This window comes from Panicum virgatum, chromosome 3K, assembly GCF_016808335.1.
Source record: "Panicum virgatum strain AP13 chromosome 3K, P.virgatum_v5, whole genome shotgun sequence".
NCBI lineage: Eukaryota > Viridiplantae > Streptophyta > Magnoliopsida > Poales > Poaceae > Panicum > Panicum virgatum.
In genome coordinates, this window is record NC_053138.1 from 38,584,377 (window position 1) to 38,656,465 (window position 72,089).

The 72,089-nt window shown below is 47.6% G+C and overlaps 2 long non-coding RNA genes across 3 annotated transcripts; both read right to left on the reverse strand.

Annotated features, from left to right (window-relative positions):
* Positions 1-38,648: 38,648 nt before the first annotated feature.
* Positions 38,649-39,477, reverse strand: LOC120701451. The gene is made up of 2 exons (XR_005686106.1): positions 39,061-39,477; positions 38,649-38,961 (listed from the first exon to the last, which is right to left on the reverse strand). It is a non-coding gene; the product is annotated as an uncharacterized LOC120701451 (long non-coding RNA).
* Positions 39,478-40,179: 702 nt separating this feature from the next.
* On the reverse strand, positions 40,180-59,766 carry LOC120699163. Of its 2 annotated transcripts, none has more exons than XR_005685256.1 (4): positions 59,190-59,766; positions 58,938-59,073; positions 58,763-58,817; positions 40,180-40,268 (listed from the first exon to the last, which is right to left on the reverse strand). It is a non-coding gene; the product is annotated as an uncharacterized LOC120699163 (long non-coding RNA). The 2 variants fall into 2 exon arrangements; XR_005685255.1 differs by lacking the exon at positions 40,180-40,268 and adding an exon at positions 58,408-58,689.
* Between the last annotated feature and the right edge of the window lie 12,323 nt (positions 59,767-72,089).

Below are 72,089 nucleotides of genomic sequence, written 5' to 3' on the forward strand. Positions count from 1 at the left end.
TGCCACTGCAAGACTTCTCTCAAGGGAGCTCTCGCAAGAACTAATCCCTATTACAAGCACTAAGCACTCTCACAAGTGTGCTCAAGCCTATATGATGTACAATGAAGCTCTAAGGTGGTTGGAGGTATTCTTCAAGTGTAGTATGCTTCAGCAACTCCAGCAACCTCAAATGACCCGGCCTTGCGGGTATATATAGCCCGCACACCCCAAAAGAGCCGTTGGGAACGGCTGACAAAATTCCTTAACGCCAGTTAAACCGACGCTCTAGTTTTGTCACCACCGGTTCAACCAGTGAGTGTACTTTCCCTTCTTCTAGCCGTTACAATCTTCCAACGGCTACTTTGATCAATCGACCGACGCTCTCAAAACTAGCATCGGTTCAACCGGTGCCTGTAATCTCAATCGACCGACACTCTCAAAACTAACGTTGGTTCAACCGATGCATGTAATTTCAGAAACCCCCAAAAATGGAGTCTCTGGACAACTGCACCGACGCTTCAGAAACAACGTCGGTTCAACCGGTGTACTCTGCTGATTTGGCCTTCTCTGAGTCTGTTGCACCGGTGAGTACAATTTCCCTATCGTCAGTTTAACCGGTGATAGTAAATTATCTTTGTTTTGATCTTTTCGACTTGGATTTCTTCACGGTCTCTTCAATTCTTGTCCCTTGGACCGAAGAGGTTTCAGGGCCTCTTCGGGCCTAGCTACGCCTATTCTTGTCCCTTGGACACAAGTTTAGCAAGTGCGAGTTTTGGTTCAAGGAAGTGGCTTTTCTTGGGCATATCCTTTCGGAGAATGGTATGGCGGTGGATCCAAGCAAGGTGAAGGATGTGCTTGATTGGAAGCAACCCCAAAATGTTAGTGAGATCCGGAGTTTTCTTGGACTTGCGGGTTATTACCGTAGGTTCATTGGGAACTTCTCCATGATTTCCAAGTTTATGACCGAGTTGACAAAGAAGGGTGTGGAATTCAAGTGGACCGATGGTTGTGAGAATGCATTTCAAACCCTCAAGACCAAGCTCACCACTGCTCCGGTTCTCGCTCAACCGGATATCACCAAGGGATTTGATGTATATTGTGATGCATCTAGAATCGGACTCGGTTGTGTTCTTATGCAAGAAGGCCGAGTCATCGCTTATGCTTCATGCCAATTGAAGTGTCATGAAGAAAACTATCCTATCCATGATCTTGAACTTGCGAACGTTGTTCATGCTCTCAAATTATGGCGTCATTATCTTCTTGGAAATTCTTGCAATATCTACACCGATCATCAAAGCCTCAAGTATATCTTCACTCAAGCGGAGCTTAATATGAGGCAAAGAAGGTGGTTGGAATTGATCAAGGACTACAAACTAGAAGTTCACTATCATCCCGGTAAGGCCAATGTAGTTGCCGATGCCTTGAGCCGAAAAATCCAATGCCATTGCTTGCGCACTCGATCCGGAGTCAACACTCTTTGTGAAGAATTCCGGAGGCTAAATCTCTCTATGGTAGAGCATGGGTCACTCGCTTCTTTAGTTATCACATCCAATCTCATTGATGAAATCAAGAAGGCTCAACTTGAAGACAAAGGCATGATGAAGCTTAGAGCTAGAATCAATGAGGACAAGCTCAAGTGTTTCCAGCTCGATGATCAAGGAATCCTTTGGTTTGGAAAACGTATAGTAGTTCCCAAGAATTTTGAGCTTAGAAAGAAAATTCTAGATGAAGCTCATGAATCTCAATTTTCTATCCATCCCGGTAGCAACAAGATGTACCAAGATTTGAAGAAGAAATTCTGGTGGACTCGCATGAATAGAGAAATTGCAAGCTATGTAGCCGAATGCGATGTTTGCCAAAGAGTGAAGGCCGAACATCTCAAGCCGGCCGGAACTCTCCAACCTCTTCCTATTCCTTCTTGGAAGTGGGAGAATATATCCATGGATTTTATTACCGGGCTTCCTCGTACTCTCCATGGATACAATGCTATTTGGGTCATTATGGATCGACTCACAAAATCCGCTCACTTTCTTCCAGTGAAGGCTAACTACTCAGTTGAGAAATATGCAGAGCTTTATATCACCAAGATTGTGTGTCTTCATGGAGTTCCTAAATCCATAGTCTCCGATAGAGGTCCTCAATTCACCGCTCGATTTTGGAAAAGTCTCCATAATGCTATGGGCACCGATCTCACTTTTAGCACAGCTTATCATCCTCAAACAGGTGGACAAACTGAGCGAGTCAATCAAATTCTTGAAGATATGCTCAGATCGTGTGCAATTATTTATGGAAATGGTTGGGATGAATGTTTGCCCTTTTCTGAGTTTTCATACAACAATAGTTACCAAGAAAGCATTGGGATGTCTCCATTTGAAGCTTTGTATGGGCGGAGTTGCAGAACTCCTCTCAATTGGTCGGAATCCGGATAGCGAGTATACTTTGGCCCGGACATTGTTATGGAGGCCGAGGAAAAAGTGAAAACCATTCAAGAATGATTACAAGCAGCTCAATCTCGCCAAAAGCGATATGCAGACCGAGGAAGATGGGAGCTATATTTTAAAGTTGGTGATTATGCCTATCTCAAGGTTACACCTTTCAAGGGGACACAACGATTCCAAGAGAAGGGCAAGCTTGCTCCCTGCTATGTTGGTCCATTTCGGATTTTGGCAAGACGTGGGGCTGTCGCCTATCAATTGGAGTTGCCACAATCTCTATCAACAATACACAATGTATTTCATATTTCACAATTGAGAAAATGCCTAAGAGTCCCTATAGAAGCCACCAATTATGAAGATATCGATATCCAACCAAATCTCTCTTACAAAGAGCATCCTATTCGAATTCTTGATCAAGCGGAGTGCCATTCTGAAAGTTCAATGGAGTCGCCATTCTGAGCGTGAGGCGACATGGGAGCAAGAAGACCGATTTCGGCAATCTTATCCCGAATTATTTGGAATCGAGTATGTGCACTCACAAACATCCCACTCATCTTGTTCAATATCTTCTTATTGATTCTAAGTTGATTGTCACAAAATCTGAAAAATTTCTGTTGTTGGATGCTTCATGTCTTGAGAAAATCCACTTCTCAGCTGTGCCATTTCTAGGCATTTTTCGTGGCTCGCGGACGGTCCGGCATTTTATAGCGGACAATCCACCGTACAAATCCAAAATTCCACCAGAGAGCTTGTAATCTGTGTTCCTCAGCCGAAACCCCCTGCGGACGGTCCGGCTTTTGCCGCGGACAGTCCGCCGTAGCCCAAAAAATTGTACCAGAACCCTCCCCGAAACTTGTGGTTTCGCTGGTTTAGCCGGCGTACAGTCCGCAAATATGTCGCGGATGGTCCGCAGTAGACTCGCCAAATTTACACAGAACCAACCCGAAAACTTAGAGTTTCCAGCCTTTCAACTACGGACGGTCTGCATATCTGGACCGGACAGTCCGCCCTCTCTTTAGGTCCTTAGCCAAATCTCGGGATGAGATTTTTCCAATGGGGGGAAAATTTGTAACAGCCCTATCTTGATTAGCTAATTAAACATGGCAGCATGTGCATCATTAAGCTTTAAACATAATTAGCTCACCCCTTAAGGAGAGAGTTAAACCTTAGGTTAATACACTATTTTTGGCAGTGGCGGACAGTCCGCCACTATACGGCGGACGGTCCGCAGTTCTGCCACGTGGCCGACCATGGTCAACCTCGAACGCATCGACTTCCCTGCCACGTCACCCACCCGCGGACAGTCCGCGCCACACTCGCGGACGGTCCGCTAGTGCATCTCCGCGGCGTGTCATGCGCGCAGAGTCTGGGCGCCACGTCTCACCCGACCCCACGCGTCAGCCATGCCCCCTCTTCCACCAGAGCACCCCGTGCTCTCTCTCCCTCATCCCATTCACTCCCCTCACCTTCTCTCTCAAGCGAGGTGGGGAAGATGGGGGAGCCCCTCCATGGCTTGGGATGAGGGAGAGAGAGCACGGGGTGCTCTGGTGGAAGAGGGGACGTGGCTAACGCGTGGGGTCGGGTGAGATGTGGCGCCCAGACTCTGCGCGCACGACATGCCTCGGAGATGCACTAGCGGACCGTCCGCGAGTGTGGCGCAGACTGTCCGCGGGTGGGTGACGTGGCAGGGAAGTCGATGCGTTCGAGGTTGACCATGGTCGGCCATGTGGCAGAACCGCGAACCGTCCGCCGTATAGTGGCGGACTGTCCACCACTGCCAAAAACAGTGTATTAACCTAAGGTTTAACTCTCTCCTTAAGGGGTGAGCTAATTATGTTTAAAGCTTAATGATGCACATGATACCATGTTTAATTAGCTAATCAAGATAGGGCTATTACAGCTAGGACCGGAGCAGCGCCAGGGACGGAACGGCAACGCTGATGGCGCGAATCGGCGACCCCGGGTGCGGCTCTACGATTGTGCGGACGGTGGCCAGGGACGACGCGGATCGGCCATTGCACGGTGGCGCCCCGTGGTACGCAACGGTGCGGCGGCGCAACGTCTCACGACGTGCGGCGGGGGATGACGGACGGAGACGATGGGGACTGCGCGGTGGTGCGGCGTGGCGACGTCTGGTAGGGGACCAACATAGCCGAGGATGGTCCAGGGGCACGATGGGCGACGGTGGAAGTCGGGGACGGAGCAGCGGTGGCATGTCCGGGTCGCGATTGAATGGGGGAAGGGCGCGGGATTACCGGGGGCGGACGCGGGCGGGCGGGCGGGGGCGGGGACGTGCGCGATGCGTAGCATCGAATGATGAGAATTCTCCCAAGGCCAAACGACGAAGGGGTGGGGCGCGATCGGACGATGCGAATTGGCCCGAGGCCGGACGATGATAGACCAAGACGCGATCAGTCGACGGGGGACGAAAGATGAAGAAAAACGTCACCCTTACTCTCGCAAAAGATCTCGGAGAGAGGCCGACAAGTGGGGCTGGCCAGCCTGCACCTATGGCCAATTTTTGTGGCCCTTTTGCAAACGTGCAGGCTCGGTGTGTGACGCTCCAGGGAAGTTTCTTTGGTCAATTTGATGGGGAATGTAGGCCAGCCGGCCTGGTGTAGGCCGCCCGGCCTGAATTCCCTTCGGAATTCGTTTGAATTTCTCTGGAACGTTGGCTCAGTTCTCCTCATTTGAATTCACTGCGCACTCAGCGAATGATCAGAGTAGGGGTGTGGTTGGCACACACATGTTCACCAACCACAAGAGCACAAGGAAGAACAACTTTTTATTTTTATTTCATTCAAAACAAAGTGGAGTGCTGCTGCATACAACTGAATGAATTAAACAAATGAAATAAAGGAATTTAAATTGCAGCACCAAAACCTAGACCTACGACTCTTTCTAGACGTACACCTATTTCGGGTCCGGGGATCGATACAGATCCTCATTTCCAGTCGCCTTCGCAAGGCGTTTGATCTTGGAACAAACGGCCTTACGAAGGGTGTCGACCCGATCACCCAACTCCATCCGGTCGATCTCCGACTTGGCTACGCGCTCATCCATGTTGTTGAGGCGTAACCGGAGGGTAGCGAGCTGCGCACGGAGACAGGCGACGTCGGTAGGCTCCTCCTCCTCGTCCTCGTCATCATCCTCGGTATCCGTGTAGGCATGGATCTCAGGAGGGCCATGGATCGGTGGCGGCTTGATGTGGCGCCGCACCGTGTCCGGTGGGGAATCCATACCGCTGCGATCCAATGGCGGGGTGAGCACCTTCCCTCGCTCGACCTTTGCCCCGGTCACGTGATAGCGTGGAGGGCTAGGATTGGCGGGGGAGTACTGCGGGGAGTACGTCGACGAGTCGATCTGCACCGCTTGGAGTGCAGCGACTTGTGCGACGCGACCCGAGGAAGATGTTCCCGCGCGCTTGGTAATGACCTTTCTAGGGGAAAGAACCCCTGTTGTAGGTCGCACCAGGCTGAGCGCACAGGAGCGCATGATGGCCCATGCTCCTGGCCCCTGGGCAGCACTCTCTATCGAACCGGGAGATGCCCGGCCTCGGGGTGAGGCCGGCCGGTCTCCTTTAGGCTGGCCGGCCTTGGGCTGGCGCCCCTGGCCGGCAGGCGACGATGGAGAGAGGGCGGCGATCTCCAGGGATCCAAGGATCCTGACACTACTGGACGATGCTCGCGAATGGCTGGACTTTGAGGGCGCTTTTGGAGTGGAAGGCTCCATGGACGCGGATTTGGAAGTTTTTGGAGAGGTTTGCGCGTCCATCGGTGTGATCTCGGTGGAGGAGTGGAAGAACGAAGAGAAATCTGGTGGAGAGTGTTGGAATGAGGAGGAAGGGGGAAGCCTCTCGGTTTAAATCAACTCTGATCGATCCGAACGCCCAGGAGATGAACGTTTACAACGATTGGAATGTTGCACGAAAGGATGAGGCCGGCCGGCCCCACCTTGTCAGGTGTGGCTCCGGGCTTCTGGAATGTTCTTCCTCGGACATTCTATTCTCGGGTATTTGGGTGCTTTGGTCCAGAAAAGGAAAGAAAAGCATGGGGGAGAAGAGAAGAGACACCTAACCTAGGATATGGCATGTTTAAGGTACGGCGACGACAGTAGATGTGTGTTCTAACTCAGATAACTCGTAGACATCTACCTCTTCGAGTTCCAGTATTTCGAGCTCGAGTAATATTTTCAATCTTTGGCCATTGGCCTCCCGTCATCGTCCTGAAGGGTTATAGCGCTGTGGTCGGCGGTGTTAAGCACTAAGAATGGGCCTTCCCACTTGCTTCTAAGCTTACCATGACCAAACAAACGAATGCTGGAGTTGAAGAGGAGTACCTTATCTCCGGCTTTGAAGTGCTTGATCTTGATTCACTTATCATGCCATCTTTTCGTCCGCTCCTTGTATAGCTTGGAGCTTTAGTAGGCCTTCTCCCTCCATTCATCCAGTTCAGCCAGTTGGATTTGTCATTTGATCCTGGCTGACTGGAGATCCATATTCCACCTCTTGATCGCCCAGTGGGACTTATACTCGAGTTCAACCGGAAGATGGCAGGTCTTGCCATAGACCAGTTGGTATGGTGTCATCCCTATCGGGGTTTTGTAAGCCGTCTGATAGGCCCATAGTGTCTCGGGTAGTTTGCTTCACCATCCCTTCCCTATGGCATTAACTATCTTCTGCAAGTTATTCTTAATTTGCTTGTTGGACGTTTCTGCCTGACCACTTGTTTGGGGATGGTATGGTGTAGCAACCCGGTGGTCCACTCCTAACTTGCTGAGGCACTTCCTGATGGTTTTGTCAATGAAGTGTGAGCCTCCATCACAGATCACGACTCTAGGGACTCCGAAGCGAGGAAATATAATTTCCTGGAACATTTTCTTCAAGCTTTTCGAGTCGGTCGCAACACAAGGAAGTGCTTCAACCCATTTGGACACGTAGTCCACTGCCACAAGAATGTACTCGCACTGGTCTGACATTGGGAAGGGACCCATGAAGTCAACTCCACATACGTCGAATATCTCCACTTGAAGATTGCTCTTCAGTGGCATTGCGTCTCAGGAATTGATATTCCCTTGCTTCTGACATCTTGGGCAACACCGCACAAATTCTTTTACGTCTGCATACATGTTTGGCCAGAAGAATCCGCTTTGCCAATGTAGCGAAAATGGCCTCTCATGCCATATTTCAATATAATGTTTTGGCGATTGATGACACACGCAACACTTGAACTAATGTGTTTGCTTAGATGATATACTCAGGCTTTTAGGTTCAAGTAATGACAAAGAGAAGAGAGGCGAAGCTAGGCCCGAAGGGCCGCCCCTACGGGGGTTCCGCTACCCGGTTAGCGGACGGGGGTCGAGGGGGAGCCGCCCCTCGCGGGTCTCAGGGCAGCGCCCTGAAACCTAAAAGAAATCAAGTCACCGGTTGAACCGACGCCAAGCAAATTACACACGTCGGTGCATTGACTTGAGCACGTCTGGGAGTTTTAGTATCACCGGTTAAACCGACGTAAGGCAAAATGTACTCATCGGTGCAATGACAGAGATGGCCTGTGGGCTAGGGTTTGGCACCGGATGAACCGACGATAGGAAGTTTGAATACGTCGGTGCAATGGCAGAAGCAGACCAAGAAAAATGCATACATTGGATGAACCGATGATGCACCGGTTAATGGCGTCGGTGCAGTTGTCCAGAGAGTTTGTTTTTCAAGGATCAGAGGACAGTTGCACTCACCGGTTAAACCGACGCTAACATTACATACACCGGTCGATTGCATCGGTTGATTGCCCGTACACGTAACGGCTAGTTTTCAGTGGGCAGTTTAGTATCACCGGTTAAACCGACGATGGCGATTTGGGGAGCATCGGATTAACCGGCGTTAAGCGTTTTTCTGGCAGCTTTTCTCCAACGGCTATATTTGCTTGTGCTGCCTATATATACCCCCAAGGCCGGGTCATTTGAGTGTGCTGGAGTTCAAAGAAGTATACTAGAGCTAAAGATCATCTCCAACCATCATAGAGCTTCATTGTACATCATATAGGCTTAAGCACACTTGTTAGAGTGCTTAGTGCTTGATTAGGGATTAGTTCTTGCGAGAGCTCCCTTGAGAGAAGTCTTGCTGCGGCAAGCAAACACTTGTACTCGTCGTGTGACCCTCCGACTTGGTGTGGAGTGGCAACGACACTTTGTGCGGGGAAGGAGGCCCCTACTTGGTGTTAAAGCTCCAAGATAGTGAAGACGGTGCCGTGGTGACGCTTCGAGATAGACGGTGGCGGTGACCTCGTCTTTGTGACTTGGTGTCACTTAGCCTTTGCTTGTCGGGAGCCTTGGAGGCGTGGCAAGACGGTGATCAAGCGAAGAGACTCGGTATCACACTTGTTCTTTGTGAGCAAGTGGCCGTGGACGTAGGGAGGGACTTTGGTGTCCCAACCGAACCACGTTAAATCGTGTGTCTTGGTGTCTTCACGGGAGTTTACATATCCTCTCCCTTACCGCTTTACTTACCGCATTACGTTTCCGCATTTACTCTTTCTTGCTTACCTTTACTTTCCTAGTTAGTTTGATTAGGATTGACTATAGGTTGCAAGTCTTTTGGGGTAAGTAGAGGGTAGCATAGATAAACCTTAACTTTAGCATCGACACAGAAGGCTCCGTAGTGTCCTCCATAGGGTGAGGAGTGACAGCGCTCCAGAATTTTGCGGGTCTCACACATCGGGATACAGCGGCAGAGTAGACCATCAGCACATACTTTGAATAGATATGGGTCGTCCCATAAGTGAAAGCGGCTGAGGTGTATTAATTTCTTCTTATCTTCTCCTGGAGGTATGTACCTAGTCACCATGAAGTTCACTAGATTTGCATACCATGGACTGGTTGTAGTAACCTTCAGAAGAGTATCATCTCTCAAATAGTCATTGATCGGCAGGTCCGACCCTTGTATTTGCATGGTCTGCCACGCAGTTATCTGCTCCTTTCTTATCTCTTATCTCCAAGTCAAATTCTTGGAGGAGCAGAATCCAACAGATGAGTCATGCTTCGCATCCTTCTTGGTCAGGAGGTACTTCAGTGCTGCATGATCCGTGTATACAATCACTTTAGCATCGACCAAGTAGGATCTGAACTTATCCATGGCGAATACAACCGCCAGAAGTTCGTTCTCCATTGTGGCATATTTCAGCTGGGGTCTGATCAGTGTCTTACTATCATAGGATATGGCATAATGCTGCTTATCTTTGCACTGACCCAGCACTGCTCCCACAACATAGTCACTTGCATCGCACATGATCTCGAATGGAAGTTTCCAATCGGGTGGCTGAATGATGGGCGCTGATATGAGTGCCTTCTTGAGGGTATAGAAGGCTACGAGGCATTCCTCATCAAAGTTGAATGGGGCATCTTTTGCGAGTAAGTTTGTCAAGGGCCTGGCTATATGGGAGAAGTCCTTGATGAACCTCCTGTAGAAACCAGTATGGCCCAAGAAACTTCTGACTCCCTTGACATTTGTCGGGGGTGGCAACTGCTCGATGACATCGATCTTTGCCCGATCCACTTCTATCCCTCTTTCAGACACTCTATGTCCGAGGATTATCCCTTCTCTGACCATGAAATCACACTTCTCCCAATTAAGGACTAAGTGTGTCTCTTGGCATCTCTTGAGAACTTTGTCCAAATTCTCAAGGCACTGATTGAAATCCTTGCCGTAGACTAAGAAGTCATCCATGAACACTTCCATGATGTTCTCAATCAGGTCCGAGAAGATCGCCATCATGCACCTTTGAAAGGAAGCCAGTGCATTGCAAAGACCAAACGTTCCATAGGGGCAGGTGAAGGTAGTCTTACTCTGATCATCAGGATGGATTGGAATTTGATGATAACCAGAGTTTCCATCGAGGTAGCAAAAATATTAGTGTTTTGCCAATGGTTCAAGCATCTCATCAATGAAGGGCAGTGGGAAGTCATCTGTTCGGGTGGCCTTGTTGAGCATCCAGTAATAGATACACATTCTCCATCCGGTGACTGTCCGCTGAGGTATGAGCTCATTTCTCTCATTCTGGACAACTGTCATGCCTCCCTTCTTTGGGACCACTTGAACTGGGCTGACCCACTCACTGTCTTGCAAGGAGTATATGATACCCGCGTGTAGTAGTTTCAGTACCTCTTTCTTGACTACCTCCCTCATTGCATCATTGAGCCATCGTTGATGTTCTTTTGATGGCTTATGTTCCGTTTCCATAGGGATGCGATGGGTACATAAGTTGGGGCTGATCCCCTTCAAGTCTTGGAGAGAATACCCGATGATGGACCAATATTTCTCCAGGACTGCAACGAGCCGCCGAGTCTCACTCTCTGTCAGCTTATCACTGATGATGACAGGCGTGGCTCTGTTGTTGTGGAGGAAGGCATACTTCAAACCAGGAGGCAGCGGCTTTAGCTCTGGAAGAGGAGGTTGCGGTGTCTCCTCTTCACTGAGCTTACTCTTGCGGCCGGATCTGATTTCTGGGTGAAGTGTGAGACATCTTCTTTGGGAATGGGCTGCGTTTGTTCTTCCTGACTGATATTCACTGCTTCCTCCAATGGGTCGTGCTCCGGTCTAGCCTCTGCAATGGTGTTGCATGAACGAACTAGGCTGGCCGGGATCTTTTCTTTGCCAACCTTAACCTCGAGGGTCGCTTGATCTCCATTTGGATTGACAAGTGGTTCTATTGGCCGTCCGATCAAGACAAACTCTTCGCCTTCCGGGATATCGAAGACGTGGAAGTCCAGGAACACCTTGTTGGTGCTCATTTTCATGGGCACCACTCGCAGAATTCCTTGACTTTCCACTATCTAGCCGTCGATCCACTTCAGGTGCTTATGAGAGAAGGTCAGGGGTTCTTCGGGTGCAATGTGATTTGCCAAGGTTTTGGACATCACATTTACCCCGACCTTCGGATCGTAAAAGTTTCTTGCGGTACGACGTCCCCAATAGAACAGAGGAGTATTCTGGGTTGGCGGTAGATCTGTATGATACTACTGCTGGCCTCTGCTTCCTCTGTCCATTCCTTACTGATGATCGCAGAAAGACCCTCTATCTGCGATGTTGCTTCTTGAATGAATGCCTCAGATCTTAAGCATACGCACTTATGCTCCTTCGGCATGCCTAAAACATTGCCGAGTTCCAAATATTCCTCTTCTGTGAAGAGATCTGGTATGAACATTGGCATATCTTGATGGAAAGGCTCTTGATCTGAGGACTTTGGTGGTTCGGTGATTTCCTCTATATATGGTGGACGTGGAGAGGATGCAGCTGATAGAACCTGAAGTTGCTGCGTCTCGTTGGGCTGCTCTATTGTCTCTGGTGGGTCGTCATATATGCTGGTATATTCTGTGCTGTTCAAGACCTTCTTCAAGAGAGCCCTGACTTCGGCCACTATTTTGTACATGACTGACCCCTCGAAGGAAACATTCAGGAAATGTGCACTCTCCGACTTGAGACCGTAGATGAAGTGTTGCATCAGTATTTCCTCCGGGATTTGATGTGGTGGCCTGAATTCTACCAGATGCATGAATCTAGCCCACTCTACTCCAAGTGACTCATCGCCTTGCTCGAATGTCATCAGTTGATTTTGATGAGCAATCACCTTGGAGAAAGGGTAGAAGAACAAGCATAACTCATCCTTCAGTTGTATCCAATCTCCTCCAACTCCTCTTGCAGTCCGGTTGTACCAAATTCTTGCTTTTCCCGTCAGAGAGAACGGGAATAGCTTCCACTGTAGGGTGTGTTTAGTCATACCGGGTATAATCAGAAGAGAACAATTCTCTTCGAAGACCTGCAAGTGAGCATAGGGGCATTCGTCCTTTCTACCAGAGAAGGATTGAGCACAAACCATGGCTATGAGACTGGGACGGATCTCGTAACCATCAGATAGTATGGGATGGCAGGTTGGTGGAGGTTCCAAATACTCGCTAGATGGAACTACCAGATAACAAGGAGAAAACTCCATGGGGTAAGATGGAAAGTCGTATGGCTGACTAACTCTAAATCTAGTGTTGCTACCGTTCCCCAGCAATGGCGCCAGAATGCTTGTTGGCACTCCTTAGCCTAAATGAATTACTTCGCAAGCATATAGAGACTGATGTAGCCTTCACCAGGGAGTATACTTGGGATATCGAATCCAAGGAACGGTAAAGCTTCGACCACATCTAGAACTACTCAACCGGACACACCAAGAGAGAAAAGGTAAGAGGGATGAGGGCCTAACTCCAAATAACTTACTACTCTACCTAGCGACTTACTAACTACTGACTCGATCTGCTTCGGCGGCCTCAGGGAAGGACTTAGACTAGGGTGAGAAGGGAGTCCAACGGCAGTCAGCACTACTGCTATGAAAACACCCGAACGTGGTGGACTACAAGGGACAAACAGGGCCGTCACCACCTGCTGCCTACCACAATGGTTCCGTGGGGTGGAACACAACCCGAGATAGCTAATCAAGCCTGGGCACCTGGGCCGGTCGGCCTGGCTCTGGCACATCTCAGCCCTCCGTTGCTTTGTCACATTGATCCAGGGTCTTGTGTTGCTCCTCAAGTCGGTTTGGGTCTTGGTTGTGTGGTTTGTCACTGAAAGTGGACCCAATTGGACTTGGTGCATGCCTTTCGGTCTTAATTGATTGTTCCTGTGTCAAGCACTTGATCTTTGCTTGATATCGTGTTCAGGAGCATCTCCGAGGAGTTGCACGATGAAATTCCATAGGGGTAGGCCGACCGTCCTGGCCTAGGCCGGCCGGCCTGGGATTTCTCCCATTTTGGCTCAAATTTGTATGTTTTGTTCCTGAAATCAAATAATCACCTAAACTCATGGAACTCATTAATGTTAATGAAAATTGATATATTATGGTCCTAAAAATATGAAATTTGAAAGAATGTTGGCGGTATAAATCACTGAAAACGACCGCCAACAAGAATCAAGCAAAGTCCAGGGTTCATAAGATCGGGTATGCATAAGTGTTATTTCAAACTTTCCCTTCATACCTTGGATTCCGGGTAGCTAACACTGCCGTCTTTACCCATTGATATCCAGAATAAGTCGATGAAGGTTGTGACCAGCCCCTGCTTCGCAATACTTGTTAGGTTTTTGCGAGTTTTTATAAAATCAAAGGCATACTCTTTTGCTCGAATCACTCATTCGCTCATCCTATTCAAACCTCACCATCCTTGTTGGAAGCTTTTCCTCGCTAGGAGTATGTGGAGCTCGGTTAAGGGTGATTGCATATCATAAACATTCATATTGCAAGTGCAAGCGTAATGTCTCCCAGTCGTTAAGGTGTTCATCACTCGAGTCAAGTGCATAGTGTGAATGGAGATACATGTCCTTAGTGGTACTGAGTCAAGAATCCTTCATTTCTCCCCTTTCTCATCATTTTTTACTGAACCAGCATGAATGCCGTTCATATGTTTCTTTCTTTTTATTTCAGGGGATGAAGAGCTTTTATGCAACCACATTGAAGGACTTTGAGGTGATGGCCGTGTACGTGTATGACCCATAGCGATGAGCAACCAAAACTTACTTCAGAGGCAATCGACGTTTGAACGAGCTCAGAATGAGAAAGATAGCCATAGGTTTGAACTTGTATGTAAATGTCACAAGGGCTCTGGAATGGGTATTTGGCAAGTTCTGAGCATAAGAGTTGCCTTGTTTTGTATTTTCAAATAAAGACTTCCAAGACTTTGAATTAGGAACTTGTACACCTTCATGCCATTATATCGCAGAGATCAAAAAGCAAGACAGGGGCGGAGCCTAGTAGAGGCAAAAGTGGGCCCCAGCCCCCTTGCCTCGGGAGAAATTCTCCAGGGTCCATCAACGAACCTTGAGCCCAACCGCCCAAATGTACCAGCCCACCAAACAACACACGTAAACAAGAGGACACAAGGGTCATAGACCATAGCAGACAGCGCCACAGGCCGCAGCGGCTCCGTGTCTTGGCATCATTGTGGCGGCGGCTGACCTCCGATCTCGTGTTGTCCGGCCTCAATGGCTCCGTGCTCGCTGCCGGTTTCTTCCGTGGGAGGACCGGAGGAGCCCCTCGAGGCCTCGAAACTGGCTACAACCTACAGGTTTTCTCCAATCTTTTGCCCTAATTTCTTCGATCCCATGAAAGTAGCAAAATCGTGGTTCATGAAATTTCTGAATTAGGTACCAATGGTTCATATGAAAACTCTTAATTCATTTTTCAAAAGAAAAAGAGATGAATCGACTGATGGGGAGGGGCAAGATCTATTTGATGCTCCTTCTGTACCTTTGTAAGCAAGTGAAATCGGCCCCCCTTTCAATTAGCTTCACGCTCCGCCACTGATAGCAAGCGGTTCTAATCATGAGTTCCAGAGGTAGATAGGTATTTGTACATGAAATAAAACTTAGCACATTTCGATTTCATGAAAAGATTTCAACTCTCCCTATGCGATTCATTCAAGGATTTATTTGAAATTAACCAGGGTGAATTTGAACGAAAATAGGAAGGACAAAGGAGTAGAGGTGTCGAACTAGCTCCACGCGAAGGCACTCAGAGGGAGGCCGACAGGTGGGGCTGGCCGGCCTAGGTGAGGCCAGCTGGCCTGCACCTGTGGCCAAATTCCGTGGCCCTTTTGCAGACGTGCAGGCTCGGTGTATAATGTTCTAGGGAGGTTGCCTCGATTGTTTTGGTGAGAATTGTAGGCCGGCCGGCCTGGTCTAGGCCGCCCGGCTTGAATTCTCCTCCGAATTCGTTTGAATTTCTCTAGAACATTGATTTGGCCCTCCTCATTTGAATTCACTGCGCACTCGACGAAATATCAAAGCAGGGATGTAGTTGGCACACACATGTGCACCAACCATAAGAACACAAGGAGGAACAACTTTGTTTTTATTTTTATTCAAATCAAAATGGGGTGCTGCTGCATACAAATGAATTTAACTAAACAATGAAATAAAGGGAAATTAAATGCAGCACCAAACCTAAACCTAGGACTCTATCTAGACCTAGCAGCTACTTCGGGTTCGGGGATCGGTACAGATCCTCGTTCCGGGTTGCCTTCGCAAGGTGTTTGATCTTCGAACAAACAGCCTTGCGAAGGGTGTCGACCCGATCACCGAGATCCATCCTCTCAATCTCTGATACGGCTACGCGCTCGTCCATGTTATTGAGGCATAACCGGAGGGCGGCGAGCTGCTCGCGGAGGGACGCGACGTTGGTGGGCTCCTCCTCCTCGTTGTCGTCGTCGTCGCTCATATCCGTATAGGCGTGGTTCACACCACCACGGATCGGTGGCGGCCTCATGTGGCACCGCAGTGTGTCTGGCGGGGAGTCCACACCGCTGCGATCCAGTGGAGGGGTGAGCACCTTGTTGACGCCTACCAACATCACCATTGGAAAGCAGCGATGGCGTCTGCAGACGTCAATGGGGTGGCAGGTATTTCATAGGCCACGAATAAATCCGCAAGCGCACGGAGTACCGCATTAGTATTTTACCCGACAGTAACCCGGGGTGTCATTTATATTTCCGCAGGGAAGGCGGTGGTGTATAGAATTTAATTAACCTAGGGGGAATCGCTATGGATTAATGTCAATGATCCGAATAGGAGAATGATATTTATGATAAAGGGGGTAGTGAACACACAAGCAGAACTAGATAATATGTCTAGGACATCAAAGAGGAAAGAGCAAGATCAAGGGGTAACTAGAGCCATAACCTATCGTACTCTCATGAGCAAACTGGACTGAGTTGTTCATATGCAAATGAAAAGCCTGATCAATGGACTAGGGTGACCACATCCAGATGAACAGAATGAATCTGAACATCCAACGGCTTTATGTACCTCCTACCCCTCTATTCGAACATGGAGGATTACTAGGGCTCGAACAGGGCTGTCACCATCTGCCGGCTATCTCTATAAACCGTGGGATAGAGTTGCTACGACTCGAACCTGAACTCCTCTAGTCCTAAGACCTCTACAAGTGGAGATGGACTACATCTTGAAGGATTCTCTTGATTACTTGGGTTTCTTGGATGATTGAAATGGAGCCCCTCCCCTCATATATATAGAGGGGAGCCACCCTCTCCACGGCCGAGAATTGTGCTCATCCCTCCTTGAACCAACATAAGGAGCCAATGATAGAGTGACACGTCGAAGCTTGAAGGCGGTGGGGTCCATGGGCTGGTCGGCCGATCAGGGTGGTCGGCCGACCACCGACCTCCCAGTTGGGCCCACCGACCTTCCCTTTCTTCCATTGGGCTGTTCTCTGGGCTCACTTGTCAATAGGTTGTGTCTTGGCTTCTGTCACGTTGGTTTTCTTCTCTGGTGGGCCTTCCAATCCATAAAATGCCTGCTAAAACCTACACTCATAGAAATCTAGAGGGACATGTGGAATTCGGTGATTTATTAGTAGCATGAGTGTAAGAAATGCAAGTTCATCCATTTATTACGGCAATATTGACGCTCAGAAATGGTCATTAGTGAGCGTCAACAAGACTCCCCAAGCTGAACTTTGCTCATCCCTGAGCAAAGCTAAACTTTAGGTTGTCGATCAGGAGTTGCTGCAATGCTTCATTTCTTCATCATGCACAAGTTACAACAAGACATTCTATCTCGAATTGAATAAGTTGGTCAAAATTTGCTCACCCGTTTTACCTTAATCTCCATGGGGCTTTTGGCTTTCTCCTTGTCATGGGCAGTTGAGAGATAGATTGATTCATAAAGCACCATTTACCATTCCTTGCTCAAGATTACGTCCGGAGGTTTTCAAAAAGTTTTCGAAAATAAACACAAGTTCCTCGAATGACACTCTCGTTCGCTCAAAAGTGTTTGTATCCTTACCAAGGCCTTTTTGTGTGCCTTCTTTCTCCTACTTCTAAAGGCTTTTGTGGAGCTAAAGGTTGGGAGAAAAACTAAGGCATACTTGTTTCAAATATTTTGCAAAGCCAAAGATCGGACCCAAAGAGTAAGCAAGTCATACAACCATGACCGAGAAGTGCATGTGTGTGGATATGTTGTGGATGGAGTGGAAAGCAAGAGAATAAGGTGCTCCATATTTTAGTCTCTCCCTTCTGTATTATTTTGGGCATGGCTAATTTCCTTATTTTTTCATGGGCCTTCATGTGCCCTCTTTTTTTCAATACATAGCTCATGCCTTTATTGAAGAGAATTTTGGGAGAGACTTTATGGAATATGGAACATAAAAGGGACATGACTGAGTGGATGGTATGGAAATCCTATCCTTCCGGTGTGGAAGTTCTAGCATATGGAGGCGTAGTGTAAGTGATTCTCGATCATGAGAGTATGAAAAGAAACTCAAAAAGGTCACAAAATTTGACAAAGCTCAAAATGATACAAGTAGCATGTAACAAGATTGTTTCTTTGTAGGCTTCATGCATATGGCTCTGGTAGGTATATTTCATCACCGAGGAACTTTTTATTTTGTGGTTTTCAAAGATAAAAGTTTCGGACGTAAAATTTTGCTCAGAACAAGTTTGTAGCAACTCTAATGCATCGTATCATATTCCTCAACAGCTTAGACTCAGATCATGCACTCACAACCCACAAAATTTCAGGTTCAGGATAAACTTTTTGAGACCGACGAACTCAGTTCTTGAAGAATTTGAGTTGTAAACTATGCATGATAAGGAAATTAAAATAGAGCAACTGTTCATCATTTCAACTGGAGAACTTAGGCATTCTTACCGCTCATGAGAAAACAAAGCAAATGACACTTAAAGGAAATAAAGACAAACAACTCAACTCTTTTTTCTCTCTTTTTTTAGCATGCAATGCAAGATGATGAAAAGGGAAATATGCAAATGCAAGCTACATGTTACCTTCGGGGGCTCCCTCCCCTCCAAGCTGGCTTACTGACCGGATGTCGGGTAATACCCATAGTACCGGTAGAAAACTTGAGCTTCTTCATGTTGCTTTCTCAGCATTTCCATGGTGGCTTCGTGGTTTGTTTGTTGCTGCACATGGTATCATGCGGTGTCTTGAACATGTTAGGCGCGAGTTCCGTGGGTCTGCTGCGTCCGTTCATCGATGTCGCCAACTCGGATGTTGAGGTCGCTCAACCCTGAGAGAGGTCGCGATAACCTCGGGCTGAAAATGTGCGTCGAGCAGCAAAGAGTGGGGGTGCTCCGCCCGAACTGGAACCACTGGCATACGCCCAGTTTGTTCGTGCGGGTTGCTCCCACTCAGAGTTGCCACCACTCTGCCATGATGAACCTCCAGCTTCGGGTTGTGGGACATATCGGTCTCAACCGGACTGTTGTCCAGATGAGGGTCCGGTCACTCCACTAGTGGGTGCATGTCCTGCATAACTATGAAAAGCTTGTGGTGGTGGCGGCGGCATATCCATCGCAGCATTCCGGGACCTACTTCTGGTCATCCTTCCTGACACACTACTCCTGCGAGGTGCTTCGATGGGCTGCAACTCAAAGGTGTAACCACGGCTTTTGTATAAATGAAGTCCCGGGTTAGGAAGCGGGATCTCGTTTACATAGCCGGGAAAGAAAAATATGATAGAGCCATCTGGAGCACTTTTCAGAGTGTGCCCTTGAACTAAATAAGCCAAATCAATCGATGGGCGTGGTGTAGTGATATAAGAAAATCGAGCCCAATTGAACACACCCAAACTTGTGGCAATCCGAGTGACCAAAGAAGTGTACTCAACAGGTCTGGCCATTCAAAACTTTCCAAGCCATTGGCGAACCATTTCTTGCACAGGGGCAATTTTTATTTTGTTCACCATGGCGTAAAGAATACGAAGTTCATCAATACGAATGGTCCGGACATCCTCTCTGGGAAAACATGTGAGTGCAAGCCATTTATGCATCATACATAGAGTCGGATGTTGAATATCAGTGCAACTAGGCTGCGTGTACGCGTTTAACCCAGAGATGGTGTGCCAAAAACTCTCTTTGTGATAACCGCGAGTCACATGTTCAATGTCAACATTACACTTGTGGTGAAAGCCCAAGACAGTACTTAATTCTTTCCAAGACAACAAAAATTCACTCCCGAAAAATCGAAATGAAATACCGATGTCCGTTTTCACAAGAGTGCAAAGAAACTGAATGGTCAAATCTCGCGAACCCAACTCAGAAATTTCAGCAAACGAAGACCAGCCCACTGCTTTCCAAACACTAGCAAATTCAGAATTCATACCTGTCTTTTCTAGCAGGTCCTCATCAAACTCCCAAGTGTGAACGAAGGTCCGAGCCTTCAGTATGTTGTAAGCTTGGAGTTCTTGCTCTCCTCGAATGTCGAGGTGGGAGTCGTCTGGCGCCTCCTCCTCTTGTTGTTGTGCCGGCTGCTCTTCTGGCGCCTAGGACTCGGCCTGCTCATCATGGTGAGTGAAGCTCGGCATAGGAGTGGATGAGCGATGCGAGCTTGCTCGACTTGAGCTCGACCCGATCACCTTTTGAAGTGCTCCCGACACCTTCCTCCTGATGTTCCTAAAAGACATTGCAGAAAACAAACAAAACCAAACACTCGGAATGATTATTGAGAGTTAGTGAAAATCAAAGTCAGCCGTCCGAGAGTTAGTAGTCCTTGCGGGGCATGGTTGCCTCTCACAAAAATCATTCTTGTGGGTGATAACACTCCACAAAATCGTTCTTGTGGGGGATGACACACCACAAAACCATTCTTGCGGGGTAGTGGTACCTCCACAAACACGTTCTTGCAAAGAGATGAAGGTAAACACGAAGTGCAAATGAGATGCAAATGAGGATGCAAAGGAAGGAAATATTTTTTCTTTCTTCTTTTTCTTATGAATTTGGAGAGAAACAAGAACAAAGCGAGCAGAGGAAGGAAGAGCACGAAGTGAAACTGGTAGAGCTTGGGCAAGGGGAGTGCCATGAGCTCCCTGTGCACCAGCTCTTATAGAGGGGCGTCACCCCTTGGTCGGCTGACCAAGATGGTCGGCCGGCCATGTGGGTGGCCCAAATTTTGTCCTCCTTTTTCAGCAACATTTAATGACTGCCATATGATCCAAGAGTGAGTGAATGGGTGCAGGGGTAGGCCGGTGCAGGCCTAGGAGTGGCCCCAAATGCACTTGGACATGAAAATCATCCAAATTCATACATACACTACACTCTAAATTTTTGTGGCTGCCATTTTCTTCCAAAATTGTCCCTTGGGCACTTGTCTAAATCCAAGATTCATGAGGGTTTGTGATGCAAAGGATGGGAAATCAAAACATGAAAGGGTTTTCATGCAAAAGATGCAATGCTCATGCAAGAGTCAAGTGAAGATGTGGGAAATTCAAACATGCAATGGTTGAAATCAAATATGAGATAACTACCGATTTACCTGTCGGCAAGGGTTCAAAATTTAGAGTCTTTTGAACGAGACATTTTATTCCATCAACCTTGATTAGCTTGATGAAATAATTCCAAAGTGTGACACCGTTTATAAAAATTATCGGAAAAATTCATACCTTGATGTGGTGTCTAGGGTGCTCGGGATTATCATTTGGTCCTCTTTTGATCGGGTTGAACTTCTCATGATACATGTCATCCCATGGTACTGCCCCTGAAGTGTTATGTAGAAATTTCTTACTTGTATTGCATCGTAATGTGGTCTCTTTCTCGGTTGATGTAGTGTTCATTGTTGTTGGTGATCAGGCAATGGCAATAGAGCACTTCATTCAAACGGAGAATTCGAGCCTTTTCCAAGGTTGGATGCAATCATGATCAATTCAATTGCCGGAGTGTTGACTTCTCAAAGTCAAGAGTGCCAAGTCACGCTTGTCTTGAAGTTGACTCGGATTCGTCGTGAAATTCATTGGCGAAATGAAATTGATCGGAAACTACCCCTGTCTTCACACAAAAAGAAGACAACATGGTTGTCCTGCCAGATCATTGGCCACTAACCATAGAGATTTTCTTTACTTAAATAAATTCTTTCACCTGTGCCTTCCTCGGCAACAACGCCAAAAATGCTTGTTGACGCCTACCAACATCACCATTGGAAATCAGCGATGGCATCCGCAGACGTCAATGGGGTGGCAGGTATTTCATGAGCCACGAATAAATCCGCAAGTGCATGGAGTACCACCATAGCATTTTACCCGAGAGTAACCCAGGGTGTCATTTATATTTCCGCAGGGAAGGCGGCGGTGTATAGAATTTAATTATGCGAGGGGGAATCGCTATGGATTAATGTCAATGATCCGAACACGGGAATGATATTTATGATAAAGGGGATAGTGAACACACAAGCAGAACTAGATAATATGTCTAGGACATCAGAGAGGAAAGAGCAAGATCAAGGGGTAACTAGAGACATAACCTATCATATTCTCATGAGCAAACTGGACTGAGTCGTTCATATGCAAAAGAAAAGCCTGATCAATGGACTAGGGAGACCGCATCCAGATGAACAGAAGGAACCTAAACATCCGACGGCTTTATGTACCTCCTACCCCTCTATCCGAACATGGAGGATTATTAGGGCTCGAACAGGGCTGTCACCACCTACCGACTACCTCTACAAACCGTGGGATAGAGTTGCATTCAAATGTGGTCATCAACCCAGGCACCACGCCTGCGCTAACGAGCACCACTCTAGCCTTGCGTAAGGACACCCTTGTCTATCCGGGGCCTTAGTTCTAGAGCGCCCAATTAAGGAAGGTAAAACAAAGCCATGATACACGAACTAGTCTACGCATATGAATCACTCAAGGCAATCATAACTCACAAGAAGGATCACATACACAACAAGAGCATATGAACCAAAGTACTGAATAAATAAATAAGCATCTAGTACAAACTCAGAACATTACATAAAGAGAAGGTAGAAGACATACCGGACTCTCCATGAAGACTCTAAGACCTCGAACTACGACTCGAACCTGAACTCCTCTAGTCCTAAGACCTCTACAAGTGGAGATGGACTACATCTTGAAGGATTCTCTTGATTACTTGGGTTTCTTGGATGACTGAAATGGAGCCCCTCCCATCATATATATAGAGGGGAGACACCCTCTCCACGGTCGGGAATTGTGCTCATCCCTCCTTGAACCGACATAAGGAGACAATGAGAGAGTGACACATCGAAGCTTGAAGGCGGTGGGGCCCATGGGCTGGTCGGCCGACCACCCAGCTGGGCCCACCGACCTTCCCTTTCTTCCATTGGGCTGTTCTCTGGGCCCACCTTTCAATGGGTTTTGTCTTGGCTTCTGTCATGTTGGTTTTCTTCTCTAGTGGGCCTTCCAATCAATGTAATGCCTGCGTGACGATATCTGATTGGTCAGTGTTTCCTCCTTGGACAGAAAGGATATGATTGCCCTCCAATTCTAGCTAAAACCTGCACCCTTAGAAATCTAGAGGGACATGTGGAATTCAGTGATTTATTAGTAGCATGAGTGTAAGAAATGCAAGTTCATCCATTTATTATGGCAATATTGACGCTCAGAAATGGTCGTTAGTGAGCGTCAACAGTCACCATGAATTTCACTAAGTTTGCATACCATGGACTAGACGTAGTAACCTTCAGAAGAGTGTCATCTCTCAAATAATCATTGATCGGTAGGTCCGACCCTTGTACTTGCATCCATGAGAGATGATCTGCCACGTAGTTATCTGCTCCTTTCTTATCTCTTATTTCCAAGTCAATTTCTTGGAGGAGCAGAATCCAATGGATGAGCTGTGGCTTGGCATCCTTCTTGGTTAAGAGGTACTTTAGTGCTGCATGATCCATGTATACGATCACTTTAGCACCAACCAAGTAGGATCTGAACTTATCCATGGCAAATACGACCACCAGAAGTTCCTTCTCCATTGTGGCGTAGTGTAGCTGGGGTACGGTCAGTGTCTTACTGGCACAGGATATGGCATAATGCTGCTTATCTCTGCACTGACCCAGCACTGTGCCCACAGCATAGTCACTTGCATCGCACATGATCTCAAATGGAGGTTTTCAATCGGGTGGCTGAATGATGGGTGCTGATACGAATACCTTCTGGAGGGTATAGAAGGCTGCGAGGCATTCCTCATCGAAGTTGAACAGGGCATCTTTTGCGAGTAAGTTTGTCAAGGGCCTGGCTATACGGGAGAAATCCTTGATGAACCTCCTGTACAAGCCAGTATGGCCCAAGAAACTTCTGACTCCCTTGACATTTGTCGGGGGTTGCAATTGCTCGATAACATCGATCTTTGCCCGGTCCACTTCTATCCCTCTTTCAAACACTCTATGTCCGAGGACAATTCCTTCTCTGACCATGAAATGACACTTCACCCAATTAAGGACTAAGTGTGTCTCTTGGCATCTCTTGAGAACTTTGTCCAAATTCTCAAGGCACTGATCGAAATCCTTGCCATAGACTGAAAAATCATCCATGAACACTTCCATGATGTTCTCAATCAAGTCTGAGAAGATCGTCATCATGCACCTTTGAAAGGAAGCCGGTGCGTTGCAAAGACCAAATGACATTCGCCGGTAGGCGAACGTACCATAGGGGAGGGTGAAGGTAGTCTTACTCTGGTCATCAGGATGAATAGGAATTTGATGATAACCAGAGTATCCATCGAGGTGGCAAAAGTATGAGTGTTTTGCCAACCGTTCAAGCATCTCATCGATGAAGGGGTGAGGGAAGTGATCTTTCCAGGTAGCCTTGTTGAGCATCCGGTAATCGATACACATTCTCCATCCTGTGACTGTTCGCTGAGGTATGAGCTCATTTCTCTCATTTTGGACAACTGTCATGCCTCCCTTCTTTGGGACCACTTGAACTGGACTGACCCACTCAATCTTGCACGGGGTATATGATGCCCGCGTGTAGTAGCTTCAGTACCTCTTTCTTGACTACCTCCCTCATCACATCATTGAGCCGCTGTTGATGTTCTCTTGACGGCTTATGTTCTGGTTCCATAGGGATGCGATGGGTGCATAGGTTGGGGCTGATCCCTTTCAAGTCTTGGAGAGAATACCTGATGACGGACTGATATTTCTCCAGGACTACAATGAGCTGCCGAGTCTCACTCTCTATTAGCTTATCACTGATGACGACTGGCGTGGCAGCTTATCACTGATGACGACTGGCGTGGCTCTGTTGTTGTGGAGGAATGCGTACTTCAGACCAGGAGGGAGCGGCTTTAGCTCTGGGAGAGGAGGTTGCGGTGTCTCCTCATCGCTGAGCTTAGTCTTGCTGTCCAGATCTGTTTCCTGGGTGAAGTGTGAGACATCCTCTTCAAGAATGGGCTGAGTTTGCTCTTCTTAACTGATGTTCACTGCTTCCTCCAATGGGTCTTGCTCCGGTCTAGCCTCAGGAATAGTGTTGCACAAACGAACTAGACTGACTTGGATCTTTTCTTTGCCAAACTTAACCTCGAGGGTAGCTCGGTCTCCATTTGGGTTGACAAGTGGTTCTATTGGCCATCCTATCAAGACGAACTCTTCACCTTCCGGGATATCGAAGATGTGGAAGTCCAAGAAAACTTTGTTAGTGCTCATTTTCATGGGCACAACTCACAGAATTCCTTGTTTTTTCACTATCCGGCCATTAATCCACTTCAGGTGTTTAGGAGAGAAGGTCTGGGGTTCTACAGGTGCAATGTGATCTGCCAAGGTTTTGGACATCACATTCCCCTCGACCTTCGAATCGTAAAAGGTCTCTTGCGGTACGGTGTCCCCAATAGAATAGAGGAGTACTCTGGGATGGCGGTAGATCTAGATGATGCTACTGCTGGCCTCTGCTTCCTCTGTCCATTCCTTGCTGATGATCGCAGAAAGACCCTCTATCTGCAATGTTGCTTCTGGAATGAACGCCTCAAATCTTGAGCATATGCACTTATGCTCCTTCGGCATGCTTGAAACATTGCTGAGTTCCAAGTACTCTTCTTCGGTGAAGAGGTCTAGTATGAACACAGACATATCTTCGCGGAGAGGCTCATGATCTGAGGACTTTTGTGGTTCGGTGATTTCCTCTATGTATGGTGGAGGTGGAGAGGATGCAACTGATAGAACCTGAAGTTGCTGCGTCTCGTTGGGCTGTTCTATTGCCTCTGGTGGATCGTCATATATACCGGTGCATTCTGTGATGTTCAGAACCTTCTCTAGGAGAGTCCTGACTTTAGACACTGTTTTGTATATGACTTATCCTCTCGGAGGACACATTCATGAAATGTGCACTCTCCGGCTTAAGACTATAGATGAAGTGTTGCATCAGTATTTCCTTCGGGATTTGATGTGGTGGCCCAAAGTCTACCAAATGCATGAATCTAGCCCATGCTACTCCAAGTGATTCATCACCTTGCTCGAATGTCATCAGTTGGTTTCGATGAGCAATCACTTTGGAGATAGGGTAGAAGAACAAGCAGAACTCATCCTTCTATTGTATCCAATCTCCTCCAACTCTCCTTGCAGTCCGGTTGTACCAAATTTTTGCCTCACTCGTCAGAGAGAACGGGAATAGCTTCTAGCATAGGGTGTGTTGAGTCATGCCAGGTATAATCAGAAGAGAACAATTCTCTTCGAAAGCCTGCAAGTGAGCATAAGGGCATTCGTCCTTTCTACCAGAGAAGGACTGGGCGCGAACCATGGTTACGATGCTGGGACGGATCTTGTAACCATCAGATAGTATGGGATGGCAGGATGGTGGTGGTTCCAAATACTCGCAAGATGGAACTACCGGATAATTAGGAGAACACTCCATGGGGTAAAATGGAAAGTCGTACGGCTGACTAACACTAAATCTAGTGTTGCTACCGTTCCCCAGCAACGGCGCCAGAAAGCTTGTTGGCACTCCTTAGCCTAAACGAATCACTCCACAAGCGTATAGAGACCGATGTAGCCTTCAGCAGGGAGTATACCTGGGATATCGAATCCAAGGAATGGTAAAGCTTCGACCAAATCTAGAACTACTCAACCGGACACACCAAGAGAGAAAAGGTAAGAGGGCCTAACTCCAGATAACCTACTACTCTACCTAGCGACGAGCTAACTACTAACTTGATCTGCTTCAGCGGCCTCAAGGAAGGACTCAGACTGGGGTGAGATGGGAGTCCAACGACAGTCAGCACTACTGCTATAAAAGCATCCCAACGTGGTGGAATACAAGAGACGGACAGGGCTATCACCACCTGCCGCCTACCACAACTGTTCTGTGGGGTGGAACACAAACCGAGATAGCTAGCCAAGCCTGGGCACCATGCCCACAGCTATCGAGCTACTTGCTTGTTGACGCTCACTAACGATCATTTCCAGGCGTCAACTTGATCAGAAAGTCATGAGAGTTTGCATTTCTTACATGAATCTTTATTATCCAATATAGTCCCTAAACCACACTTTACCTTCTAGAAAATGCAAGTTGTGTTTTTGAGCTAATATGCAGGTTGCAAGCACACTTTGGCCCGACATAAAATCACAGAAAATATTAGAGCGACAATTCAGGCTCAAATGGACCAAGTGTAGCCCAAGAACCCAGTTCAAACCATTCAAGACAGGCCAAGACCAACGGGATTAGGACAAGGCAGCCCAGGACAGCCTGTTGGATGAAGCTGGGGGCGGTTGGAGCCTCGGGCAGGCCGACCGACCTACCAGGTCGGTCGCCTGGCTCGTGGGCCCCACCGCCTCTTCCAAGCCACATGGCGCCTCCTCATAGGTCCCCTAGCTCGGTTGCAAGGGTCTCACCCCGTGTCTCCCTGCTATAAATACAAGGGGTGGGTAGAGATTAGAATACACACACACACACCACACCTCACTCATCTCTTGCTTAGTCTTTAGGCTTAGTGGAGTTTAGGAGAAGTCTAGGAGTCTTCGAGTCGCCGGATCTGCTCGAGAGTCTGGTATGGGTTCATCTCTAGCTCTCTCTTGTAATATTCGGTTGTTTGTAATAGAATTAGACTATGGTTACCGATATCTGCTCGAAGTATGTTCTGAGTTATCGAATATATGCTTCTTGATATGGTTGCGTTATTGTTCAATGCTTGCATTGTATGATCGCCCTGTGCTTGAGATGGTTAACATATCGTGCTTAGAACTCTATCAACTGCTTCAGTATTCGTATATTTGCTCTAGTGTGATGTCTGTCCATCCGGAGGGTGGGGGCTCTGTGCGGGACACTAGAGTATCGCTTACTAGTGTAGACATGGTGTCTAGATTAGCTAAGAGTTGCTGGATGTCAACTATACCCACGATTTGTAGAGGTAGCCGGTAGGTGGTGACAGCCCTGTTCGAGCCCGAGTAATCCTCCACGTTCGGTATGGGGGGGGGTAGGAATTACATAAAGCTGCCGGGGTGTACGGGCTCCTCCCGTTGCTTCGATAGCGGTCTCCCTGTTGTGTAGTTTAATCTCTGACGATCTAACCAATAAGATAGTATAGATATAGCTACCCTAGCACAGTTGACTTGAGCTCTAACTTCTGCCATGCTCCCGGCCTTCAGCTTCTTTTATCTTTTCTTTTATTTATTTATCCAAGAGGGTAGTTTGTGTGTGTGTCACACTACCTCCTACCATGTTATATATCTCACCCTTCTTTATGCATGAGAATATCCATTCTATATAAAGTTCATCAACTAGTCTATATCCCTTCACTCACCGCCTTTCTTGCGGAAATATAAATGACACCCCGGTATACTCCGAGTAAAATGCTACAGCGGTATTCCGTTCGCTTGCGGATTTATTCGTGGTTCATGAAATACTGCCACCCCAAAATTGGCGTCTGCGGGCGTCATCGCTGCTTTCCTGGTGGTGATGATGGTAGGCGCCAACATTGCTCCTACCATGTACTTAGATAGAAAGCAACCTCAAATAAGTAGAACTTGCTACTTACGCAGACTCAGGATCCCGCAGATCAAAGATATATTCCTCAAAGATATATTCCTCCGAGGTGGGTACAAAATGTGGAGTAAGACGAGAGAACTCAAGTCCACTCCTTTAGCTTGGTTTGCACCAAAGCTCTCACCTCACTCTCTCTCCCTGTTCTAATACAAGAAAGTACAAATGAACACTCTTCTCTAATGGATGGTGTGTCTTGGGTGTGAGGGGTGGAGCTCCTTTTATAGGGTCTTGATGTCGGTAACTTGGTCGGAGCTTCACTTGTATGGGAAGTACATTCTCTGCTTGACTTCCACGCGAAGGGAGAGAATCAGAGGATGACATATGGGGCCGGCCAGGGGGTGCCATGGATATTTCACCGCCTTCTCACGGACGCTCCTGATTCCTTTCTGAGGTCGGTAGAGCTTGCTTGGCTTCAACGCAGACAATTAGAGGCCAGCCGGCCTCACCTAGGCCGGTCGACCTGGCTCTAGCACATCTCGGCCCTCCGTTGCTCTGTCACGTTGATCACGAGTTGCACATTTCTCCTCAACTCGGTTTGGGTCTTCATTGATTTGCTTGTCATTGAAAGTAGACCCAATTGGACTTGATGTACGCCTTTCAGTCTTTACTTGTGACACTTATGCAGGCCACATGTCCTTTGCTTGATCATGTGTTTAGGACCATCACCGAGAAGTTTCTCGACGAGCTTCCACGGGGGGTTGCCTAGGCCGGCCGGCCTAGGAATTCTCCCATTTGGCTCAATTTCATATATGTTGTTCCTGAAATCAAATATTCACCAAAACTTGTGGAACTTGTTAATGTTAGTGAAAATCATAGTGTTATGGTCCTGAAAGTATGAAATCCGAAGGAATGTTGGCGGTAGAATTCACTGAAAATTACCACCAACAGAACCCCGGCCTGCATCACCCGCACGACCTGCTCTAGTGGCCCAGCACTGCGCGCGCACCAGCCCAACACTGGCCTATTACCACCCTCTCGCCTGCTACCCACCTGGGGTGGCTGGTAGGCGTACTTGCCTTGATGAGGACATCCCCAATGATGTACAAGACATCCCACATGATGTGCAAGACCGTGATGTCTGGAAGGGGGCGTTGACTCGAGCAAGAGCGCAACTACTACAAGATGAGGTGAATCTAGTACTTAGGACCTGTTTGGGAGCACTCCACTCCACCAAATTTAGCTCCACTTCACAAAAACATTGTCCAAACATCTTAACCTGCTCCACTCCACTCCACCAAATAATAGCTCCACTCCACAAAAAAGCTGGAGCACCTCAAGAGGTGCACCACTAAAACTCGGAGCTGGTGGAGTTGGGAAAAATTACCCACTGCCACTAGTTACACAGCCATCCATACCAGTTCGCAATGAAAAAAATAGAAAAATCAACTCCTCCCGCTGCCCACGGTCTCCTTCCCTCCCATAGTGCCGGCGCGGCATGCCGCCCCAGCGCCGTCGGGCATCCCCGCCCAAACTGCCCGCAGGCACCGCCGCCGCCCCCAAGCCCGCAGGCGCCGCCTCCGTCGCCGAGCTCGAAGGCGCCACCGTCGTCGAGCCCGCAGACTCCGCCAATGCCGCGGATCCCGTGAGGGCCGCCGCCGCCGTCGAGCCCGTAGGATCCGCCACCGCCGCGGATCCCGCAAGGGCCGCCACCGCCATCGAGACCGTGAGTGGGCCGCCGCTGCCGAGCCCGAAGCCGCGCTGCCAAGCCTGCAAGCACTGCCGCTGCCCTTCCCCAACGCTACAGAGCCCACGAGCGCTGCCCTCCCCCCCGCCGCTGAGCTTCCTCGCTGTCGCCGCCACCTTCCTTCCCCGCCTCTGACGAGCCTGCAGGGGCCGCCACCACCGCCCTCCCTCGCGGGCACACGTTCCCAGATTGCAGCATGGTGGACACAGGAGGAAGAGAGTTCGGTGTCTATGACAATTTGGGCCCACACGAATTGGTAGAGTGGAGTGTTGCCAAGCATGATGGGAAAAAAATGTTGGAGTGCAGCTGGAAGGTGGAGTGGAGTTTGTGGAGTGGAGCTGGTTTTTTTGGAGTGGAGTGCTCCCAAACAGGCCCTTAATGAACGTGAACCTGCCACTACAAAGAATTGCTTACTAGCTAATGGAAGTACATTTCTTGTCCTTAGATTCTGTCAGATTGTGTTTTCGGCAAGTCCACCAGGGGTATGCCCGGCGGTAAGTTTTAGGTGGAGGATTCTGACCGATGGTTACATGGTGACGCAAGGGTTAGACAGGTTCGGGCCACCAAATAAAATTGTTAATACGACTAGTTTTTATTGTGACACCCTGAATTTTGTTGCGATACGTAGGTTTAGTGCAACGACAGTTGTATTTCATTGCGTTAGGGTGACTTGTTGCCACGAAAATTTTAGCGTTGCAATTAAAATTGTAATCGTTGCAACAAGGTGAGGTATTTGTGACCAAATAATAAACGTTGCATTTAGGGTGAGGATATTGCAAAGTTGCTTGGATTCGTTGCCATTTGTGATGATGTCACAACCAAAATGACTCGTTGCTATTAGTATTGCCTATTGTTGCAATAGAGTTCCTGTTATGGCAACTCTAATCTTTGTTGTTGCAAAAGGGAGCATAGATATTGCGACACAAACCTGATTGTTGGGAATGGAAGGTTACATATAGCAACGCGAAGCAGAGGCATTGCAATGTGGTAATTGTATTGTAACGATTTAATGGTCGCTGCAGCTGAGCTAAGATATATGGCAAAGAACTGAAGGGTCGTTGCAACAAGGATTAGGTATTGCACCAAAATAAGGATGTTGCAACAAGGCTAGGATATAGCAACAACCAAAGCAATTGGCCCACACAAAACCCTGAGGCTACAAAACTTATTATTATACATATTTACCTGCAACACGTGTGGCAGCGAGACCCCTGGTATTCTACGATCCTGACAGCAACGCTAGCGCCTAGGGCCGGCAAGGAAATTGATCGACGTGCTGTTCAGCCTTAGCTACCCCCACACCAGGCCCCCAGGTCGTTGAAGAATAGATTCCAGGGGGAATCGATCTCAGCTAGATCCCTCATAAATTGAAAGGTATATATATCGATCGTCAAATGCGCATAGTCTATCCCTCAATTCACGTGTTTTGTTCTTGTAATTAATACTTATTAGCACTCTTTTGCAAAGGTTACTTGGTTGTCGGAATTTTGCAATATGTCACTCGAAGATTATAGTTGGATGCTTTTGTCTAACACAGATCCTGGTTGGCATGTTGGGTTAGAGAAATTCATTCAACGTATCTTTGAAGGAACATATTTAGGAGAGACAACAACATGTCCTTGTGGCATGTGTTGAAGCATGGCATACAGAACCAAAGATGAGGTTGAGGAACACGTGATTCGTAGAAGGTTCTGCAAGGATTTCATAGAAAGCAAAATAGTTTGTGTTGCTGAACCTTTGGATGCTTGCAATTTCAGTGAAGGTGGTGATGAAGGTTGTATCACTAATTTGCTTAACTCACTGATAAGTGGTGCCTGCTGTGGAGAAATAAATGAAGATGAGCCAAATGATGAAGCAAGAAAAAAATTCAAGTTAATGCAAGGAGGCACGAAAATGCAAGGAGGCACGAAGGAACTGTACCCAAGATGCAAGGAAGCTAGCCAAGTATCCTTCATTATCAGACTGTTTTAGATTAGGTGCATGTTCAATATAAGCAACAGTGCAATGGAGAAAATTCTTCTCCTCATCTGCCTTGTGCTCCCCAAAGGACATTGTGTCCCAAACACCATGGATAAAATTTGGAACATAGTTCGAGGCTTGGCCTCAGCTATGAAAATGATTCATGCATGTTTCAATGACTGTGTATTATTTCATGGGGAGTACGAGAACTTGGACAAATGTCCAATATGTGAGGAGAGTAGGTGGGAACATACAAACTCTGAGGGGACTGATGTTGTGGAAGATGACACTAGTGGAGTTAAAAAGAAGAAGGTTCCTCATAAAATTCTTAGGTATTTTCCACTTATTCCCCGGCTGCAAAGATTATATATGAACGACACGATATCGGCATATATGCGTTGGCACAAAGAAGAATTGGTTAAAGATGGTAAAGTCTGGCACCCAGCCAATTCTTTGACTTGCAAGCACATAAATGACACATATGAGGACTTTGCAATGGACCCACGTAATGTTAGGCTCGGACTTGCATCAGATGACTTCAATTCATTTGGCATGTTGAACGTGACTTATACAACATGGCCGGTGATCCTAATTCCTTATAACCTGCCTCCTTGGTTGTGCTTGAAACAATCTTATTGGATGATGTCTGATTCCTATGCCAAAATCTCCAGGAATTAGCATTGATGTGTATTTGCAGCCTTTGATCGATGAGCTCAGAGAGCTCTGGGAAGAGTAGAAGCCTGGGATGCAAAGTTCAAGAAGAATGTTTGAAGCACAAAAGGGAAGTTTGCTTGCCCTTATTGTCATAAGGATACTGATTACTTGTGGTTAAAATTTGGATCGAAGCATTGCTACATGGGGCATCGCCGTTTTTTGCCATCAGACCACAAGTGACAAAGGAACAAGGTCAGCTTCAATAACAAGGTTGACCACAGGGAGGCTCCAGTGCCGCGGAGTGGTGAACAAGTCTTGCAGTAGTACGACAGTATTGAGCAAGTGACTTTTGGAAGGACTACTTGCAAGAAGAGGAAGCACCATGAGGAAGATAATAGATGGCACAACTAAAGGAAGAAGAATATTTTTTAATCTTCCTTACTGGTCTGCATTGCTTATACGCCATAATCTTGATGTGATGCATATTGAGAAGAATATATGTGAGGCCTTGCTAGCGACTTTGCTGGAGATAGCACGTAAAACTAAGGACACTAAGAAGGCTCAACTTGATCTGCAGGATATGGGTATAAGGAAGGATCAACATCCTGTGCTCGATAAAGGTAAATACAAGTTGCCATCAGGGTTGTACAAGTTAAGTCCAGAGATGAAGCATATTCTGTGCAACTTTCTTTATGAAGTTAAGCTGCCATATGGTTATGCCTCAAATATTAGGAGATGTCTTGATGTCAAAGGTTGCAAGGTTGCTGGACTTAAAAGTCACGACTACCATATTATATTTCAGAAGCTTTTACCCTTGGTGGTACACGACATATTACATACAGAAGTAGTGATCCCATTGATCTAGCTCAGTAGTTTTTTTAACAAAATATGTTCAAAGGAGCTTGAGGTATCTGAAATGGATAAACTTTGCAATTCTATTGGAGAGACTCTTTGTCGGCTTGAGTTGATATTCCCTCCAGCATTTTTTTGATGTTATGGTGCACTTGCCAGCTCATATTGCTTGGGAGGCCAAAGTAGGAGGCCCTATTTCCTAAAGATGGATGTATCCAGTGGAGAGATACCTACGTACCCTCAAAGGTTATGTGAGGAATAAACCTTTTCTAGAAGGTTCGATAGCAGAGGGATACATCTCTGAGGAGTGCCTTACATTTTGTTCTCGGTTCTTTGAAGATGTTAGTACAAAGCTTAATCGGCCAGATCGTCAAGAAAGGAGCGCTGTTAATGAACCACCATCTGGTTTGAGTATATTCAGTAGCATGGACCTCAGTAAGAGCATCTCCAAGAGCCTCTGTAAAACTAGTTGATTAGGTAAAAATTGCAAAACTGGGCTCAAAACCGAATCCAACAGACTATCTTTTTTCCTCAACTAGCTATCTCGCAAGCCAAATAGCCCCCTCCGTTGGCTTTCTTTGCCTAGCAAGTGTGGCCCACAATCTTGGTTCGCACACCCACTCCCCCCTTTGCTCTGCGCCTCTCCCTCTCCTATGGTCGCGCCGCTCATGTCCCCGCCGGCGACCGGCCGTCCTCCAGCCGTCGCGCCGCCGGCGCACTAGCCTTGCCCACCGGGACCCCACGCGCAGGGCCCCTTCTCGTCCACCATCGGGGCTGGAGGCGGCGGCGAGGTCGAATCAATGGGGTGGCGGCGCTAGGTGTGGCGGGGTGGGCCGAATCGGTGGCAGCGACAGCGAGCTCAGCGCGGAGGCGGGCTGCGGCGGCGAGCTCGGTGCGGAGGCGGGCAGGGAGAGCAAGCGGCATGTGGCGGAGGCTGCGGCCAAAGGCGAGGAGGAAGGACGTCGATGGCGGTGAGCTGCCGGAGGGAGATGCGGCGGCCGGTGGTGGGCTGTCGGAGGGGGCAAATGCCGCTCACAAAGGAGATGGACCGGGCCCACTAGTCAGCGCAGAGAGTTAGAAATTTTTAATTGTAAGTACCAATAATCGAGTACTTATATTTTGCTAGGCGACTAGAAGTTTTTGACAAATCCCTTCTTGCAGGAACTGTACAAACAAGCTGCTGCCCATGCTTAGAAACTTCAACAGGCTAGAGAAGGTCTGCGGCTCTCCATGGATCAAGAGTGTCAAGTCTAGGAAGTTGCTGATCTTCGTGAAGCATTTGAGAAGCTGAAGGTAGTGCACTAAAAGCAAGTCAATCTCCTGCTCTCTAGAGTAGATACTCTAGGAAAAGACAAGGGTGCCATGGAGGAGAGGAGCAAAAAGCTGCAGGAGAAAAACAAAAATTTGACAAAAGAGCATAAAGGTAACTCCCTTATATGTGGGGGCGAGCAGTGGAGTATGGTTGCGGGAGTGGCGAGGTGAGTCCTCGACTTCTTCCACGAAACCCTTGGGGTCCCAGCCACGAAGAACTCCGGCGAGGCATGGTGGCTCCCACTGTAGGAGTCCGAATTAGACCCCAGCGAGGAGTTCATCATCCGAGTTGGTGACGAAAACTACCATCCCGACGAGCTCGTAGCCGCCGGGATGCGCGGTGATGTGCTACGCCATATGGTGGCGCACATGCTGGGCAGCATTCCCCATACCCAACGGGAACGTTGTCACGGCGTGGTCCACCATGACGCCCGGGGAAATGGGGTCACCTCCGGCCAGCTGCGCAGCCACATTGGCCAGCGAGTAGACGGTGCAGCCACATTGGCGCGCACTGTCGAAGTTACAATGTGGCGGGACCACAAGGTCGCTCTACTCTTGACGGTGGACACGCAAGCCCTGCAGCATGTCATTGACGATGGTGATGCCGCTGGCCCCCACCGATAGTGACGATGAAATCTAGGCTACTGAATCACACGAGCGCGTCCGGAGCCCATCCTTCGGCGTGGTTGGCCATCCGAAGCCTGACGAGGAAGCGTGACACGCAAGATCCCCTACCTGGCGTGCCAACTATTGGTGTTCCGAAATCACCGGCTAGTAAACTTGTATGCGTGTCACAAGATCGGATGGTAATGCAAGGATGAGACACAAGATTTATACTGGTTCGGGCGGAGTGTCCCAACATCTAGTTCGAGCTCTCGTGCTCTTGCACTCAAGTTTGTAGTAGGGGTTACAAATGGGCGAGAGAGGGAACGAGGGTCTCAAGTCTCCTGGTTGCGAGTGAGCATGTGTGTGTGTGCGCACGTGCGCGCACGCGTTGGATCGGTCCCCCTCCATGGGGTACACCTTCTCCCTTTTATAGTTTAAGGGATATACACTAAGGGAGAAAAACAGAGGTGTGGGGGTCGGGCGACTCCCGACCCCCGCCTAACACCTATCTACTATCTATGGCCTACGGTAGGCCCTGCGGACCTATCTTGAGTAAGACAGTAGGGTGTTCGCCCCCCCCCCCCATACTAGCGCTGTGCAAGTCGTGGGGGTATGGGAGGAGTGGGATTCTTGCTACGACTCACGTCATCAACTATGGAGCGTGACGGCCCATCACGTCCTGGCGTGGCGCACGTCACTATGCCTACTAGTGATGACATCACAAGCGGGTCGACTCGTCACCCACTCCAGTCCATACGGGGGCATGGGGCGGCCATGTCCCTGATTCTCCTGGGCCACGTCTGTTGAGCGCCTTTTGACTGGGGGAGCTCCCCATTTCCAGGAGACTTGTCGTCGCGGGTCTAGCGGGGCCCTCTAGGGGAAGACGATGTCCCCTTGCGAGGGTCGGGCGAGGCGGAAACTCCTCCATAGAGGTTGGGCGAGGCGAAACTCCTCCGCAGAGGTCAGGGATCGGGCGAGGAGGGGCCCTTAGGAGAGGTGTGGGCCGCCCCCTTCGTGTTGGGCCACCCCAGATCACTGGGCCTTGACCTGAGCCCAACTACCCCGTGCTCCCGCCTGGGCTGTGACCCAGGTGGTTAGGCACTTTGACGGATGGTGTTAGGGTACCTGTTATTTTCATCCTCATTACTAGCAAAAGACAAAAATACCCCTATGCTAATAACTTCGATAACTACTCACGCAGGGGCAAAAGGTCCAAATTTTTATACGAGCATCGGACGGACACGCCACCTTCATGACTTTGCATTGCCTCGATGCAAGCTTCATGATGGTGCCACGTGCTGTCCACCTCAGCAATTGGGTCCCACTGGATGCGCCCCCAGTTCTGAGGCTCAAACTAGGAAACCTGCCTGCATGGTGGTTTTGAGGCCCAAGCCACCCAAACCGTCCATCTCCACTTGGCCGCCACACGTCCTCTTTGATACCGGCACATGTCGGACCTCCTGCCGCGCCTTGACGCCTTCAAGTCGTTCGCGCGCGCCCGCTGCACGGGCCGCTACTTGACTCGCCATCATCCTCGCCGACTCGGCCCACGTCACTACATCCTTCTTCATGCTTCCTCGTCGATCCGTGCACCATCTGGGCCACCCGTGACATCGCCCGGCATCTTTGGGGTTCCTCGGCCGAAGTATACTCGCGTTCATCCCTGAACCTTTCACTTGGCCTTCACCTCACGCTGTTGATCGCCATGTCGCACCCTGCAGCTGCACTTCACAACCAAGCATCAACACACAACAGTTGTCAATCACTCATCACACCAAGGGTGACCACCACTAGTACTCATGTTGGCAGGTGGTCCTCGGGCGGGGCGGCTTTGGCCGGTGCTCCTCAAGCGGGGCAGATTTGGCTGGTGCTCCTCGGTGAAGGCGGTTGCACCTCAACTGCCTCCCCAGTCCCATGGATGGCATCTGTAGGAGCTGAACAATACCATTATTGGAAGGGCTGTAGCCTAGCGGTGTGTGGAGAAGTGAGTGGCAGCAGCGGAGGGTCGTGCATGCAGAGATGGCAGTGGCTGACGGTCGGTGTGTGGGGAGAAACGCCTACGGTCTCATGGGCACTGGCGTCAAAACACCCAATCTGGCCGCGGCGACGATGGGGTTCCATAGCTGGGGACGTCTATTCATCGCGCGCGCGGCTACGTGAGATCCTATCAAAGAAGGAGGAAAGCACCAGCGCCACCGGAGGAGGAGAAGAAGAGTCTCCACCGTTCATCTTCCTCGTAGAGACGAGCGTGCCAGCGAGGGGTGGGAGGTGGGGGGAGGTAGGCCGGGGGTTGGAGGTGGGGGCAGCGGCTGGGACGGTGGAGGGAGGTGAGGTGAGGTGAAAGTCAGGGCGTTGTGGTGGCGAGGGGGGCAAGGAGATGGTCGGGGCATTGTGGCGGCAGCGGGGGTGAGGAGGAGGTTGAAGTGGGTGGCGACTGTGGCTTGTGTGCGGGCAGCACGACGGCGAGAGCCGTCGGCTGGGGCGGAGGACGAGGGGGGAGCCGGCTGCGACAGCTCCGCGCGAAGTCGCGCGCACTAGGAATAGATGTCCCCCTAGCTTTCACAGACCTGGGAAATCCAAAAAGATATTAGAAACATTTAAAAGACGCAAAATGGTAGAGAAATCAAATTGGCAACGATTTGAATGGTGATTTTGTGAAACCATGTTTATGATGACAATTATGGGAAGCCCATCCTTTAGAGCAACTCCAGTAGGGCTACTAAATGGGCTGCCATATCCATATTTGCTCGATGGGTATAAAAAATTGATCTCCAGCAGGCCTTCCAAATGGGTTGCCATTTTGGTAGGCCTTCCAAATTTCTCCCCCCACACCTCCAATTTGGTGGCCCTCTATTTGGGCTGCCAACTATGGGCCCTCTATAGAAGCTCAATTTACTCAGCCTGCTGGAGTGGAGGCCATATTTGGGTGACTAAAATTTAGAAGTGGGCTTCTAAATAGACATTTGCTCAACCAAATTTATAAGCCTACTGGAGTTGCTCTTCTTCTACACTATAAAAGTTGAAACAATTGAATACAATTGACACCAAGATTAATCTACTCACCCCTCTCACAAAATACTGCTGGTGGCCCACTTGTAAGACGAAATAGTTTGACAGCGGTATAGGCAGACCGAAATAATCGGCACTAGCAAAATGATTCCGCCCGTTGTCGCTACTTTTTCTCACCGAGCCTGGAGGTATACCCGCCCGCGTACCCACCGCCCTATCTTCAATCTCTGCTGCAATCACCGTGAACTAGTGCATAACGCGCGCTGTCGCGCGCGGACCTGTAAACTCTGTATCACTCCTTGTAAGACAATTTGTATCTAAGTTCAATCATTGTGTCAATAGCATCACATTAACAAGCTGCAGCACAATTATGAATTTTGATTGCAAAGAAGAGTGGCATTAGCATCAAATAGTTAGCTAAGTAGTAGTTTCTTAGCATAGTTTACAATACGGTGAAATAGATGTCCTTATGCTAAAGCAATTTTGGAGTCCTAAAAACATTAATTGTTCGACACGTGCGAACATTAACATCAGGTTTCTCACTGGCGTAGTGATCCTCTTGGAGCTAATACGACACTAATAATTTACATCGAAGAGTATTAACATTGATAGGAGCAACTGAATCCAACAGCAAACTTCTGGTGGCGGGCATCCCCAACATCTTCAAAAGATGACCATTTTCGTCAGCCTGTAAAAAGGTACACGAAATTGACTGTTAGAACAATGGCCAGTTGAGGAAAACAAGGGTAGCAGAGATGGAGTAAACATTTACTTTGGTTGAGATTACCTTGTGAATGATTTTGCAACTTAGAGTTGGCAGAGGAAATTTCGGATCATTAGGCAAATAGGTAGACTTCATGGCAGCTGGTGACTATGTTTAGCATCAGCATGGTATACTATGGGAAATGCTGGTTACATAATCTGGCATACTATGGGAAAAGCTGGTTACATGGTAATCTTAGTTTTTGAATATGAGGTCCCCCATTCCATTATAAGGAGGTGATGGTTGCTCCTATCATCTGGTTTGTTCCTGCATGAATGAAGTTTCACTAAAACGATCAAGTGCTGAAGAATCATGAGTAAGTCAACAGTTCAGGTGATCAACTCAATTACTTTGGATAGCTACCACCATCAGGCACCAGCAAGTGGTAGCTAGGAAATCCCAATTCTTTGTGGATTGTGCCTATTTGTTTGAAATGTGATCTTCTGTAGTAATATTATTTTTTTTGCCATTAATATGTAGAAACAAAATTTAGGCGAAATACATCACGTGTAGAAAAAAATATTTTTTGCTGATGACTTTGTCCTTTGGATCGATGGTTCGGGGAAAATAGTTATTATCACATATTTCGGTAGTAAAGTTGGGAAAATATTATTACCTCACAAAATTGTGCCAAGATTGATTCCTATCCTTCAGGTTTTGTCGTCAGCATTCTAGATTGAACACATGGTGATACCACCATGGTCCTTAGGAATCTTTGTGAAATTCAGAGCAAAATAGGATAACAATTCAGTTTCATGGCAAGGAAAGCAAAGAAACATTTTTAGACTTCAATTACTATGAGTTCATGAATTAAAAGATATGAGAATGTATGGAAGGACCTAAATAAACCACAGGACATCTTTTCCAATCTAAAATTGAGAAGATGTGAGTTTCGGGGACAACAATTGAAATGCTAAATTTAATTATTGCAAAGACAAAATTCGCACGATGCATAGTGGTTTTTTGGATATTGGCAAAACATAAATAGTCCAAGAGTTCTAGTTGCATAGAAGGACTGTGTATGTTTAATTCGGGACTGTTGACTGGTCAAGGTTAATTGCCTGAATGATTCAGAACAACAAAGGACTAATTTTACCTGTGCAGCATCTACTTCTATAGGCTTTCAAATTTATGGGGCTTTAAGATGCAAAAAACGACAGTTGCTTCTAAAGGCTCTCCAATTTAACCGTCTGCACGAAAGCACGACCAATGCTCCATGCTAATAACACATCCTGAGAAGCACAATAGGACTTTAAGGTAATTACAAAAGACAGAAAAATTCCAACATAGGCCAGGTATGCTGGCACCTTGCTATAGTTCCTGCTGGGTCATTGTCCTTTAGTCTTGCTTAGGGCTGGATATCGAGCCAGCTCGGCTCGTTACAGCTCGACTCGTTATAGCTTGGCTCGTTAATGAGCTGGCTCGGCTCGGCTCGTTTTACAAACAAGCCAGGATACCAGCTCGGCTCGGCTCGCTAAAGAGCTCGAGCCAGTTCGTTTGGCTCGCGAGTCAAACACCAAAAACACATTCCAGGGATATTTTAGAACTCGAGCTCGGCTCCGGTGCTCCTCTCCTCTACCCCATCGGCGGCGGCAGCAGGAAGCGGCGCAGGGTGGCGCCGGCCAGCCGCGCGCACAGGGCAGCGGGCGAACAGAGGAACAGGGCGGGGGCGGGTGCGCTGCTGGCTGCTGACCTGTTGTGTAGAGCGGGTGCTGCCGCGTGCGCTGTGCAGGCAGAGGGGTAGGCCGCAGGGCGGTGGGCGGCGGGCGGCAGCAGGCACGGGGCACCACAGGGCGGCGGTAGGCACCACAGGACGCGGGCGGCGGCTGGGAATCGGGACTCGGGAGGAGCGGAAAGGGCGAAGAGAAGACCGTGCGTGAGTGCGTGACTTGCTTGACTGCCTGGTGTGGTGGACTGGTGGTGGACCGTGGATGGTTAAGGTTTCACGGTTTGGGCTGGGCCGAGTTGCAAGGGAGGTGTGGATATATGGGTCGAGTCAATTTTAGTTATTTGTTTGAGATTTAATTTGGCTTGATATGGCTCGAGAGCCAGCTCGAGCTGGCTCGATATAAATCGAGCTGGCTTGTTATAAAACGAGCTGTCTCATTATAAAACAAGTCGAGCCCGAGCTGAGTCATTAACGAGCGAGTCGAGCGAGTTAGCGAGTTACGAGTTTTTCGTCCAGCCCTAGTCTCGCTATAGTTATATTTTTTTTAAAGCTCAATTAAATTTGTAGCAGCAATCATAGTTGGAAAAATCAAATACAGGGACAGTGAATGTATGTAAAAGTTCAGATAATATGATAATTTAAATATGACCGACAAACCACTTTTCCTTTGAACTAATGTCTAGGTACTTGCAGAGTATAGAAGAATCAAACCAAAGATCAGAGCAAAGAGATATTACAAGCTAATTGTGGCAGAACCAGTTTGAATTACACCAGTTTGAGTGCACTAAACACCTAAACGCACGCCAACCGATATAATCACTGGTCTGTCGGGTAACATCCCGATGAAACCACTGAATATCCGATCGAACCACAAGTATACATCCCGCACGAAGGCGAGTCAGAGATACAACAATTCCATAATATTTCACATCATATTGATAGCAAAATATGTTACATCAGAGTTTTGAAGCTAGAAAGTTGGAGTGCTAGCTTTTACAAACTTATTCCAAAGAAACTTTAAAGAGGTCTTATAGAAACTAAGTGTAAAAGAGAAGTTCTGCAGTGGAAAAGCAAAACACGATTATGCACAAACGTCGTTGGGTAGATGTCATGATAAGCCCAAACATGACATCATTCAGCCGAGTTATTACTGGTCGAAGATGGTTCCCATTCCATAGACCAGCAAGTCGGTAAAACACCAGGCCAAGTCAAACTAGTGTTTGAGTCTTCCAAAGTTATTCCTGAAAACAAGGTCACAAGCAAGACTGAGTATACTAATACTCAGGAAGACTGACCCGACTAAGGGTATATAACATCCCTTTAACTAGACATGCAAAGCTTGTGAAGGCTTTAGAGTTTATTTTGCTGAAAAACAATAAGGAGTAGATCCTTAATTTCAAGTTTTATCTTTCAAGTTCTAGTTTCATTAGCCATTCTAAATTTGCACCTATCTATTCAAACATGTAGAGAATTAATTTCATCCAACCATATTAAGTATCATCTTGTTCCACTTCTTACTCTATGTGGCAAAGAGATTAAGCAGTCTCAATATCCGTGAGAGGCGGAACAGTTCGAACCGAATTTCAATCATTGCAAGGTAAACCTAAAACACATGCTTGGAGCACCGTGGAGTCACTCCCAAGCAACCGTTTGCTTCTCATTCCGGTTCATGAATCAGGGCCACTCTCCCCGAGTACAGCGAACAGCCCACATCCTGTACCCGTAGTGATGCATCATAATTCAACTTTCAACATAAATCAACTTCCTATCTCTAAGAGTGAGTGGGAGGTATATCCATTTGCCGGGCCGATCAGTTACTAGGCTTGCCACTTACCCATAATTCAAGGCATGTGGCTAGTACTTTCAAACGCTTAATCAACACTACCACACACTGCGGCCCTATCAAGTTCATCAACACATATGAAGCTTGTAACCAAATCCGTCCATGGTCCTTATAGTGATTGTAGAAAGTAAGCAATCAACTCCTATAAAGCTCGCGAGTGACAGGAAATCACTTGACTTTTACCGGTCCTATTAGCATAGCATCTATTTCGGACTCAGTTCTAGTGTTCAATCAATAGGTATCTAGAATTATGCATCTAAGGTTTTCATTCAACTCCAATAACTTAAATGCACAAATAAATAGTAATAAGTTACATAAAATAATAGGATTATGCACCGGGGCTTGCATGTAGTAGCGTCTATAAAGTCAGTGAACTTTGGGTCTTCCGAATCAAAGTTCGGGGCTTCAATTAATTTAACAATATTGATCTGAGCTTCGGAGAAATTCCCATCAGATTCCTGGATGAGCTCGTATGTTCCATCGGCTAACGAGGTTGTTTCTATATGCAATGCAATAATTTGAATTTAGTGAAGTGCTTGAGTATAGCATTCCTTTACTAAAGAGTTGAAAACCAATAAAGTAAATATTTAAGATTAACTTAAAAGTTTTACTTTACTGTGCAATGGTTTATAGAGTAAAAAGGAACACAAAGAATTCCATAAAATAACAAGAAAAAGGGGGGTTTTATTTCAATAGAAGGAAAGTTTGAAATAAACTTTTAAAGATATAAACAAAACATAAAGAAGAAAATTTTTAAAAGCATAAGTTAAAGTCCACTAATGGCTTTTGAAAAATTTTGTAAAACTTGACATGTTGCAAGGAAAATAGGGTTCAAAGTTCATTTGAAACATGGCTCTAGAATAAAAGTTATAAATAAAAAGAGACATATTTTAACCTTATTTTTAGAATTAAATGCACAAATATTTAACAAAAACTCACAACACAAAACTTGTAGAGATAAATACATGGAAAACAACAAAATTGGTTTGGCATTTTTCTGAATTTTCTACATTTTTCTATGAATTTTTGAAGTTCACTGCAAAAAGAATAAAAGGATAAAGATCTTTTTACAGAAAGGACCCTGAAAGTTTTTGAATCAAAGTAATGCGACCCTTGGCCATGGTCAGAGGGGAGGGGGAGGTTTGACCGGCCATTTCCGGCGAGAGAGGTCGCCGGCGGTGAGGTCCGAGGGGCTAGTGAGGTTGAGCAGGTCAAGGCGCACCTGATGGTGGCTTTGGGTGAGGCGCGGGGTGGCCGGAGGAGGCTCATCGACGTTAGAGCAGAGGCGGCGGTGGGAGTGATCGACGACAAGGTAGTTTCGGCAGGGGATGGGTGGAATCAAGCGACTGGTTAGCTTCACAAGATCCTCGCGAAGCTATCTGGGGCCTTGGGATGGCTGGAATGGGGTTGTGGTGGTGGATCGGGAGCTCGCCGGAGTTGGATTGGGGCGGCGGTGGGGTTTGCTCGGTGATAGAGCTCGGTTGGGCCTTGTATAGGCAATGGAGTGGAGGATGAGCATAAGGAAGGGATGTGGATCGAGCTCGATAGGAGGGAAAGGCGAATTGGCGACGGCACTGGTGTGTCCATGGGCGCCGGTGAGGTGGCGCAGTGCGGCGGCGTGGCGCATGCTCGAATGGCCAGCAGGGCAGCTAGGGCGGCGGCGGGGGTCTTCAGGGTGACGTGTCGAGTCAGTGGATGAAGACCCGAGGCGGCGCGGCGAGTCCGGGGGCGAGATCAGCGGCGGCACGCTCGCCGGAGAAGAAAAGCAGGGGCAGTGCTTGGCGGCGCGGCGTGGCGAGGGGAGGGAGAGCCAACAGAGGGGTGGGGTGGGGCCAAGAGAGGGCCAAGGAGGCCGGGTGGCAAGCCACGGCGGCGCAGGGCAGCCGGTGGGCGGGAAAACCCGCGGCAGCGGCGGCGGCCTGCAATGCTCCCGCAGAGCTCGAGGTTGAAGACGAGTTCTAGGGATTAGTTTGTAAAAATAGAAAAGTTCAGGGGTTCCACTGTAAAACAAAATTTCCCATTGATCTAGGGTTCAAATGAAAAAGTGCCCAAAATGAAAATTGTTCAGTTTTTCAAGACCTACAACTTTGATGTTGTGCAAATTTTCACTAGATCAAAGGATTTTGAAATATTTTGAAAAGTTTAAAAGAACTCTATTTAAATAAGGAAAAATACTTTTTGATTGCAAATTCATCACAATTTTGGACTTAAATGTAATAAAGCTGCCAAAATCATGATTGCTTATGTTTTGCAAGAAAACCCTTCAAAATTTTGAAATTACTCCCTAAATTAAAACTTTTTGCAAAAAGGGGCTAGTAATTTTGCATAATTACAAATATGCCCTTAATTTGCATTGAAATTTTTTGACTATTAAACAAAGCTAAACACACAATTGCTCATATAACCTTATGTTCTCATAGCTAGACACCTGAGGTGTCACAACCTTCCCCCCTAAAAAGAATCTCGTCCCGAGATTCCAGAATGGGAATTGATGGCAACCTTATATGGCAAACGTCCAAGCCTTTTCTGATTACAAAAACTACAAGTTACACCAAAATCAAGTAGTGTAACTACAGGTTTGTGAGGGATAGAAAAAGTACCCGTCATAATTGGTGCCTCGCCTGGGAGTTCAGCGAGAGTGGTAAAATTGACCCGTCCTTGCTTAACTTGCAGCACCTGCTTCTTGCCTTTGTTCTGGTTGGAGTTCTGATTAGAATTCTGACCTTGGGCAGGCTTCTGTTTTTGGGGGAAATTCCTAGCGAAATGCGCAGGACTTCCGCAGTTATAGCAACGGTGGTTACCATTTGGACAATTGGACTGTTGAAAACTTGGCCTTGGCTCAGACTGTTGCTGTTGAGGCATAGGAGGTCTAGCTGCTCCTTGCTGTTGAGGTGGCCTGAAAACCCACATGCCTAATGGAGGATTTCTTTGTAGGGCCCTAGGAACTGTATTCTGCACCAAACGATACTTCGATGGTTGCACACCAGAGGGTCTAGTTGGTGCCTTCCTCTTCTTAGCATGATGCGCTGTAATGCAATCGTCCTGTGTGATGGCCATATTCACCAGCTCATTAAAACTATTGGGGCGGACAAGATTGAGGCGCTCCCTAAGCTTGGTGTTGAGACCACGGTAGAAACGATCCTGCTTCTTGGCATCACTATCAGCATGATAGCCCGCGTATTGGCACAGGTGATTGAAAACCTGTGTGTATTGAAGCACAGTGCGGGTTCCTTGTGTAAGCGCCAAGAATTCATTTAGCTTCCGGTCCAAGAGTCCCTCGGGGATATGATGCGCCCTGAAGGCGGTCCGGAATTCTTCCCAAGTGACGACATGATCGGCGGGTAGCATGGCACGATAATTATCCCACCAGATGCGGGCGGTGCCACGTAGTTGCTGGGCGGCGAAGAGAGTCTTATTTGCTTCGGAGCATGGTACTGGCAATAAAGCGAACTTCAACTCTATGGTCTGAAGCCATGCATCTGCATCCAGGGGCTCATCGGTCTTGTGGAACAGCGGGGGCTGGGTACCAAAGAAATCTTGATAACCAGGTGCCGGGGGAATATAATCTTCACGTCCTCAATGCTGAGAGCGGGGCTGGTTTTGCTGCCCCTGCACTAGTTGGCGTATCAGCTCAGTTAGCAGAGCCATAACTTCTGCCAAATTAGGAGGTGGTGGTAGCGGTTACTGAGATCCACTAGCATGGCCATGGCTAAATCCTTCAGGGGTACCATGCGTTGATCCCACCATCTGAATCATGGAAGGTATCCGTTAGATCCCAGTTTATCCTTGCTTCCATTATCAAATGGTATCATGCAAATATAGTATATTTGGACAGCTCAACCATAGTTGAAAATAAAAGGTTGTTTTTCAACAGAAAGGTGTTAGAAGGTTTGGCAAACATTTACCATTCAAGAATCAAGTGGCAAGGTGATGGTAAAAGATTCTCGAATGCTTAAAGAAGACAACGAAAAAATAATCAAACTATAAACACGGCTAGTTGACCATTAGAAAAAATTTCTTGAACAAAAGATCGAGGATGCAAAGGTTTGAACTAAGCACAACTAGTCTACCACTTCTAAGGTTAACTAAGCCTAAGTTTTAGAACAAGGCACTCACCATATTTCCCACAAACCAATCAAACAAGATAAGCACTCTAAAAGTCCTTAAAAAGATATTCAAGCATAACATTCAAGTTTTAACAATGCATGCACGTTCTATCCTCCTCACAACCAAAAATAACTGCCAAATACTTTTGGTCTTACATGGTTAATTTCGGTGGCATACGTCTCTCTCTATAATATCTAGCCGAGAGATCCTAACCGTTCTTAGCCTATCGAATCATGGTTAGTGTACCTGTAGAAAACACATAGCATATACAACTATAGCCACCTGTTGGTACCCATAAAACATCACCCTAGGGCTTTACGATCTAAGCACAATCCTTAACGAGCCCAACGGAACTTTGTAAACACTTTGTTGAGCACAGCTTTTATTCGAAAACTTTCTAAGGTTTGTTGTATCATCATGAGTATACTTGCCCGCTCTAATACCAGCTGTGGCAGAACCAGTTTGAATTACACCAGTTTGGGTGCACTAAACACCTAAATGCACCTCAACCGATATAATCACTGGTCTGTCGGGTAACATCCCGATGAAACCACTGAATATCCGATCGAACCACAAGTATACATCCCGCATGAAGGCGAGTCAGAGATACAACAATTCCATAATATTTCACATCATATTGATAGCGAAATATGTTACATCAGAGTTTTGAAGCTAGAAAGTTGAAGTGCTAGCTTTTACAAACTTATTCCAAAGAAACTTTAAAGAGGTCTTATAGAAACTAAGTGTAAAAGAGAAGTTCTGCAGCGGAAAAGCAAAACACGATTATGCACAAACGTCGTAGGGTAGATGTCATGATAAGCCCAAACATGACATCATTCAGCCGAGTTATTACTAGTCGAAGATGGTTCCCATTCCATAGACCAGCCAGTAGGTAAAACACCAGCCCAAGTCAAACTAGTGTTTGAGTCTTCCAAAGTTATTCCTGAAAACAAGGTCACAAGCAAGACTGAGTATACTAATACTCAGGAAGACTGACCCGACTAAGGGTATATAACATCCCTTTAACTAGACATGCAAGGCTTGTGAAGGCTTTGGAGTTTGTTTTGCTGAAAAGCAATAAGGAGTAGATCCTTAATTTCAAGTTTTAGCTTTCAGGTTCTAGTTTCATTAGCCATTCTAAATTTGCACCTATCTATTCAAACATGTAGAAAATTAATTTCATCCAACCATATTAAGTATCATCTTGTTCCACTTCTTACTCAATGTGGGAAAGAGATTAAGCAGTCTCAATATCCGTGAGAGGCGGAACAGTTCGAACCGAATTTCAATCCTTACAAGGTAAACCTAACACACACACACACGCTTGGAGCACCGTGGAGTCACTCCCAAGCAACCGTTTGCTTCTCATTCCGGTTCATGGATCAGGGCCACTCTACTCGAGTACAGCGAACAGCCCACATCCTGTACCCGTAGTGATGCATCATAATTTAGCTTTCAACATAAATCAACTTCCTGTCTCTAAGAGAGAGTGGGAGGTATGTCCATTTGCCGGGCCGATCAGTTACTAGGCTTGCCGCTTACCCATAATTCACGGCATGTGGCTAGTACTTTCAAACGCTTAATCAACACTACCACACACTGCGGCCTTATCAAGTTCATCAACACAGACGGATTTTCATATGAATCTTGTAACCAAATCCGTCCATGGTCCTTCTAGTGATTGCAGAAAGTAAGCAATCAACTCCTATAAAGCTCGCGAGTGACAGGAAATCACTCGACTTTTACCGGTCCTATTAGCATAGCATCTATTTCGGACTCAGTTCTAGTGTTCAATCAATAGGTATCTAGAATTATGCATCTAAGGTTTTCATTCAACTCCAATAACTTAAATGCACAAACAAATAGTAATAAGTTGCATAAAATAATAGGATTATGCACCGGGGCTTGCATGTAGTAGCGTCTATAAAGTCAGTGGACTTTGGGTCTTCCGAATCAAAGTTCAGGGCTTCAATTAATTTAACAATGTTGATCTGAGCTTCGGAGAAATTCCCGTCTGATTCCTGGATGAGCTCGTATGTTCCGTCGGCTAACGAGGTACTTTCTATATGCAATGCAATAATTTGAATTTAGTAAAGTGCTTGAGTATAGCTTTCCTTTACTAAAGAGTTGAAAACCAGTAAAGTAAATATTTAAGATTAACTTAAAAGTTTTACTTTACTGGGCAATGGTTTATAGAGTAAAAAGGAACACAAAGAATTCCATAAAATAACAAGAAAAAGGGGGTTTTATTTCAATAGATGGAAAGTTCGAAATAAACTTTTAAAGATATAAACAAAACATAAAGAAGAAAATTTTTAAAAGCATAAGTTAAAGTCCACTAATGGGTTTTGAAAAATTTTGTAAAACTTGACATGTTGCAAGGAAAATAGGGTTCAAGGTTCATTTGAAACATGGATCTAATATAAAAGTTATAAATAAAAAGTGTCATATTTTAACCTTATTTTTAGAATTAAATACACAAAGATTTAGCAAAAAAACTCACAACACAAAACTTGTAGAGATAAATACAAGGAAAACAACAAAATTGGTTTGGCATTTTATTGATTTTTCTACATTTTCCTAGGAATTTTTGTAGTTCACTGCAAAAAGAATAAAAGGATAAAGGTCTTTTTACAGAAAGGACCCTGAAAGTTTTTGAATCAAAGCAATGTGGCCCTTGGTCATGGTCGGAGGGGAGGGGGAGGTTTGACCGGCCATTTCCGGTGAGAGAGGTCACCGGCGGTGAGGTCCGAGGGGCCAGTGAGGTTGAGCAGGTCAAGTTGCACCTGATGGTGGCTTTGGGTGAGGCGCGGGGTGGCCAGAGGGGGCTCGTCGGCGTTGGAGCAGAGGCGGCGGCGGAAGTGATCGATGGCGAGGTAGTTCCGGCAGGAGATGGGTGGAATTAAGCGACTGGTTAGCTTCACAAGATCCTCGCGAAGCTATCTGGGGCCTTGGGGTGGCTGGAATGGGGTTGTGGTGGCGGATCGGGAGCTCACCGGAGTTGGATTGGGGTGGCGGTGGGGTTTGGCCGGTGATAGAGCTCGGTTGGGCATTTTTATAGGAAATGGAGGGGAGATGAGCATAAGAAAGTACTGTGGATCGAGCTCGATAGGAAGGAAAGGTGAATTGGTGACGGCACTGGTGTGTCCATGGGCGCCGGCGAGGTGGCGCAGTGCGGCGGCGTGGCGCATGCTCGAATGGCCAGCAGGGCAGCTGGGGCGGCGGCGGGGGTCTTCATGGCGATGCTTGGAGTCGGTGGATGAAGACCTGAGGCGGCGCGCTGAGTCCGAGGGCGAGATCAGCGGCGGCGCGCTCGCTGAAGAAGAAAAGCAGGGGTGGTACTTGGCGGCGCGGCGTGGCGAGGGGAGGGAGAGCAAACAGAGGGGTGGGGTGAGGCCAAGAGAGGGCCAAGGAGGCCGGGTGGCGAGCCACGGCGGCGCAGGGCAGCTGGTGGGCGGGGAAACCCGCGGCGGCGGTGGCCTGCCGAGCTCCCGCAGAGCTGGAGGTTGAAGACGAGTTTCAGGGACTAGTTTGTAAAAACAGAAAAGTTCCGGGGTTCCACTGTAAAACAAAATTTCCCGTTAATCTAGAGTTCAAATGAAAAAGTCCCAAAATGAAAATTGTTCAGTTTTTCAAGACCTACAACTTTCATGTTGTGCAAATTTTTACTAGATCAAAAGATTTTGAAATATTTTGAAAAGTTTAAAAGAACTCTATTTAAATAAGGAAAAATACTTTTTGATTGCAAATTCATCACAAGTTTGGACTTAAATGTAATAAAGCTGCCAAAATCATGATTGCTTATGTTTTGCAAGAAAACCCTTCAAAATTTTGAAATTACTCCCTAAGTTAAAACTTTTTGCAAAAAGGAGCTAGTAATTTTGCATAATTACAAATATGCCCTTAATTTGCATTGAAATTTTTTGACTATTAAACAAAGCTAAACACACAATTGCTCATATAACCTTATGTTCAAATAGCTAGACACCTGAGGTGTCACACTAACTTAACTGGTATAATAATGTTTCAGCTGTCAAGTTAACACAGAAATTAAATTTTTAGCATTGCTTCGGCTAGTAACTTTAATTGTGAGATGGAGCTTGTGAAGGAACCGCCAAATTAAAACTCTAAATTAACTCCAAATTAAGCGTAATGGCCGTCATTTGAACACATCGGGCGCATTAGCTTAATGGTTTAATTTGATGGTCCTTTCTCAACCCACGTCCCGATCGAAACAACACCGGTAGTCCCACGCGAAGGCGGGCGCAGGTGGTACAAGCATGATAAATATTTGGAAATACAACACACGACATCCGATATTACATAACTTTTTACAAAACAAGTTCAAATACCACAGCTTTACAAGCTGGTTTAATTACAAACCTGATTTACAAGTCTTACAACTATTAAAACTAGAATTTACACCAAGGACAAGACTATACTACACTACTGCCCACAATCTGCCTTAACACCACCGGTCAGACCAGTTAGCATAACCGTTCAGATTGGCCTGCATGGACTCCCCCAAGGACTACCGGTCAGACCGGTCTAAACAGAACAGAGGGGCTGCACACACCGCCCTCAAGTGTGCAACCCGCCGACTCCCTAATCTACGGGTCTCGCTCCACTACCTCCCAACCTTCTGTGTCCCGGCGGATGAACTTGACACAGCAGGGACAGAAGTTGACATCTGGTTGTCCTGAAATAAAAATTTGGTGGCAACAAACCCTGAGCAACTAATACTCAGCAAGACTTACCCGACCAGTAGGTATACTTAGCCCACGTACCTAAACATGCAAGGCATTTGGCCGGTGGTTATTTTGCAGAAAAGGCAACTAAAGTCATTCCTTATTTACATTATTTTAGCTCTAGATTCTATATAAATTAGCCATAATCTAACATTTGCATAAACTAACTATAGCAAACATAGTGGTGCAATCAATAATGATTCAATGTGTTCATCATCATATATCTATACTTAGCATCCCATCATAACACTACGATGTGACACAGTGACCAAGGTGCTCATATCCGAGAGCGACTGACGCCGAATCGATCCAATTTAACCTTGCAAGGCGGACCTAACCAACACGGCACGCGTATGCCCCATCGGACCACACGCACCAACCCTTCCCCTCCCCACCTTGAACTACAGAACCGCCCCACCTACATATAGTCAGCCGAGCTCAACGAGAGACCACAAAAAGTAAACATATGCATCCTGTTTCTCCACGACTACTCGACTCGCCCTAAGGGGTGGTGATGAAGTTCTGTACTTTTGAAGCGAGGCAGTACTAGGCTTACCGGTTTCGACTACCTCCTACTCCCGACATGCGGTTAGTACAATTCAAACATGATCAGTAGGGCCAACAACGGTACGGTCATTACCGACTCAGACGGGACTAAGACACCCTGGAACCCCGTCCTGCTGCCATACCTATATATCATCATCAATTCCTGTACGGTCTCAAACTTCCACACATTCTATATCAATTGCAACAACTCATATATTGGAATATAAATATATCTCAAATCTCGCGAGTAACAGGAAATTACTCGACTTCTAAGCATCCTATATCTCGCGAGTGACACGAATCACTCGACTTCTATCGAGAACCATTAAGCATAGAATTTCTATCGTCATATACATACTAGTATAACTCAAATAAACCTAGAGATCATGCAACTAGAGTTCCAAACAATTCCTAAACCTAATGCACAAGTAATAGAAACATATGTAGGTGTCATAATTTGAAATAATAGGACACGCACTGGGCATGCCTTGCGACTGCTGCTCAGTACCGGGGGCCACTGGGCCTTGGGCCTGGTTCTCACACTGCTCCTCCTGCTGCGGGGCTTGCCCCTGCGGCTCCTGTGGCTCCGCAACCACCTCGTATATCACCTCCTCTGCCGCGGCTGCTACACGTGTGCATATGCATATGGTATGAGAGAGTGCTTGCATGATTTATAAAAGTTACAAGTAACCAATAACAAAAATTGATTCCTAACTATACACACTAACTATCACTCATTAACCCTGCTCAGTCCCTGCTATACCGGTCAGACCGGTTCCCAATACCGGTCAGACCGGTCCTACTTAACCCAGCCACGCTACCGGTCAGACGGGTCCACCCGACCGGTCAGACCGGTCCTAACCAGACCAGAAGCTAGAATCCTTGGCGCGGCAAAAATGACCCACCAAATCTAACACCGTTCTTGGAACTAGCTCAGGGACACTTTTGGACGTGGTTGACCAGAGGGAATCACCTAAAATCATCTAGAACGAGAGATCGACCATCACAAGCCAAAATACCTTGGATGAGTTAACTAGCCCACCAATTCTAAATCCCTTCTAAGCTTTAGTTCATGGATTCAATTAGAGGTGTCTGACCAAAGGGATTCACTTATAATCACCTAGAAAAGAAGATCCAACCAACCCTAGCTTGTTTACCTTGAAAGGGGCTTCTCCCCCACGATGAACTTGGATTCCACTTCACCCTGGGAAGGATTACATGACAGGGATGATCCACCACGCCGATTTGGAGCCTTCCTCGTCCTTGGATCAAATGGAGAGGAAGGATTTGGGGATTAAGGTTTGGGGAGAGGGGAGCTCGGGGAGGGAGTGTGAAGGAGCTGACGGAGGTGGGTGAACTGATGAGGAAGAGAGAGAGAGAGAGAGAGAGAGAGCGATTTAAATGATGTGGGGCCCAAAATGGTTGAATCAGGTTCAACCGGTCAGACCGATTGTCCCGACCAGTCAGACCGGTCTGGCCAAGGCTGACAATAGAAACTTTGGTTCAGTGATTTGTCGCATAAGTTTGAAACTAATGGCCATGAATAGTTTAATTACAGTGGATTAACAGTTGGGTGTTACAATCCTACCCCCTAAAAGAAATCTCGTCCCGAGATTTAATGGAGGCGTTAAATTGAGAGTAAGGTAGGAAATTAGGTACCTTGGTAGGTTTGTAACAACTCCGGGTATTTGGATTGAACAAATTCTTCAGTTTCCCATGTAGCTTTCCGCTCGGAGTGATTACTCCATTGCACTTTATAGAATTTGCTCACTTGGTTCCGAGTAACCCGGGTCTTGTGGTCAACAATTTTCACTAGATATTCCGGATAAGCCAAATCAGGCTCCAACTGCAGATTTTCCATATCAACTGACTCAGTGGGAACACGCAGGCACTTCTTGAGTTGGGATACATGAAAAACATTGTGGACCGCTGATAAATGTGTTGGAAGTTCCACACGATAGGCTACCGGCCCACAACGCTCAATCACAGGAAATGGCCCAACATAGCGAGGTGCTAGTTTGCCTCTCACACCAAACCGCTGTACACCTTTCATCGGAGACACCCGAAGGTAAACCTGATCACCCACTTCAAATATCAGGGGCCAGCGTCTCTTGTCTGCATAACTTTTCTGCCGTGATTGAGAGATTTTTAAATTCTCCTGTATGACTCGGACTTATTCTTCAGCTTCACTCACCATATCAGGGCCAAAAACATTTCTTTCACCGGCTTCTGACTAGTTCGATGGGGTTCTACACCTTCGCCCATATAATGCCTCAAATGGAGCCATCTTGATGCTTTCTTGATAGCTATTATTATAAGAGAATTCCGCCAGAGGTAGACACTCATCCCATTTCTTGCCATAGGAGAGCGCACAGGCTCTAAGCATATCCTCCAGAATTTGATTAATTCGCTCAGTCTGACCATCAGTCTGTGGGTGATAAGCTGAGCTACGAATAATCTGAGTACCCAGGGATGCTTGCAATTGTTCCCAGAAATGCACAATGAATTGTGAGCCTCTATCCGATATAATCGTCTTGGGTACACCTTGAAGACTCACAATGCGGGCCATATAAATCTCTGCATATTGATGGGATGAATAACGTGTCTTCACGGGAAGAAAATGAGCAGATTTAGTGAGGCGGTCAACTATGACCCAAATAGAATCATATCCCTTTGAGGTGGGAGGCAAGCCAACAATGAAGTCCATACTAATATCCTCCCACTTCCATAAAGGAATATCCAAAGGCTGAAGCATACCGACTGGTCTGAAGTGACTAGCTTTAACCCTTCGACAGATGTCACACTCAGAAACAAATTTAGCGATCTCCCGCTTCATTCTTGTCCACCAGAATCATTGTTTCAAATCTTGATATATTTTATTGATGCTCGGGTGAATTGAATACCTAGAGAGATGAGCTTCATCAAGAATTAATTTTCGTAGCTCGAAATCCTTAGGTACCACTAATCGGTTCTTAAACCATAAAACACCCTCGCCATCTAGCTGGAAGCATGCCACACGAGGGTCACTTTCTCTGAGCCTTTGCCTAATCTTTTCCATGCCAATATTATTTCTCTGAGCAGCAATAATTTGATCCCGCAATGTTGGAGTGAGGGTAATGTTGGTAAGCGTACCCTCAGCTACCATAGTCAGATTCAACTTCTCCATTTTTTGACATAGAGTTGCATGCATAGGTGTTGCTGAGATGCAGTTGCAGCTTGCCTTGCGACTCAATGCATCGACAATAACATTTCCCTTGCCCGGATGGTAATGTATCTCCAGGTCATAATCTTTAATCAACTATAACGACTGCCTCTGGCATAAATTCAACTCGCTCTGGGTAAAAATATACATGAGACTCTTTGTGGTCTGAGTATATATGAACAGGATTACCCAGAAGATAATGACGCCAGATCTTCAGTGCATGTACCACTGCTGCCAGTTCCAAATCATGTGTGGCATAATTTTCCTCATGCCGGCGGAGTGCTCTGGAAGCATAAGCAATCACTCGCTGATCCTGCATAAGGACGCAGCCTAGGCCCGTACATGATGCATCACAACAAGTATTAATGGCCGAATAATATCCGGTGAAGACAAATAGGGATGAGAACGTAGCCAAGACCCGTACCTGATGCATCACAATACCCATCAAAAGGCCGGGTAATATTTGGTTGTGCTAGGACAGGGGCAGACATCAGAAGCTTTCTCAGAGTCTGAAAAGCCTGCTCATATTTGTCGTCCCAGTTAAATCTCACCCCTTTCTTGAGTAATTCAGTCATGGGCCTAGCAATTTTTGAAAAGTCCGGTACAAACCGGCGATAATACCCTGCTAGCCCAAGGAAACTCTGGATCTCTGGAACAGATGTGGGAGCTTCCCAATTCAAGACATCCTGAATCTTGCTAGGATCAACAGAAACACCATCCTTCGAAATGATGTGGCCCAAGAATTGAACTTCTTTGAGCCAGAAATCACATTTACTGAATTTAGCATACAGTTTGTGCTCTCTGAGGCGTTGGAGTACAATGCGAAGATGATCTGCATGTTCTTCTTCATTCTTGGAATATATAAGGATGTCGTCAATGAAAACCACGACAAACTTATCCAACTCGGGCATAAACACCGAGTTCATAAGATACATAAAATGTGCTGGGGCGTTTGTCAATCCAAACGACATTACCAGAGCAGAGGTCAATCTTTGAAAACACCTTAGCCCCGACTAGCTGATCAAATAAGATATCAATCCGGGGCAGAGGATATTTGTTTTTAATTGTGACAGCATTTAAAGGCCGATAGTCCACACACATCCTGAGGCTCTGATCTTTCTTTTTAACAAAGAGTGCAGGACAGCCCCAAGGTGAAGTGCTGGGACGAATATAGCCCTTATCTAGCAATTCCTGCAACAAACCCTGAGCAACTAATACTCAGCAAAACTTACCCGACCAGTGGGTATATTTAGCCCACATACCTATACATGCAAGGCATTTGGCTGGTGGTTATTTTGCAGAAAAGGCGACTAAAATCATTCCTTATTTTCATTATTTTAGCTCCAGATTCTATATAAATTAGCTATAATCTACATTTGCATAAACTAACTATAGCAAACATAGTGGTGCAACCAATAATGATTCAATGTGTTCATCATCATATATCTATACTTAGCATCCCATCATAACACTACGATGTGACGCAGTGACCAAGGTGCTCATATCCGAGAGCGACTGACGGCGAATCGATCCGATTTAACCTTGCAAGGCGGACCTAACCAACACGGCACGCGTATGCCCCGTCGGACCACACGCACCAACCCTTCCCCTCCCCACATTGAACTACAGAACCGCCCCACCTACATATAGTCAGCCGAGCTCAACGAGAGACCACCAAAAGTAAACATATGCATCCCGTTTCTCCGCGACTACTCGACTCGCCCCAAGAGGTGGTGATGAAGTTTTGTACTTTCGAAGCGAGGCAGTACTAGGCTTACCGGTTTCGTCTACCTCCTACTCCTGGCATGCGGTTAGTACAATTCAAACATGATCAGCAGGGCCAACAACGGTACGGTTCTTAACCGACTCAGACGGGACTAAGACACCCTGGAACCCTGTCCTGCTGCCACACCTATATATCATCATCAATTCCCATCCGGTCTCAAACTTCCATGCATTCTATATCAATTGCAACAGCTCATATATTGGAATATAAATATATCTCAAATCTCGCGAGTAATCGGAAATTACTCGACTTCTAAGCATCCTATATCTCGCGAGTGAAACGAATCACTCGACTTCTATCGAGAACCATTAAGCATAGCATTTCTATCGTCCTATACATACTAGTATAACTCAAGGAAACCTAGAGATCGTGCAACTAGGGTTCCAAACAATTCCTAAACCTAATGCACAAGTAATAGAAACATATGTAGGTGTCATAATTTGAAATAATAGGACATGCACCGGGGCTTGTCTTGCGACTGCTGCTCAGTACCGGGGGCCACTGGGCCTTGGGGCTAGTTCTCACACCGCTCCTCCTGCTGCGGGGCTTGACCCTGCGGCTCCTGTGGCTCCGCAACCACCTCGTATACCACCTCCTCTGCTGTGGCTGCTACACGTGTGCATATGCATATGGTATGAGAGAATGCATGCATGATTTATAAAAATTACAAGTAACCAATAACAAAAATTGATTCCTAACTATACACACTAACTATCACTCATAAACCTTGCTCAGCTCCTGCTATACCGGTCAGACCGGTTCCCAATACTGGTCAGACCGGTCCTACTTAACCTGGCCACGCTACCGGTCAGACCGGTCCACCCGACCGGTCAGACCGGTCCTAACCAGACCAGAAGCTAGAATCCTTGGCGCGGTGAAAATCGCCCACCAAATCTAACACCCTTCTAGGAACTAGCTCAGGGACACTTTTGGACATGTTTGACCAGAGGGAATCGCCTAAAATCATCTAGAACGAGAGATCGACCATCACAAGCCAAAATACCTTGGATGAGTTAACTAGCCCACCAATTCTAAATCCCTTCTAGGCTTTAGTTCATGGATTCAATTAGAGGTGTTTGACCAAAGGGATTCACTTATAAACACCTAAAAAAGGAGATCGAACAAACCCTAGCTTGTTTACCTTGAAAGGGGCTTCTCCCCCACGAAGAACTTGGATTCCACTTCACCCCGGGAAGGGTTACATGACAGGGATGATCCACCACGCCGATTTGGAGCCTTCCTCGGCCTTGGATCAAATGGAGAGGAAGGATTTGGGGATTAAGGTTTGGGGAGAGGGGAGCTCGGGGAGGGAGTGTGAGGGAGCTGAGGGAGGTGGGTGAACTGATGAGGAAGAGAGAGAGAGAGAGAGAGAGAGAGCGCGATTTAAATGATGTGGGGCCCAAAACGGTTGAATCGGGTTCAACCGGTCAGACCGGTTGTCCCGACCGGACAGACCGGTCTGACCCAGGCTGACAAGAGAAACTTTGGTTCAGTGATTTGTCGCGTAAGTTTGAACCTAATGGCCATGATTAGTTTAATTACAGTGGATTAACAGCTGGGTGTTACAAAGCTGATTCTGATTATGCCTTATAGGAAACAGTCTATTCATCTTAGTATGACAGTAGTTCAGTGTCTAACCGTGAGGTTGTTGCTGGATGGAAAGGGAAGCTTCAACTGATGTGTTTACTGAACAAATTTCATTCCCTAGTGATGCATCAGCATGGGTAATGTTGGTGGCCTTTTGTAGAAACACTGTTTGGGTATGAGAAAAAAAACGAAATATCCCTTTTGCATTTGCGTAGAAACATCAAGGTCAATCAAATACCTGACTGAAATACAAGCAACTTTCCACCAGTGGACTTCATAGCTAGAAAACTTGGCTGCACACAACATGATGGTCAGAATAAACTGGTCTAATGAAACAGACAAAAGTAACAAAATAATGACAACGATAAAAATTTACAAGCAGATTATACTTTAACCACAATCATATAGCTTACTTTGTGAGTAAATGCGTACTAAACTGGTGAAGTAGATGAAATGTCAGTGCAGCCGTTAAACGCTGTATGGTATGAAAACAAATAGTTGTAAAAAAAATAAAGCGTGGGTGCCCATCTTGTCATGAACTATTCTTCCCTGCAATTTACCACCGAAATTAGATGAACATGTATGCAAGGTTGTTTTTCTTTTTGACACAAGGAGAGGGTCGATGGAAGGATTTCTGTAAATACTAAAAGAGCTAGCATTATTACCTTGTTGTTCTCAGCACTGAAGAATGACAGTTCTTCTATTCCCTCATTCGATCACAGTGCCATCACTTCTTGAGATCCTATCATTGATTATCCTGAAAGGTACATTGTTGGAACAATAAGAGACTTCTAATAATGTCTGGTATCCTTCGAAATCATATGACTTTGTGCAGTTGACAGTTATGCCATCTGCTTACTTCATAAATAGCTCGCATTCACTCTTAAAAAAAAAGGAGTTTCCATTCTTTTGTTCTCCACAATGTTGTTATAATTAAGATCAGACAATCATGACAAGATTGCCAAATTTTATTACAAAAGGAATATTGTAGTATATGTCAACTTTTGACAAGATAGCAGCAAATAAACCAGTTATTTGCTAGGGCCATAAACAGAGGAGCTCAAAAGAGCTCCTGTCCATGGCTACCGGCGGCACTGACCGGCCGACCGGCGTTCTGGGGCGTGGGAGACTGCGGATAGGGGGAAAAGAGTGAAGGAGCAAAGGGGAACTCATCTAGGGCATCCCTGGTGGCGGAGGACCACGGGGTCGGGCGGAATCGGAGACGGCAGCAGCAGCGGTGGCGGCCTGATGTAACACCCGGTTTATAAAAGGACATAAACCGAGCAATCATATACGTGCCAGGATCAAGTCACACGTATATACAACAGAATGAACAGTATATCATAGCACATATCACGAATAAGATATAATAAATCGAAATACGAATGTTATTTATTACATTAATGACAAAATGTCTGATACAGCGGAAGCGAAGTACAAATACGATAAAAGCTCTCCGAAGCTGAGCAGGGCGCCACAGGGACGTCGACTGGGAGACGAACACCTAGAAGTCCTCGTAGTCCTGGTAGCGCTGGACGAACTCCCTCGTGTTGGCAGGAACTGAGCAGCAGTAGCGTAGCCAAGAGGAAAAAGTAGAGAAGAGGCAAGGGTGAGTACACAACTTGTCAACAAATATAACACAAACTATGAGGCTCTAAGGTTGGCTGACTCAACTGCATTAGCTTTTAAGTGTTGGCAAAGTTTTATTAAAACTATTTACTATGAGTTGATGAATTACCATTAACCCAGTTACATAGTAATTAATCAAGATTAAACATGTTACTACTGAGAACCAAACCGAAACCAAGCCACCAAAGTAACCCCGAGAGGCACCTCCCTCATCGGAAGGAGACAACCCCACTAATCAAAAGGAGGATCTGGGCCGCTCATAACCGTGAGCACGGCTAGTATACCAGTTTTACACTCTGCAGAGGTTGCACATCTTTACCCACAAGTCGTGAGCTACGCTAGAGGTTCATCACACTTCCTTAGGTGAGATGACTAGCGACTCACTACGAGGCCGTTACAAAGAATCTCGTTGGTAAGGCGTAACCGCTAAGAGTTAGGTCGGCGACGATGGGGCCCACCTCCGGGGGTACAAGCACAGGAGCGCAATCCAAGCACAGACCAAGCCGGAGGAGCAGGGACCATTGAAGCTTACTACTCTTGCCCCGCAGGTAAGTTACTCCAAACCAAAAAGACCTAATTAGTAAGCCAAGTCTATCCCATTCTAGCCTTGTGGTAGCGCTGTTGTCCCAGGTTGTCGCTCTATGAACCGGTCCTTATGGAGAGTGGCCAACCAAGCACTAAGCACCGTGCTGGCCCCCTAAACCATGTTTCTACAAAAACCATCTTTTAACGAGACGTGAGCCACTCATCCACACAGAGGGCCACTCTCAGAATTAAGTTCAAGTAAACCATTAATCAATTTAATTAAAAGGACCAGAATGTGTTATAGCGCAGCAACCTAGCACAACTAACCAAAATGCAACCCAAAGGTATATATAAAGGGTATAAAGTGGCTAGGAAAGTCCTTATAGGCATACAGTATTAAAATGCAGTATGAAATTGTAATTAAAGGTGATAGGTTGTTCATGTTATACTTGCCTTCCTCGTACTGCTCTGGCTGCTGCTCAAACTGCTCCGAAGACGGCTGCTCCGGGTACTTGTACTGGGGCTCCTCAGATGGATCAACGTCTACTCACGAACACATGGCCAAAACAATGCACAATAATAAGCATACAAGCAAACACTAATAAAAACTAAGAAACAGTACATCAATACATAAAAACAGCACACTAAACTAGTCTAAAACTATTCTACGCGTTACAACGATCGCGTGGACATAAAGAACGCTTAAAACGGAGCTAAAACACATTTTCTAGGCTAAAAACAAGTTTTAGGGGCTTATTTGTAAGAAAAACAGGGTTCCAGGGACTTTTCTGCAAAAACCGAGGACTAAACCATAATTAAACTATAGATCCAGGGTCTGACACATAAAGCTGCCAAGGGTGGACGGCGGGTTCAATTTTAAAGAAGTTCAGGGGGCTGCGCGTTAAATCCAGGACTTAAATCTAATTAGTTTTAAACTCAGGTGTACCGCGGGTTGATTACCCAAAAGGACAGGGGCTCTTTAGCAAGTTTTCTAGGCCGAACCGGTACCTTCAGATCAGGACCGTTGGATCCAGATCTAGCGGCTTAGATCTATACGTGGCACGATCTAATCGCGGACGTCCGTGAGGGATCGGACGGCCAGGACTGGCTGGGCGCGCGGGACGGCGGCGCAGGACACCGGCAACCTTGCTCCGCGGCGGAGCTTCGCCGGAGCACGCCGAACTTGGCCGTCCGGGGCTAGATTTGACTCGATCTTGGCCTGGGATGGAGTACGTGGCATGCGTAATCCACCTGGGCCTCGTGCGCGGGGCGGGGAGGCCTGCAGGGGGCTCGCCACGGCGAGGCTGGGGTGTGGGCGGCGCTGGAACGCCGGCGTGAGGTGTTCTAGGACCTAGGGTGCGCGACAAGGCCTACAAGCTAGCGCAAACGGTAGGGAAGACTGTGCTGGTGCTCACCAGGGGCGCGGGGCGGCGGATTCGGCGCGCAGGGTGGTCGTCGAGGAGGAATCGCGGCGGCGCAGGGGTGGGTCGGCGGCGCCCCTCCACGAAGAATTCCGTGCGCAGCGGGGCCGAGGACGGGGAAGGAGGGGTCGACGGCGCTCCTGACTCCAAGGTGAAGTCGTCGCGTCGACTCGCGGAGGCGGAGCGGCGGCGGATGTGCGTGCCCCCGGCGGTGCAGGCTCTCTGCTCCGACTCCGGGAACGCGGGCGGCGCGGCTAGGGCTTTGGGGTGGCGGTGCTAGTGGAATAGGATGCGGGGGGGTCCTTGGGGTGCTAATTATAGGGCGGCGGCCAACCTAGGCGTGCGCGCCCGGTTTGGAAGGCCGGCGAGATCCCAAGGCGGGGGTCGCGGGCGGGCGTTGCGGGAGGAGGAGGACGGCCCTGACGCGTGGGGTCGGCCTGTCAGTGGGGCAACGCGCGCGAGCGGCGGGGCAGTGGGCGCACGCTGGCAGGCGGGCCCGGGCGAGTGCGGGGTGAGAGGCGGGCGCGCTGGCATGGGCCTGGTGACGCGGCTGAGCGAGCGTGCTGGGCCGGCGGATTGGGCTGGATTCGGGAGAAAGGAAGTGGGCCGCGGGGAGAGGCTGGGTCGGCCCAAGCGCGGGAAAGGGAGAAGGAGTTGGGTTGGGCCCGGTTAGTGTGGGGTTTGGGTTTGAATTTTTGGGTTCCTTTCCTTTTCCATTTCTTTTTCCTTTCTAAATCTAATTCAAACAAAGTTTGAATTCAAATATAAATTTGAATTCAAACCACACCCAATTAAAAGTATGCACCAGCATGAATGCACAATAAACAAATTTTTAAACCTAAACAAATTTTTAATTACTTGTGAAACAAAATTAGATTAAATGCAAGGCTAAACACAATAAACCTTAGAAATTTAAATAAAGCCAATTAAATTTATTAAAAAATGCTGAAATTTAAGTTAGGGTGTTACAGACCCTACCCCCTTAAAGAAATCTCGTCCCCGAGATTTAGCTGGGCTGGCTAACAAAGAGATCTGGATATGTCTTCCTCAGCTCATCTTCTCGCTCCCATGTAGCCTCAGCTTCACTGTGATGACTCCACTGAACTCTGCACATCCTGATGTGCTTGTTCCGAGTAACCCTCTCTGATGTCTCCAGAATCTTCACCGGATGCTCAGTATAAGTCAGATCTTCCTGCACATCTACTCCATCCAGTGGTGCCTGCTCCTCGGGTACTCGCAAACACCTCTTCAGCTGAGATATATGGAAGACATCGTGAACTCCCGAGAGGCTGAGAGGTAACTCCAGGCGATAAGCAACTTCGCCTTTCCGCTCCAGCACCTTGAATGGACCAACATACCGAGGTGCTAACTTCCCCTTGACATTAAATCTGCGGATCCCTCTCATCGGAGACACCTTCAGATACACATAATCACCGACACTGAAAGTCAGATCTCTCCGTTTGCCATCAGCATAGCTCTTCTGTCTGCTCTGTGCAATCCTCAGATGTCCTCGCACTGCCTGAACCATCTGCTCTGCATCATCTATGATCTCAGGGCCAAAGAGCTGCTTCTCACCAATCTGATCCCAATAGAGAGGAGTCCTGCACTTTCTGCCATACAATGCCTCGAAGGGGGACTTCTTCAGACTGGCCTGATAGCTGTTGTTATATGAAAACTCAGCATATGACAGTCACTTATCCCAACTAGTACCGTACTGAATGGCACAAGCTCTCAGCATATCCTCCAACACTTGGTTGGTTCTCTCTGTCTGCCCATCTGTCTGAGGGTGATAAGCCGTACTGAAACGCAGCTTCGTATCCAACGAATCATGGAGCTGCTCCCAGAACCGAGAAGTGAACTGAGACCCTCTGTCAGATATGATCTTCTTAGGGCACACCATGCAAGCAGACAATCCGAGAGATGTACAACTCTGCAAGTCTGGCACCGGAGTAAGTAGTGTTCACTGGAATGAAGTGAGCAACCTTCGTCAACCGATCCACTACTACCCATATGGAGTTGTACCCTTTCTGAGTACGAGGCAATCCAACAATGAAATCCATAGTGATTTCTTCCCATTTCCACTCTGGAATCTTCAAAGGCTGTAACAGACCTGCTGGCCTCTGATGCTCAGCCTTGACACGCTGACAGGTATCACAAATAGCCACGTACTCTGCCACTGAACACTTCATCCCATACCACCAGAAACGTTCCTTCAGATCATAATACATCTTCGTGCTGCCCGGATGAATAGAGTATGCTGTATCATGGGCCTCACTCAGAATCAACTTCCGGAGATCCTTCACATCTGGCACACAGATCCGGTTCTTGTACCACAAGGTACCCTGATCATCCTCTCTGAAATGTGGAGCCTTGCCCTTCTTGAGCAACTCACGAATCTCCTGCAGCTTCTCATCATCTTTCTGATGCTGCCTGATCTCTGACTCTAGAGTCGGTACTGCCTCAAATGTTGCACTTGAGGTATGATGCAAGAAGCCCAGACTCAACTGCTCAAACTCCTCGCATAACTCTGGAGGCATCTAGAAAGCCACGGCCATGTTGACATAGCTTCTCCTGCTCAAAGCATCTGCTACAACATTGGCCTTGCCTGGATGATAGTGAATCTCCAGGTCATAATCCTTGACCAACTCTAGCCATCTTCTCTGCCGCATGTTCAGCTCATTCTGCGTGAAAATGTACTTGAGACTCTTGTGATCAGTGTAGATATCACACCGCTGTCCATACAAGTAATGCCTCCAAATCATCAGAGCATGTACAACTGCGGCTAACTCAAGATCATGAGTGGGATAATTCAGCTCATGCCGACGTAACTACCGTGAAGCATAAGCAATCACTCTGCCTTCCTGCATCAGAACGCACCCAAGACCATCCTTTGAAGCATCACAATACACCGTGAACCTCTTCGTCTGGTCAGGCAGAGTCAGGACTGGCGCCATAGTCAACCTTTTCTTCAGCTCATCAAAGGCCCTCTGACGCTCATCAGTCCACACGAAAGCCACATTTTTCTCTAGCAAAGAAGTCAAAGGCTTCGCGATCTTGGAGAAATTCTCAATGAACCTCCGATAATATCCAGCTAAGCCCAAGAAAGACCTGACTTCCTTTACTGTCTGCGGTGTCTCCCACTCTAGCACATCCTTCACCTTACTCGGATCAACAGCAATGCCTCCCTGAGAGATAACATGACCGAGGAATGGAACCTCGTCAATCCAGAACTCGCACTTGCTGAACTTGGCATATAGCTGATGCTCTCTCAATCTCTGCAATACGAGTCTCAGATGCTCCTCATGCTCTTCTTCTGTCTTAGAGAAAATCAGAATATCATCAATGAAAATCACCACAAAGACATCCAGATAATCCATGAAGACCATGTTCATCAGATGCATGAAGAAAGCCGGGGCATTAGTCAAGCCGAAGGACATGACCGTATACTCATATAGCCCGTACTTGCAGGTGAATGCCGTCTTTGGAATATCCCCAGGACGGATCCTCAGCTGAAAATAACCCGAACGAAGATCAATCTTCGAGAATATACGAGCACCTCGAAGCAAATCAAAGAGATCCTCAATACGGGGCAGTGGATGCTTGTTCTTGATAGTAACTGCATTCAGCTCCCGATAATCCACACACATCCTCTTCGAGCCATCCTTCTTATCTACCAGCAACAATGGAAAAGCCCAAGGAGAGAAGCTGCGACGGATATAGCCCTTGGCTAGCAACTCATCAATAGTCTTCTTGACTTCCTCATGCTCTATAGGTGCCATACGGTAGGGCCGCTTTGCAATAGGAGCTGTGCCAGGCAAGAGATCAATACAAAACTCAATGGCGCGTTCAGGCGGCATACCTGGCAGATCATCCGGAAAGACATCCGGGAATTCAGACACCACGCGAATACCGTCCGTGGGTCTAGCCTCCATCTGATGAAGAAATCCAGAAGGCTCTACTGCACTGATAACAACCTCTTGGCCACTGGAAGCTGATAGCAAGACTGTCCTCTGAGCACAATCTATCCGGACTCCCCACTTGGCCAGAGTCTCCATTCCCAGAATGACATCAATGCCCTTGGTGTCTAGCACCATCAGATCAGTACAGAACTCTACTCCCCTCAAAGAAACACTGACTCTCGGGCAGTAAGTGTGAGACCTCAACTGTCCTCCCGGTGAAGATACTAACAGGCACCTCTTTAATGTGCTAATATGAATACCATGATGCTCAACAAAAGACTGAGTAATGAAGGAATGCGTAGCACCAGTATCAAAAAGCACTGTAGCTGGATATGAATTAACCATGAACGTACCAATAACCACGTTGGGAGCCTCGGCCGCTGACTCGGCCGTCACGTGGTTCACTCTGCCCTGAAGTGGCGCCCTGGGCTGAGCTGGGCGCCCCTGCTGTCCCACCTGCGCCTTCCGGGGGCAAGCGTTGGCGTAGTGCCCCGGCTGGCCGCAGTGAAAGCAGGTGCGAGGAGGTCCCTGAGCATGCTGTCCGGTAGGAGCTGCCGGACGTGGAGCCTGCGGTGATGGCGGAGCTGGTAGAGCAGTACGAGCCGGAGGTGCCGGTAACCTCTGGCCCTGACCTGCCTGCTGCTATTGTCGAGGCGGGTACTGCTGCGGCCTCTGCTGGTACTGCTGGGGAGGCCGGTACTGCTGCTGGTACTGCTGGGGCGGCTGGAGGCGTGGACGAGTGTTGCTGCCGGTAGGCAACGGGGACAACCTTCCTCTTCTTGTCCTCCATCTCCAAGTGCTTGCGCTCAGTGTTGAGCGCGCTGTCAACCAGATGGTTGAAGTCGTCGAAGCGGAGGTTGAGCAGCGCGTACTGGAGGTAAGTCCTCAAGACCCTCCATGAAGTGCTCCTGCTTCTTCGGTCATCCGCAACATCGGCAGGGGCGTAGCGAGCAAGCTGCAGAAAGCGATCACGATACTCCGTGACCGACATAGTCCCCTGAATTGACAAAGACAGATAGATATCGATAGATTAACTCAAGATTCATAAGGATAGAATAAGGGGCTTTAGCTCAAAAGAAACCTACTGAATGATTATATTTAAGATTACCTGCTTCAGTGCAAGGAACTCCTTCTGCTTCATCTTCATAACGCCCGCAGGGACGTTGTGGCTGCGGAAACGCTCCCTGAACTGGAGCCAAGTGAGAGCCTCGCGGTCCTGAACTGGGTGGGACTCCCACCAGTCCAAAGCTGCCCCTCGCAGCTGTCCTGCTGCGTACAGAACTCTCTCCCGATCATCGCACTGGGCGATGTCCAGCTGACGCTCCACTGCACGGAGCCAGTCGTCAGCCTGAAGAGGGTCAGACGTGTGAGAAAACGTCGGTGGATGACCCCTCAGGAACTCAGCATGCCTGTCGCGAGGCTGCGGCGGTGGAGGAGGCGGAGGCTGAGTGTGAGCATGCTGAAGAGCCTGAACCGTGTTGTTCAGGGTAGCCATCATCTGCATCTGGAGCTGGAAGTACTGCTCCGGAGTCAAAGGTGGCGGCATCGGGATCCCAGGTCCCCTGGGTGTTCTGACCCTGATTGTTCTGCCCCTGCTGGTCAGAACCACGCCTGGTGTTCACCATCTGATTTTGGACAAAAGATTTCACGAGTAAGGATATTGCAGGAATAAATTCAGATGGATATGATAACTCTTTGCGGAAAAAGACTCAGCCATGATAAAGTAGACAGGATAGAGTGGACTGTTTTACCCCCAACGATCTAACTCATTTTATTAATTAGTTAACTTTAACATAAGAGTGATTTTCTTTAAACAAATTTAAACTACTAAGCTATGCAATCATTCAAAAATCCAAATCAAACATGTAGCATAATAACAGGCAGACAATTTCACGACTTAGCCGAGTTTAACATACGACTCGACTAACACATCGCGTCGCAGATCGTACTACCATATTATTATAAAAGGGGTCACCTATCTCATACTCATGGTGGTCAGATGACTGATTCGGGCCAAAATCTACGAGAACTATTCTTCAGAGAGAGAAATCAAGGCAAGAAGGGTAAAAGTCATAGAATTCAAGGGGTGTAATAGTAGAATAGTTTCAGCAGGCGAGGATTGGAGAGAAGAAGTCCTACAACTCGACCAGTTCTATCTAGGCTTCGTCCTACAGTCGACCTGGCTTTGATACCACTCTGTAACACCCGGTTTATAAAAGGACATAAACCGAGCAATCATATACGTGCCAGGATCAAGTCACACGTATATACAACAGAATGAATAGTATATCATAGCACATATCACGAATAAGATATAATAAATCGAAATACGAATGTTATTTATTACATTAATGACAAAATGTCTGATACAGCGGAAGCGAAGTACAAATACGATAAAAGCTCTGCGAAGCTGAGCAGGGCGCCACAGGGACATCGACTGGGAGACGAACACCTAGAAGTCCTCGTAGTCCTGGTAGCGCTGGACGAACTCCCTCGTGTCGGCAGGAACTGAGCAGCAGTAGCGTAGCCAAGAGGAAAAAGTAGAGAAGAGGCAAGGGTGAGTACACAACTTGTACTCAACAAATATAACACAAACTATGAGGCTCTAAGGTTGGCTGACTCAACTGCATTAGCTTTTAAGTGTTGGCAAAGTTTTATAAAAACTATTTACTATGAGTTGATGAATTACCATTAACCCAGTTACATAGTAATTAATCAAGATTAAACATGTTATACTGAGAACCAAACCGAAACCAAGCCACCAAGGTAACCCCGAGAGGCACCTCCCTCGTCGGAAGGAGACAACCCCACTAATCAAAAGGAGGATCTGGGCCGCTCATAACCGTGAGCACGGCTAGTATACCAGTTTTACACTCTGCAGAGGTTGCACATCTTTACCCACAAGTCGTGAGCTACGCTAGAGGTTCATCACACTTCCTTAGGTGAGATGACTAGCGACTCACTACGAGGCCGTTACAAAGAATCTCGTTGGTAAGGCGTAACCGCTAAGAGTTAGGTCGGCGACGATGGGGCCCACCTCCGGGGGTACAAGCACAGGAGCGCAATCCAAGCACAGACCAAGCCGGAGGAGCAGGGACCATTGAAGCTTACTACTCTTGCCCCGCAGGTAAGTTACTCCAAACCAAAAAGACCTAATTAGTAAGCCAAGTCTATCCCATTCTAGCCTTGTGGTAGCGCTGTTGTCCCAGGTTGTCGCTCTATGAACCGGTCCTTATGGAGAGTGGCCAACCAAGCACTAAGCACCGTGCTGGCCCCCTAAACCATGTTTCTACAAAAACCATCTTTTAACGAAACGTGAGCCACTCATCCACACAGAGGGCCACTCTCAGAATTAAGTTCAAGTAAACCATTAATCAATTTAATTAAAAGGACCAGAATGTGTTATAGCGCAGCAACCTAGCACAACTAACCAAAATGCAACCCAAAGGTATATATAAAGGGTATAAAGTGGCTAGGAAAGTCCTTATAGGCATACAGTATTAAAATGCAGTATGAAATTGTAATTAAAGGTGATAGGTTGTTCATGTTATACTTGCCTTCCTCGTACTGCTCTGGCTGCTGCTCAAACTGCTCCGAAGACGGCTGCTCCGGGTACTGGTACTGGGGCTCCTCAGATGGATCAACGTCTACTCACGAACACATGGCCAAAACAATGCACAATAATAAGCATACAAGCAAACACTAATAAAAACTAAGAAACAGTACATCAATACATAAAAACAGCACACTAAACTAGTCTAAAACTATTCTACGCGTTACAACGATCGCGTGGACATAAAGAACGCTTAAAACGGAGCTAAAACGCATTTTCTAGGCTAAAAACAAGTTCTAGGGGCTTATTTGTAAGAAAAACAGGGTTCCAGGGACTTTTCTGCAAAAACCGAGGACTAAACATGTAATTAAACTATAGATCCAGGGTCTGACATGTAAAGCTGCCAAGGGTGGACGGCGGGTTCAATTTTAAAGAAGTTCAGGGGGCTGCGCGTTAAATCCAGGACTTAAATCTAATTAGTTTTAAACTCAGGTGTACCGCGGGTTGATTACCCAAAAGGACAGGGGCTCTTTAGCAAGTTTTCCAGGCCGAACCGGTACCTTCAGATCAGGACCGTTGGATCCAGATCTGGCGGCTTAGATCTATACGTGGCACGATCTAATCGCGGACGTCCGTGAGGGATCGGACGGCCAGGACTGGCTGGGCGCGCGGGACGGCGGCGCAGGACACCGGCAACCTTGCTCCACGGCGGAGCTTCGCCGGAGCACGCCGAACTTGGCCGTCCGGGGCTAGATTCGACTCGATCTTGGCCTGGGATGGAGTACACGGCATGCGTAATCCACCTGGGCCTCGTGCGCGGGGCGGGGAGGCCTGCAGGGGGCTCGCCACGGCGAGGCTGGGGTGTGGGCGGCGGTGGAACGCCGGCGTGAGGTGTTCTAGGACCTAGGGTGCGCGACAAGGCCTACAAGCTAGCGCAGACGGTAGGGAAGACTGTGCTGGTGCTCACCAGGGGCGCGGGGCGGCGGATTCGGCGCGCAGGGTGGTCGTCGAGGAGGAATCGCGGCGGCGCAGGGGTGGGTCGGCGGCGCCCCTCCACGAAGAATTCTGTGTGCAGCGGGGCCGAGGACGGGGAAGGAGGGGTCGACAGCGCTCCTGACTCCAAGGTGAAGTCGTGGCGTCGACTCGCGGAGGCGGAGCGGCGGCGGATGTGCGTGCCCCCGGCGGCGCAGGCTCTCTGCTCCGACTCCGGGAACGCGGGCGGCGCGGCTAGGGCTTTGGGGTGGCGGCGCTAGTGGAATAGGATGCGGGGGGGGTCCTTGGGGTGCTAATTATAGGGCGGCGGCCAACCTAGGCGTGCACGCCCGATTTGGAAGGCCGGCGAGATCCCAGGCGGGGGTCGCGGGCGGGCGTTGCGGGAGGAGGAGGACGGCCCTGACGCGTGGGGTCGGCCTGTCAGTGGGGCGACGCGCGCGAGCGGCGGGGCAGTGGGCGCACGCTGGCAGGCGGGCCCGGGCGAGTGCGGGGTGAGAGGCGGGCGTGCTGGCGTGGGCCTGGTGACGCGGCTGAGCGAGCGTGCTGGGCCGGCGGATTGGGCTGGGCTCGGGAGAAAGGAAGTGGGCCGCGGGGAGAGGCTGGGTCGGCCCAAGCGCGGGAAGGGGAGAAGGAGTTGGGTTGGGCCCGGTTAGTGTGGGGTTTGGGTTTGAATTTTTGGGTTCCTTTCCTTTTCCATTTCTTTTTCCTTTCTAAATCTAATTCAAACAAAGTTTGAATTCAAATATAAATTTGAATTCAAACCACACCCAATTAAAAGTATGCACCAGCATGAATGCACAATAAATTTTCAAACCTAAACAAATTTTTAATTACTTGTGAAATAAAATTAGATTAAATGCAAGGCTAAACACAATAAACCTTAGAAATTTAAATAAAGCCAATTAAATTTATTAAAAAATGCTGAAATTTAAGTTAGGGTGTTACACCTGCTCCGTGGCGGGGGCACACCGATGGACGATTGAATTGTCTCGCCACGCGGCGGCCTAGTGGCGTCCCGCTGCGGGCGGCCTCGCGTGTGCGCCGTCCTGCCGCGGCCGGCCTCGCGGCGTCCCATTGCTGCTGCTCCGCTTCGCCGCGAGGAGGTTCGCGAGGACGTGCAGCCGGGTCTCGGCAAGGAAGCGCGGCGAGGGAGCGCGGCAGGGAGGCATGCCCAGGGGAGCTGCCAAGCAAAGTGAGGGGGACAGAGGAAGGAGGCCGTGGAGCTCGAGCTCCAGATCCGCCGCCGGAGAGTGCCGGTCGGAGCAGGAGGCAAGGGGGCAAAGCCCGGGACAGATCCATGGAGCAGCCAGCAGGGAGGGAGGAGGCCGCGCCATCCCTCCACCGCCCTTCCATGTGCTCCACCGGGGCGGGGAGGGAGGAGACCGCCGCCGCGTAATTAATGACAACGGTTTGTGGATTAACGATTTCATTTGAGATAATAAGTATAGGTCGATCCACGGGTGAAAGAGATTTGGTTGTGAACGT